The sequence below is a fragment of the Emys orbicularis genome, chromosome 2 (genome assembly GCF_028017835.1).
Source record: "Emys orbicularis isolate rEmyOrb1 chromosome 2, rEmyOrb1.hap1, whole genome shotgun sequence".
In the NCBI taxonomy this organism is placed as follows: domain Eukaryota; kingdom Metazoa; phylum Chordata; order Testudines; family Emydidae; genus Emys; species Emys orbicularis.
In genome coordinates this window covers 63,323,132-63,395,220 of record NC_088684.1, presented here as the reverse complement: position 1 = coordinate 63,395,220, position 72,089 = coordinate 63,323,132, and the positions used below count along the sequence as shown (strand labels likewise).

At 40.8% G+C, this 72,089-nt stretch overlaps 2 protein-coding genes across 2 annotated transcripts; one reads left to right on the top strand and one right to left on the bottom strand.

Annotated features, from left to right (window-relative positions):
* The first annotated feature begins 4,383 nt into the window (after positions 1-4,383).
* BHLHE22 (basic helix-loop-helix family member e22) lies at positions 4,384-5,277 on the top strand. Its single transcript, XM_065400036.1, has one exon. The coding sequence runs from the start codon at positions 4,384-4,386 to the stop codon at positions 5,275-5,277; it is 894 nt and encodes a 297-aa protein (XP_065256108.1).
* A 15,490-nt stretch (positions 5,278-20,767) lies between these two features.
* Positions 20,768-47,550, bottom strand: LOC135873659 (cytochrome P450 7B1). The gene is made up of 6 exons (XM_065398297.1): positions 47,432-47,550; positions 39,176-39,312; positions 31,280-31,870; positions 30,631-30,837; positions 24,296-24,474; positions 20,768-21,058 (listed from the first exon to the last, which is right to left on the bottom strand). Exons 1-6 carry the CDS (start codon positions 47,548-47,550, stop codon positions 20,768-20,770), a joined length of 1,524 nt encoding a protein of 507 aa, XP_065254369.1.
* Between the last annotated feature and the right edge of the window lie 24,539 nt (positions 47,551-72,089).

Below are 72,089 nucleotides of genomic sequence, written 5' to 3'. Positions count from 1 at the left end.
ATTTGTCAAGGGCCACACATTCAGGTACAGTAGTGTAATTTTGTGACGCACACACACGTACTTCTAGGCGAATTTGTAGGAGAAGCTGGTAACTTCGTGAAAATAGCTATTTTATTCCGGACTGGGTTGATGGTTCTCTAATGAAATGTTTAACAAGATATTGCTACGACGAAGCTACAAGCATCTCGAGAATGGAAGAAACAGTGGGAAAAATAAAGAAAATACTGTACATTGGGGGGTTATTACAAAATATTTAAACTTGATATTTGGCTTTTAGGTTCAGTGTCAAATCCATGTAGCCGCAAGTGAGGACACACTGATTAAGTCTTTAGTACGGCCAGAGAGGAGTAAACTTGAATCTCATGTTAATATTAGTTTGATCAGAGAGTTATTCTTCTGGTATCAATGAAATGCTGACTATTTCCAAAGCATTTCAAAGCTCTAGGGAGTTACAGTATTCCCTCGGCTGCAATGAAACTGTCTTAATCTTTATAAAATATGCCTCGCTATCATTAAACTTCTGGGTATATCCAGACATAAATGGGAGATTCTGGCTTTCTTGAGAGTTTTATAGCAGACGGAATACACAACTTTATGCGCTACTCGGCGACCTGTTTACTGGAAGGGTTTTCTAATCCCCCCTCCCGCGCTTGAAATTTAGGACCCTGGGCTTTAGAAATTGATCATTAAGTGAAGATCTAGCTAGTTTCATACTCCAGTGCACCTAAAAAAAAATCTGCGTTCACGTTTTCAGTATAAATTGTGTAATCTCTGAGGCCATTATCATTTAAAGTGTTTCTTATTTTAGTGCTTTACAGGGTACAGCTTAATATTTGGGGCAAGCTGCCTGGCAGGGACGCTGTGCTCACAGCCAAACTTCAGAGAAATAAACTTGTCTAAAGCCCGATCATGCTTTCCTGAAATGGGCATAATTCTCTTCAGCCTCCCTGCTTACCACTCTTGCAAATTGAAGCACCGCCCCGCAGTCTAGGAAAGTTCACTTGCAGTTTATGCTTCTTGGGCATAACGGCGAAGTTGTTTGATTTGTTAGGGCGTTTCGTCTCCTTCCCTTCTTCACCTCAGCTCCCGGCTGCTTGCTACCGACATTATGAAAGAGCTGAAAGTCTAGTCAGTGACATAGGGCTGTGTCACAATTAAACCAGGTAACGAGACACTGGGCAGATGTGTTTTCATTGCACCGTAAGATAAATGCAGTGTTAAATGCCTGACAACTTCCCAGAAGCAATCAGCAAAAGTTTACGAGTGCATAAACCTCAAAGACCATTCCTCGGGTATTTTTTATAAGCCCCGCATTTAAAGCTTCTATAAATTCTTCTGCCTGCTTCCAAACCAAAGTTACTGGTGACTATTAAACAGCCACCTTCTTCAGGGAGCCCAGAGGAGTTTGATCCAGGATGGCTCACACCAAATGCAACTGGAAGAAGGTCGGGGCTTTGTGGGGGGAGGGGGAGGGTAGTAAATATAAGTTGAAGCTTGATAGACCGTTTGAACACTTAAGTATGGCAGATCAGGAGTGAATGAGTAGAAAGGTGGTTGATACATATCAGAGGTAGAGACACAGCAGGCAGACAGAGAAAGAAAATAAAACAAAGGAAGATTATAGCTAGATAGATGATATTGTGTTTAATCAGATAAGCACTGACACCCCGGATGATGGCAGAAAGTGGATAACAGCTATGGCCCACTCGGAAATTACAAAACTAGGTTTATTAAATATCATTGTTGATAACGTGACCTTATACTAGTTGCACCTGTCCATTATGGAGTGTTGCACCTGTCCAAAGCGTGACAAAGCATTAATCACTCCGATAACCATCCCCTAGTTCTGTGATCAGGACTCGGATGATGATGAAATGTCTTTAACACTGTAGCAACATCAGAGCCATTCAATCTTCCAGCTCCCAAACTGCTTACAGAGCAGGTGAATACACCATCCGAAAAGTTTCAAGCAAAAGAGAAAGGCAGGATTAATGAAGCCATATATCAGCCAGAGAGATTTCGCAGAAAGCCTCTCTTTGACCAAACGAACTGGGAGCAGTAAAATGTTCTCCTTAAACCATCAAATTACAATAATAGTATTCGTCATCCTTAAGTGATCAAATGAGTTTTACAAGTTGATATTAAACAGATAAAAACCTATTGTAATTATCAAGCTCTTTGTTTATGATCCCAGTGAAAATGAAGTTGCTAATTGGAAAACAATAAACCTAAAATGCCTTTGAATTAATAGACAAGGTGGGTGAGGTAATATCTTTTACTGGAACAACTTCTGTTGGTGAGAGAGAGAAGCTTTCGAGTTTACACTGAGCTCTTCCTCAGGTCTGGGAAATAATGGATCATTTTGGATTAATGATAGAGATTAACAGGAGTATCTATAAGAAAGAAACTGTAGATTTGAATGTGCACTTTGGGTTTCAATCAGGGACATTTGCACAAGCCAAATGGTAGACTTGGGTGAGGATGGGGGTGGGGTGGAGGCTGAATGGGGTGGGGGGCTGGGTTTGTTCATTTTAAATATAAACACACAAGGTGACTGAAGGCTGTATTGTAGCCATGTCCTTGCTAAATGAAATCTCAGTCAATTACTTTGAAAATCTGCAGCTTGGCTTCTTTTTATTCTTTACAGGTGAAAATTCAAACGTCTCTGTTGTTGTAGCCTGGTCCTTTCTTTCCTGAAACAAGGCACCCAACTGTTCTGATATTACCATTCAAAACCAGGTTCTGTGGCGAACCTCATTTGTGAATCTATTACAGAGATTAATAGATTATTTCTCCTTTTTCAACTAATTCTCAGTGGGCAAATTTAACCATATGGTAAGGAGAGAATTAGAATTTCATCACATTAGAGCAAAATGTAATGAAAAGAGTCCAACACCTGGGGCCATCTCGGAAAGACACAATTAAAAGGTTTTTAATGAAACCAGAGAAACCAAAAATTTCAGAGCCTTCAGTAATTCTGCCCCAACCGAATGATGCACTGGAAGTGTTGGGAAATATTGTTTTTACTGATGTCATAAGAATGAAAACCTGCCTCTAAATACCATGTGCTTTCAATGCGATTACAATAAAAGGAGAAAAGGGCTGGTTGTCTCTATTATTAGAGGATCAGCAGGACACATTTTAGACAAGTACTTGTGTTTACACTTCAGTGTGAGAACCTGGCTGTAAGGAAAGTGGGCCTTAAGGTGAAGAGTTTTAGCTAAAGCCTGGGAAATATAAATACATGGCGGATAATATTAATGAATTACATGATCTCAAGTTGATCTGATACATTCAGATGCACAAACTACCACCCATTTCTGAGTTAGGCAGGACCGTCCTTGTAAAGTATCCTTATTATAAGGAAGAAATCGCTAGAAAAAAAGTTGGTCATTCATTACTATTATTATTTGCCCCCAAATTAGTTTATTTTAAAGCTGATGCTTTTATTTGTATTGAAATGTGGGGGGTAATTACTATGAAGTAGCAAATCTGCGAGTGGAAAACTGTAAAGTGGGGGAGAGAAAAGCAGCACCTTGCAGTTTGTTCTCAATTTGTTTTGAAAGGGAGAAAAACGATTGTCTTGTCCGAAGCCAAGGTGAACTTTTATGGCGAGTCAGCAAGGAGCAGCCTAGCTTTTGCTATTCCACGCGATCCCTTTCCACAGGGAGAGCTAAGTTCATGTAAACGGGGGTGGAGTGACTCTCTCTTGCTAAGTTAGCAGAAGTCTGCTCGCAGCACTTGGAGGAAAGCGCTCAAGTGGGCACCTCCGCAGTGCAGCTCTGTAATTTGCTGAAGGAGGCGAAGAACATCCCGAGCTCTAAGCAGGGCTTTTAGTGTGCTCATTGATGAGTGAAAGTCGCCACACATGTCAAGCTAAAGGCAGTTGTTGGGTTCCTAACAGGACACAACGTCTTGCAAACATATGCGTGAAGCTGTGTCTACAGATGGCAGGGAGAATAATGGAGCAGGCGCCTTTTATAAAGCTCTAGCTGCTGCCTGTCTTCAGACCTGGGAAATGAAACTCTTCAGACTCAGGGCCAGCTAGCGCCTGGGCTTGTTTGTTACCGCTTTAATCCTATTAATTAAAACGTTAACCTGATTGGGTAGAGAGCTCTGTCCCAACAGGCGAGTCTTCTTCATAATAACCTACTCGCCGAGCTAATGATGTAAAAGACTCCCCCGTCTGCGGCGGCTGCTGGGGCCGGAAATCTCTTGAAGGTGAAGCCAAGCAAGATAAACGGCGGACGAGGGGGCTGCTCGCAGCTCACAATGCCCGAGCGCATCCCCTGGTGAGAGCTCGCGGCCAGCAGAGAAGGCGACGCGGAGGAGCGCGAGGAGCCGGAGCAGGGCAGGTGCCGGCGGAGGAGCCCGGCGGGCAGCATGGAGCGGGCGCTGAGCCTGGCCGCGGACGAGGACTTGTTCCACAAGAGTCTCAGCGCCTCGGCCACGAGGATGGAGGCCGCCTTCCGCGCGCCCCCGGGGCTCGACCTGAGCCACCCGCGCGAGCGCCAGCCCTCGCCCCTCAGCTGCTTCGAGCCGGGCGAAGCGGAGGGGCTGCTGCAGCCCGGGGCGGCGCTGGGGGCCGGCGACCCCCTCGCGCTGCCGGCCGGCTCGGTGTGCGGCAAGTACGGCGAGAGCACCAGCCGCAGCTCGGTGGCGGAGAGCAGCGGCGGCGAGCAGAGCCCCGACGACGACAGCGACGGGCGCTGCGAGCTGGTGCTACGCGGGGGAGACCCGCGGGCCGCCTCGCCCGGGGCGGGGGGCGCCGGGGGGGGCCTGAAGGCGGCCGAGGGCGGCTGCTCCAACAGCCACGGCCTGGGCGGGAGCAAAAAGTCGAAGGAGCAGAAGGCGCTGCGGCTCAACATCAACGCCCGCGAGCGGCGGCGGATGCACGACCTGAACGACGCGCTGGACGAGCTGCGGGCGGTGATCCCCTACGCGCACAGCCCCTCGGTGCGGAAGCTCTCCAAGATCGCCACGCTGCTGCTGGCCAAGAACTACATCCTTATGCAGGCGCAGGCTCTGGAGGAGATGCGGCGCCTGGTGGCTTATCTCAACCAGGGCCAGGCCATCTCGGCCGCCTCCCTGCCCAGCTCGGCGGCGGCTGCGGCGGCCGCGGCCGCCGCCTTGCACCCAGCCCTCGGTGCCTACGAGCAGGCGGCCGGCTACCCCTTCAGCGCCGGCCTGCCCCCTGCCAGCTCCTGCCCGGAGAAATGTGCCATTTTCAACAGCGTCTCCTCCAGCCTCTGCAAACAGTGCACGGAGAAGCCTTAAAGCCCCCGCCAGGCGCTTCAACCCGGGCAGGGCAAGGAGCTGGCAGGGAGGGACTCGGGGCAAGGACTTAGGCTAAATCCTCCGTTTCTCGTGATTACTAGGCTTATGGGCTTTTTTTTTCTTTTCCTTTTTGGAAAGGGCCGAGGGTGGGCTTGGGGGCTTTCCTCGTGGAAGTGGTGACTTGATCGCAACCAAGACCTCAGCGAAGTAAAAAATCGCAAGTGTGTGTGTGTGTGTGTGTGTGTGTGTGTGTGTGTGTGTGTGTGTGTGTGTGTGGACACAAAGAGAGGATGAGAAATAGCAGCTGGGGGAGGAAAAAGGAAGCCCCCCTCCCCGGCTGATGTATTTAAATCCCGCTTACTGGGACTCGAGAACTCTGCCCCAGCGAGCTGAGGCCCGGGGGTGGCTGGCTGGGGTGCGGGTGGCGGGGGCTCCAGCTGCATGGTCATTGAGACAAATCAGAAGGGGCACTTGCAACCAATTGTTTTGATGCTGAGCCAGGCGCCAAACAAACTTGAAATGTAGACTTCTTATTTAAACGAAACCAAGAGACTGAACCACTGCTATGAAAGACTGACTTGTATTTTTTATTGTCTCTGAACTTTGATCCTGTGAAAATGCGCGAAGTTTTGGCGAGAGTGATTTAAAGAGAGAGAGAGAAACTAACACCCTACTCCGTGTGGCTGAAAGTATTGCATTTTTAAAACAAATATTTATGTGCACCTTGTTTCTTTCCACGTTGCAATGATGTATAAACAAGACATGATATTTATTTGTTCTTCTTTCAAGGACCCTTCCACGCCAACAATATTTATCATGTGTTAAGGTCACGGGTCTTATGTGCAGTTTTTTTTTTTCAATGCTTCTAAAATTCTGTTTTATGGATTAACTTAAACTGTGTGCCAAGTGTTTAAAATGTTTATTTGCCAACAACGTATACGCAGAACTATGGCTGTATCGGAGCTGCTTAGGTTTATGAAAGGTCATCTGGATTTTAAGTTGCATCATCCCTGTATTTAAATTGAGCTTTAATAAATTGCTTCAGTCCAAAAATCACAGGAAAGGTGTATTCTTAATTCTCAATTAACTGACTTTTTAAAAAGGGGATTCTTTGCATTATAAAGGGTAATAGCTATTTACTTTTACAAGGCATCAAAGCAATAGCTCCTATGGGGGGGGGGGGGAACACTTGCCAAGCTCCATGTGTTCCCAGGCGCTGTCTTTTTTTCCTTTTTTTCTTTTTCCAAAGGTATAATTTAATTGCTCTCTATGTATGTAAATTAATCTGACTGTGGATGATTATTTAAATTGAAATACTTTGGGCTGATTTACAGAACGGCTGAAATCTATTTTTTTTTTAATCTAAGGAAAAATAAAATAAGGAGAAGAGCAAAAAGTGGCTATTTACCCAAAGTGAGCTTTCAGTCTGAGTTTGCATGGCTGGGTGGCTGTCTCTGCCATTTGTAAATCAAGATATTTTTTCCCCCCTCTTCAAAAAGGAGTCCTGCTCTTTTCCACTACTTGCAGATAATACAAATTCGGACTGTCAGGTTGGATGGCAAAATAGGAGCCGTGATGGATCTGTTGGCAGGTCATGGATGTGTAAAGAGTGATATATATTAAATAGGTCAATCAGATTATGACAGCATTGTACGATCGTTTGTATGTGTATCTATGTCGGAAAGAATCTTTATTAAAATATTTTCAACAAACTTTTTATTATGCTGTTCTTTGTACCAGGAAGGGGGGGAAGTATCCCCTTTCTCTTTCGCTTTGCCTGGGTGCCAAACATACAAAAATAGCATGGCTCAGGGACTGTGGCATTCAAGTTCTTGACATAGATCCATTGTTATTATTCACCTGTTTAATTGACACGGGGTTGACGCGTTGCAAGAAAGAGAAATGAAAGCAGTAGTGAGAGGCCGAGGAAGAGAGAGAAGAGCCCCCAAGTTTGCTTGTAGGCCGATTGAAGGCTCTCTTCACACTTCCAACCTGGAGATGAAACCTCAGTCTGGGAGGGAGCTAATGCTGAAAAGATGCAAGCTGTTAGGGTTTTTGTATGTTCCCACATATGGCGGTGTTAACAAGAGTAACGGTCTGCAATTGCTTACAAGAGGAGGGGGGGAGAGACAGACACACACACACACACAGTTGGCTAGATGTTTTTTGGTTCTCTTTGCAGTTCCTTAAATTCCCTGGGAGCTTGAGCCCACAGTCCAAAAGCGGCTCGCTTTTCGCACCCGAAGAGCAGTCAGGCTCGATTATCAATATCCAGAAAACCCAGTGCTGAAGTGACTATTGCCCGCGTTGGGCTGGCGCGTGAGCATCCGGCTCGGCGGAGGGGTCCCGAGAGGGCGGCACTAGACCTCTTCCCTCAGGGGACCCCAGCCCCACCGCCAGCCAGGTTTCCTTGGTGGGGTCGGGGTTATGTGTATGTGCCCGCTGCATCCAGTATGCTCCATTTACTGACTCTGGGTAGTGTCAGCGTCTAATGATAGCCCTAAATGGCATCCAGCGTGGTAGAAGGGGATACACATTTTCCGCTCCACTTCCCATCAAAGAGATTAATCAGAACCTGTAACTTTTCAGGAACCATAACTGCAAAGTGCCACGAAGCTGTGGGAAGGCAGCCCAGGGAGGGTGGGCAGCTCAGCCCCCAGGCGCAAGCAGAGCCGTCTCTCAGCATTTACTAGACAAAGCCTGGGTGCGTCTAATTATGATTATTAAAACAATTTCCATGACGATGTCTAATATTATGTTAATTTGAAAACAACTGTGTATGAAAACTGTCGACTATAATACCTAAATTCATTTAATGAAACACATCGTTAAGGCAATTAAACCTCCTGGATGTGATTAAGGAACATAATTACGACACTGTTCTGCGCCATAATTGGGTGTCTTTAATCAAGGGGTAAAGTGATCAGCAACACAGCCATTAGTTTGTATTGTTCTGTCTCTGCTGTCCATCATTCTGATTAGGAATTAACCACAGCTACCCGTCTGACTCTTTTGTGTGTGTGTGTGTGTGTGTGTGTGTGTGTGTGCATATTAACATCTTAGGCCACATTTGCTGCAAGAGTTACTGCTTCATATTTCTCATGACAAAGGCTCCTTCCTTGAAATATTCCCCTCGTAGGTGCGGCTGGCTTCTCAATTCTCGCTGGAACTAGTACCGCGTAACAAATTACGGAGTGGGAAAGGAAGATTCCCAACAGTTTTAATAATTCCGTGTGGAAATGCTATGATAATCTTTGCTATGGAAGGCAAGATGAAGGCTGGGGGGAGTCTTTATGAATCAAAGGGTGGGGCTAAACTTTTTAAATAAGTCTGGCTTGTTCCTCTACTTTAATTCAAACACGTCCCCTCCTAGGCTGGGAAACAGCTGTTCTGCACTAACAACCTGCACTCATCAGAGCTCGCTACAGATCTGTAACTGACTCTGAGCTAGTTCCTGTGATCTGGGACATTCTTTGGAAGTGCCTTAACGTGCTGATGAGTGACCAAAAGTTTGCTAGAGAGCAGCGACTTGCTGCAACAGCCCCACTCCCCTAGGAGCGGTTCTCCCCAGGCATTCACTCGGGAAGCTTAAGTTGTCTGAAATTTGACATTTAAACGACCGAGCTGGCAGTTGAGATCAAAGTTAGTTCTGAGCCGCCAATGTCGCTACCGTTCCCTAACTGTGTGCACGCAAGTGCCGTCCTAGTGGTTTCAATTAACGTTGTATTTTTTGCAGCGCAATCCTCCAAGACCCCCCACCCCCAGCTGCTTTTATAAGCGTGGTTTGCGCCAGTCTGAGTTAGCAGAGAGGATCAGCCGAGATGGCTCAGAAAACGCGTTTCAGTCGCGGCCAGCGCCTCCTGTCAGGGGGTGACTGATCTGACTTTATTTTTGTCGAGCCTGTGACAGTTTCCGAGGCGGTGCCGCTTTTAACACCTCTTGCCTATTCCCCTGTAATCAGCAACGTCGCTGGGACCTGACACGGAACCGGTCTTACACATTGTCTCCGTCAGACCAGCGGTGTGCACGCGCGTGGGGGATTTCCCCCCTTCTTTCCTGATGGATCCCAATAGGATCAGAACTGACCAGCCCCTGGAAGAGCTTGTGTCCGACACCCCGCCAAAACAAGCCCATTCAACCAGCCTTCTCCAAACCACCCCTAAGCTTCGGTTGCCAAGCCAGACTCCCCCCCGCCCCTTCCCCAGTTCTAATCCTGCGACTGTCCCAGCATGAGTGACATTGACTTTCCTAATGTAATGACTTATGAAAGATATAATCATGTGTTAAATTGAATCCTTCGTTTAACTGTTAATGGTGTGCTCTGGGCACATTTACGTATTAGATGCTATGGTAACTAATTACCGCTAGAAAAAGGGATCATACACTTTCTAGACTTTGACAAATAATTATGAGTGTGCACAGCCCGGCTGGCAGCAGTTGCAGCGGATCTGCTGGAATGAGTAAGTGACTAAATGAATGGGTAAGTGAACTTGTGTGCATGGAGGGGAAGAGATAATGAATAGTGGTCAAGTGAGTTTTCTTATTCAAACCTTTAATGAAAATGTGATTTAGGATGGGGGGGGGGGGGGGAGGGGAATGCGGTGCTGCCTCTAAACGTAATTAAATTGCGCAACTTAAACACCAGAAACATAAATAAGTTGGCTTTTAATTAAAATGCAGCCGTCAAAGTAAATTATCCACGTGCTAGGAAAGTTTGCAGCAATTAACACTATTTTTAAAGTGGGTTGTTGGTAAAATAAATGAGCCACTAGTGCGTATGCTATCGCCAGGATCCTTTATAACTGTGATTTCGCCCATTGCCAATACCCTCAGGGGCGATTTAAACTGGGCTTTTAATCAGATGGCAGAGCGAGTCACTGCCTGACAGGTACATAACTTTAAAGGAAGTCAGTCGGCTCACGGCTCCGTTGCAGTACCGGGTTAATTGACATGGGGCTGGATTGTCTGACTTTAGTTCCCCCTTTTAAAACAAGATCGCCCGTTTTATATAAACATTAATTTAACAGATTGTCATGGAGAAGCGAAGCTGCTTCGCCTTTCAATGTGGAGCACGGATTCTTTAGATGCAGTCTATACAGAGACTGCCACCGATTGCAGTCCGCTTTCCTTGTGCAGTGCAGCTAATTGTCCTGGGATTTGAGTTCCCCGAGGCTCATTACAGCTCCTCCTTCTCTCCAATCAGGCAGCTGGAAATGCCCCACTGGGATTTCCCCCTTAGTACTCTCGCTCTCTTGGGGCAGGTGGATTTCCAGCTCTTGCACTCTCTGGAATTTGGCTTGTTAGTGTGGACAGAAGGGAAAATTATTTCGCGGTACTTCTTTCTTCCCTTAACGCTCCAGCAGTGCCAGGCAAGACAGGGGCAGAAGCTCAAGGGAGAATATTTATTTCCTTTCCCTGAATCTTCACCTGTCCCGATCCTTCAGCGCTCCTTCCGAGAGACCCTCGTGGGCTCGAGTCGAGCAACGTTCACCAGAGTTTAATAATGGGTTCTCCCTTCCCATAGAAAATACTGATAATCGTTCATTCAGGCGTAGCAAGGGTTAAGCAGATCAGGTACCATCGCTTCACGCGGTCGACAAGTTGAAGTACACAGGACGCAGGAAGTGCTTGCTTGATTTGGCTTTTCCTTTACACTGAGGGGTAACGCGGAATATTAGTCAGTGCTGTTGCTGAAGAAACACTGCAGCACATTTGCTAAGTGAGCAAAAGCTTGTGAGCTACAGCCCAGCCCCGTGGCTCTACAGAATAATGGCTAAAGATCAGCTCCATTTCAACATGCTAATAGAAATGCTTTCTAATGGGTTTACTTTAATTTACACGGGCTATCTTCATGCAGACTTTAAACGTTTCCCAAAGCCCGTACTCGCCCTTGTCCTCTCAGCCTGATTCAGAGATGGGTAATACAACATGAAATAAATGTATGATCTGATTCAAGCATTTGACTGCTGTATTTTTAAATTCATATCTGCACATATAAGAACTGTGATATGTGACTGATTTGAAAGCTATAGCAAAATGATGCATTGTAGATAAACCACCATTTCCTTATATAATTGTCACAGATTAAAATAGAAAAGAAAAATACATTTCTACTAGGGGCAAAACAAACATTAATGACACTCAAACTGCTAGACAACCATAAATTAACCTCATCACACCTTAGAAAAGGTATCAGTGGTTATCCAAAATAGTTATTATTTCTTCTAAGAAGTTTCAGAAGAAAGTTCACCATGGATTTTTACAAATCTTTATCATTTGCAAACGTTTTCTAATATCCAGGTATCTCTGTTTATGGCTAACTGCTCTTCTCTTTTATAACAATATACATATTTAGGTCCAGGAATTCAGATATGCTAACAGACTGGCTAATTAGGAAACCCCATTTCTTTTATCCCACTCAAACAGTTACTGAAGAAGGTGGTGTTTTTAGGACTGTCTGGTCTCTTTCTCTCATTCTGAGGTCAGATGACTAAAAAGTAATTGGGGGTGTGTAATATTTTAATTTGAGGAAGTATTAAGTCATAACCCACAAGTGGAAATAAGTGCAAAGTACTATCCCTCTTGCAGCATTAAAATCTAATCAGCTAACACAAAGTTTAATACTAAATTCTATCATTTAAAAACCTCAATTAAAATTAGTGGTGTTCTTGGACATATAGCCATGCTCTTAGAGTGAATTTTTAAAGTATGTTGCTGCATTAAAAGTAAAAAGGTGTTCTCTTGCAAAACCAAGCGACATCAGGAGGCAATTAGTGTTTCTGCATTTCACAAATAGAATTCCTCTTCATAGGATAATCTTCTAAGCTATTGCTCAATCAATGTCCATCCACTTTTCATGTACAAGTCTTTACTATCCTGACTCTTAAGTGAGTTATAGTTACAAATTTCCTCCTTTTCTGAGACTCTAGTTACACTGCTGTAAATATTTCATTTTTAGACGACCACTGAAAAATATTTACATACTGAATAGTGAATTAAATGGCCCACAAAACAAGAAAATAGAAATGGAAAGACTTCCTGACAGTATGAGGTTAACAACTAAACTATTTGAGGAGAGATGCAGTAAGTGGGATGAACTGATCAAAAATAAATCATTGCTATGTCTTAAGGTGTATATACTTACTGGATCTGTTAACTTGTACTTTCTCAACTCTGCTGTACTCTCAGTCATTACTGTTTTGGTAAGAAAATAACATGTATTGTGAACAATTTAGGTCAACTTTAATAAAAATTACAGCAAATCATTATTAAAACTTCTATTAAACTTTCAGAGGAATAGTTTATCAGTACAGATGAAACAAATTTGTTTGACTTTTTATTTTGTTGTAAAGTAATGTTTGAAGGCAAGTGTATTTCTACTATTATAAATAATCACTTAGATAGTTGAGATTACAGTGAAACACACTGCATAGCAAAAGCAATTACATAGAACTGTTTTATGATTAACTGATAAAGATCACATTGCATCCAACATTTAATTTTAATTCAGTCCTTGCAAATGAAAAATATGCAATTGTATGGTGAATGCTTCTATAGATGCAATGAAAGTTTCTTGCTACTTGTTCATTGCATTTTATACGTGAATATATACATTTCTTTAAAGAATCCAACTTTTCTAGAAGTGATACCTTTACCGAAAATTGTTGTAATTCTACTATTTTCTTGAGTTGTCACTCTATAGTCCTTATAAATATAAATTTAGCAGAATAAAATAACTGGCAGAAAAATACTCCAGTTACATTCAATTTCTTCTTAACCTTAAGTTTCTCTGTTGTCACAGTTAAAAATAATGTTATTTATCTGAATTGAGCATATATTGTGTAAAAGTGGTGTGCCAAGTAATTTTAAAGTATCGCACACAATTTAAATAACTTTAAGAAAGCATTTAGTGTCAAGACCAATAGTAGATAAAATACAGGACAATCAGCAACTAATTTTTCACTCACACAGCTAGCTTCTAGAACAGCAAGGATACTTTACTTCACTCAAAAATGTTAATTTAATAAAGTCCCAACCACTATGGCCTTTTTTCTTTACAAAGCGAGGTAAATGTTTTGAAAACATTATGTTATGCAAACTTATTTCTGAAATACAGCAAAGCTATGCAAGTCTGCTTTCTGCTAAATACATCTCCAAAAAAACCACACTGGCATGCCTAACTGTTAAAAATATGTATGCATTAAGAATCAAAAGACAATGTCCTCATCAATGTTTGACTTGCATATTAGAGAGCTAATTGAAGAATTCCAGCCACGACAAGTGATTCTTAGAAAAGCTAAGTTTCCTAGTACAAGGACATATGTTGCAAGGTGTACAGCAGGGGTTCTCAAACTGGTGGGTGGGACCTCTCAAGGGGTCGTGAGGTTATTACATGGGGGATCGCGAGCTGTCAGCCTCCACCCCAAACCCTGTTTGCCTCCAGCATTTATAATGGTGTTAAATATATAAAAAAGTGTTTTTAATTTATTAGGGGAGGTCGCACTCAGAGACTTGCTATGTGAAAGGGGTCACCAATACAAAAGTTTGAGAACCACTGGTGTACAGCAACAGCCACATTTAATTTTTTTAATTTTTTATTAATGACCTATTAAGGTTGGAACATTTTACATTTTTTTCCTTAGTTTGTCATGCATTTTGCTGTACTCAGAGGTATATAGGAGTCAAAGACTGAGGGCCACATTTGGAAATGAGTTTAATGGTGGAGTTGCACCCACTCACACTACCTTTCAAGTTTGCCATAAGCATTACAGAAATATCTCCTTCCTTTACTGTCTCTTCAGGACTGGTTTAAGATGGGCAAGATTAAATGGACTAAGTATTTTAACAAATGCACAAAGGTTATCATAATCTAACATTGACTCACCTTTTTTCTCTTTAAAAATATTTTTCATGGTCAAGTAACAGAATGCCATACTCTACATAAGTCAGTATTTTTTTTTAAATGAAAGCAATAGCTGAGATCCTGCATAAAGAATGTACGTTCAGGTGTGGGGGACGGATGGACAAGGAAAGTCATTCAATATGCAAATAGATACATTCAATTTTATTGTATCTTTTGAAATACAAAATTCACATAAAAGGTCAGATTAGTAAAGTACATGAAGTTTCACTTTTCTTGCTCAGAAATTCACAGATGTACCTTATTCAATTTAAGAGCCTTAATGATGGATATTAACTATTAAAGGAGAACCTAACTTTGTTCATCTATTTACAACATGTCAGTTTACGGAATTAAGAACAATTGACAATCTTTTCAGCATCTAAATATTCAGTAATAATGAAATAAACTATAATTTCTACTCCTACAAATGAAGTACAAAGTTCAGTGATTACTAATAAAAAAATAAAAATTCTGAGAGTAGTGTAATACAATATGGCTTAACGAAGTAAACTAAAGCACATTTCTTATGTAGTTTTTAGTACACTAAAGCACATTTATTATGTGGTTTTTAGTTCATTAAAGCACATTGCTAGAGACATGGCAATGTAGCCAAATCTAATTTGCAAACAATTACACAACTATTCATATAATCATACATGGAAGCACCCCAATCCTTTCAAACAGGACTGTTCAATTGCTTACAAGGTTAAGTATTACCTATACATAACAATAAGGCTCACATTTTAGTGTTCACATTGGTTCATGAGGAGTTCACTTGTTAAAAAAATATTAACTTAAAAAGTCCGACAGTCTTCCAGCAGCTCCCAAAAGTGGCTGCACTGAAACTGAACTTTAATTTTATATTTAAAAAGATGAGCTACTGGGGCATGGGACAGTGAGTTTTGGCAGCTGGCACAACCATGGGCAGTGTGTTCCTGCAAGAAGCTGTTGCTGATCAGCAGTTTCACTTTTTAAAAGGATTGGGCAGTGCACCTTTCTACCACAAAGGGGAGCAAAATTGAGATTCCAGTGGCTTGAGTGGCACCTGAATACCTCCCGGCCTGACATACGTAAGGAGGAGTCCTATCTAACCCTACTTAGTATGTGGGAGGGATGGTCATGACATTGCAAGGCCTTTCAGGGAGGTAATGAATAGGGTTCAAAAGAGAGCAAAAAACATGACTTTTTAAAAGAAGGATTCATGGCAATTCCACATTGTACGCAATGAAATAGTCTGTACATATATGACCAGATATCCATTTTAGGGCTCTAGTGACACTGAACACTACTCAAGGCCTGGTTTTTTGGTTTAGGTTCACATCAGAAACATTTGATGGGATTAGGGTGACCAGATGTCCCGATTTTATAGGGACAGTCCTGATTTTTGGGTCTTTTTCTTATATAGGCTCCTATTACCCCCCACCCCGTCCCGATTTTTCACACTTGCTGTTTGGTCACCCTAGATGGGATTACAGCCTTGCACTGCTCCCTGTCCCATGCAACAATCATGGAACTCTAGCATTCCTGGGTGGCTTCATGACTGGCTAAAGCCACCTAGAATGTGTCAGAGTTAATCATGTGGGTGTGTCCACTTCAGGCCCAAAGACTGTGGACTGACATGGTTCATGGGGGGAATGTGGATCCTAAACTTTCACTCACCCACTCTGAACCGAAATGGTCTGTTCTGGGAAGGCTTACTGACCTCAGACTCTGACTGATCCAGTGGATGTCAGTTACACAGAAATCTAATTGGACTGGCCATGGTCAATATGACTCAGTTTGCTGGGGGTTATGTCCAGTGAGTCTTCCTAATAAAGCATGATCCATAGGAGCAGCTGGATGAAAGCCCCATCTCCTCAACTCTCACACATACTTCTTAGCAGGGCTTGATCCTACTAACATATGCAAGATGAGGTTTGCTCTTTGCAATGGATTGAAGTATGTGAGGCACTCTTATGAGAAGGCCACAATACTAGGTTGCGCCATTGCTAGGCATGGGTAGAAAGTCCGAGGATGGGATCTTACCAGGGGATGCCAGCTCTGGACAGCCAGTGTTAGGCGTCTGGCTAAGACATCATCTAGATTCTCAATACAGCCTGGGTAGATCTGAGTCTGTTCAGCAGGGACTCTCGCTGCCTGGTTTAGGTTTGGTTATTTAACAAAAGGTAAGGCCAATTTTACCTCAAATCAAGTATTCAATCCTGTTAGATGCAGAGCACCCTATACTCCTATTAAAGTGAGTAAATATGTAGAGCGTGCTCAGCACCTTGCAGGACTGTGCCTCAACTCCTTACTTGTGACCTGATGCTTTAAGATACAGCTGGGGATATAGATTTTTATTTGCTTGTTTGCACATACTTGCTTTATTTCTGAATAGATATTTATACCGACTGATCAGTGATTAATCTGAAACTAGTAATGTTTTTCATTCACTTTTGGCACTGTCCCAGTATGTCCTACTAAATTATTCTACAGCAAGTTATACTCTAATTCAAAATCCTAAAAGCACAGTATGAGTCAAAGAAGGTCTGATGGTTAAAACAAATACCTACTTTTATTTTCACAGTTGCTTCACATTTGTTTCAAAATGGAATGCCAACGAAAGATTGATCATAATTGTGGCATGAGACATTTTACAGCTTACATTTAAGCAATAATGTCTATAGTCAACATTGTAATGATGTCAACATTTTCTCTCTCTCAATAAAACAGGTTCTAACGTCCAAGAGGATCGTGAGCGATGGCTGAATATATAATAGCTGCGATGTTTGCCTACAGAGTCACTACACTAGTAACTAACCTGAATATGAAAGGCTGTATATAAAAACAAATTTTATTCTATTGAGCTGGAGTATACAAGCAATAAACAGCTTTTGCAGTTGATTAAATGTTGAAGCAAAGTTAAGGCATTTAATCAACTGCAAAGCCCATTTAACATAAGAATACTCCAATACCATAGGTAGTATTGATATTATATATGAAGAGAAAATGTTCATTCAATATATCTCACAAAAACAATTTTCTTCCCAGAGGCCTGGGAGCTTAGATGTGCCAATCTTTGAAAGTCTTTCTAGTGATGCTGATTTGGGGTATATAGTTTACATGAATAATTAAATGGCCTCAGGCATAAACAACAAATAATACTAATCCTTAGTATTTACATAATGCTTTTCATCCATAGGTCTTTAAGTGCTTTAAAAGAGGGGAAAGATTTTCCCCATTTTAAAGATGAGGAAGACCGAGGCACAGAGAAATTAAGGCTTACTTTTAAAAAAAATGTCCACTAGCTTTGGTGCTCAATTGGATGGAGACACCTTCGGCCTACTTTTCAGATTTTTCAGAGCATCTACAGCTTCCATGGAGGTCAAGTGAAGTTGTGGGTGCTCAGCATCTCTGAACACTAAGCCTTGGGTGCTGTCAATTTAGGGCACTTAAAAAAGGAGGCACTAAAAATGAATGAACGCTTGGGAATTTAGTTCTAAATTACTTGTTCAAAGAACACTGAGATAACTTTCCACAATTCCCTTTGTGTTCTTTGACTCCGCATGAGTCACTAATTACTACTCAGGCGTGTGTCTATAAATGGTTATGGGACAAATTTTGTCTCTGCTCCCATCCATGTAGCTAAAACAGCCCTGCAGTAAATTAGCTTTGCAACTACAGAGACCAATGCAAATCTGGTGTGGGACCGAGCAAAGGTTGGTTCCCCAAACTAGCATTTATGTGCTGACATGGCTCTCCAACCTCTTTCCAGTCTAACTTCTATAAATGATAATTGTATGCTGGAGCACTTCTTCAGGGCAGGCACTGCTCACATGAAGTGACTTCTGGCTTTCTGGCCCTGTCTCCAGCTGGGGAGAGAAAAAAAGGGAATGAGGGGCCTACGATCTGCATGAGTACTCAGGAATGAGGAGCTTATTTATGAAGCAGAACCCTCGGGTCCCACTTACAACTAGCTCAGCTCTCCCTAAGATCAGTCCACAGCTCATTTATATGGTTGTATGAGGTTACCACATAAAGGCGAAGGGCAAAGAGCAGGCTCGTAGCATCAGTAAGAAACTGTGTATAATTGATGTGGGGACAATTTCCAGAATCTGTAGGATATGCGTGAGGCTGAAGTTGTTAGCTTCTTGTACAATAGCAATATTCTTTAAGTACCACAACATTATTTAGGCCACAGCTTTTAAATATGTAAAAGACTAGGGAAAAATGGCATTCATTAGAAGCCACCTCTCTGTAAATAAATCCCGCTTTTAGATTTCTAAAAAATTGTCTTAATCACACGGAGTTTCACTCAAATTCCTAGCACTTTAACTGTCTTTAGAACCATCAGGAATGTGGAGTTAAAGAGTTGTGGGAAGTTATCTTAAACAGGAGTCAGTGATACAGACTACTTCACAGTTTGTAGGTATAGTATTCTAGTTCTAAACACAGATTAAATGACACCATCAACTTGAAAATTAGTCATCTTTTTAAAAACATGTTAAAAGTAGTTTTAGTGTGAAACTTTTGTCCTTGAATCCCCCTGCCAATTTTTGTGGTTTTGCAATCATATTTTTCTAGAGTTTGAAAAGTTTCTTCTTTTGTGTGTGTGTGTGTGTGTGTGTGTGTGTGTGTAAGACAACAGGAGAAACTGGCAAATACAATGTGATGTCAAATGCACAAAGTAAACCAGCCAGACCTGTTTTCTTCTCTAATCTCTTTCAAGTGTAATACTCCAAAACGTTACTGGTAATGCTAGTAAGCCGAAGTCTCATTTTTAAGATGATGGTGTCATTTTAAACAGGCTCACATTAAATATGAACTAATGTAGTGTTGTGGCTCAGATAAATCAGTAGACAGTATGGGCCTGATTCAAACCCTATTAAAGTCAACAAAAGCTTCCCACTGACTTTAATAGGGTTTGAATCAGGCCCTATAACTGTAGTAGATTCAGGTTACTGATGCATGTTGCATAAGTAACAAACTGTTGAATTTCAAAAAGTACTCCTAAGCCAGTGAAATGCTGCCAGGATGATAACAAGACACTCCTACAAGTCATAACCCCCTTAGTCTGTGATAAACCCCATGTACTAGAGGTTGGATTTCTCAGGGAGGGGATGGCAGAAGGACCTATTCATTTGTTTTTCTATTTACATGAAAATAGCCATAACCAAGACGGGGCAGCACCACTAGGTGAACAATTTACCAGTAAATGCATTTGATGGAATTGTTTATATTTTTGTTCCTGAAAAATATACAGAATCTATTGAGAGTGTAGAACAGTGTTCATGCTGTGTGATTTGAAATGGGGTGGAGGTCACTTTATGTTTTTTTGCGGGGTGGGGGGAGGGACGAGAGGGATCTGAGGAGATACTCTCCATGGGAATTTAAAAGTTAGCTCCGTTGATAGCAATTCACTCTCCTTTCCATTTGGCAGTATAATTTAAGAAAGGGCTCCCAGGAGCCCCATCCAGCACTTCATTGGGGTTGGTCTTCTAAACAAAAACACTAGTATTTTTCTTCAAAGCTTTTCTTTAGTGCAAGGATGCCTGGATGGAAGAGGGGCCAATGGAACACTCACTGTGCATCATAAATTTTGGGGGTCATCAAAGGTCACACTGGACCCTCCCAGAGTAAAATCCATCAGAGAGGAAAGTGGGCCCAGGAAACCAGCAAGACAGATTTTGCGCAGTTTCTAGTGAATGCTGTGCTGAGGGGAAAGGGGCTTGGGGATGGAGTGAATAAAAAAAGTCCCCTTTCTCTGCCACCTGCTCTCCAGGTCCCCTTTATCCTTGGGCAGCATGTTTCCTTGAGCAGGTGTAATGGCACCTCCAGATGGGTCAACTGTTTGTGGGATTGCACCCAAGACCTTTACATCTAAAAGGCTGAGCCTCTACGAGCTGAGTTAAAGGACCAGATATATTAGCACCAGGGCAGCAGAGGGGACAAAAATCTCTCATGTGGTCCAGCCACTAGAGGGGGACAGAGGCCCACACTGGGTTCATGTGGGTTACAAAGGCATGCGGCCACTGGCTACCCCGATTGCGATACTTCCCCCCTCAGCAGAGAGGGTGTAGTGTGGAATGGCAGCTAATGACTTCTATTGGCTCAGGGTATTGTGCAGGCAGGGCCGGCTCCAGGCACCAGCTTACCAAGCAGGTGCTTGTGGCGGCCACTCCGGAGAGGAGTGGCACGTCCAGCTGTTCGGCGGCAATTCGGCAGACGGTCCCTCACTCCCGCTCGGAGCGAAGGACCTCCCGCCGAATTGCTGCCGCAGATCACGATCGCGGCTTTTTTTTTTTTTTGGCTGCTTGGGGCAGGCAAAACCCTGGAGCTGGCCCTGTGTGCAGGGTGAATGTCTCAGAGTTGCTGCTTTCTTCCATGCCCCCTTATCAATTTCCAGCCACTCCTGCTCTCGTGTCTGTGGAGGTGATCCTCCAGCCCTAAGACATTTAGCATTACTCTCTCTTCACTTAAACATACAGAAGTAGGAGAGAGATGAAAGCAGAACAGGAAAAAGCAAACATGTCTAAAAAGAAAATACGCAGCCAGGAAACAGCAAAAAAGTGAGATTAGTGGGAAGTCTGCAATAGGCAGTTTACTTTTCTAAAAAGACCTTATCTTGTAACGAAAGGCAATATCAGAGTCTGGCAAGAGGATACCAAGGCCCATACGACTGTTGTTGAGCCCTATGGGCTTCTTTTCCACTAGTTCTATGTCAAAGTGAGCCAAGAATAAAATCAGAAACAGCTTCATTTCATTCATTGCAAAGAACCTGCCAGGACACATGCTGATTCCAGAGCCAAAAGGCATCAGAAAGTGTTTCAGCTTTCTTCCCCCCTTGTAGAAGGTGGTTTTCTTCTTGCCATTCTCTATATAACGATCAAACGTATACACCTGAAAATAAAAGAGAGGGGGTGAAAATTAACGGAGCAGTTACATGAGCAGTTTCATTTGCAAGAGGGTGCTTCTAAAACCCTGAAGTAAGTTAAGAGCTAAGCCAAGGAACTGACAGCTTCCTCTTTTTAGTCTGTTCACTTAAAATGAGTTTTATGTACCCTCAAATTACCTCACTGCACATTAAGTGGCAGGGGCTGTTGTCTGGGTTGTTGGAAAAGGTGTGCTGCCCCTTTAAGGGCTAGAGAGAGTGTTAGTTGCTATGGCAGCTTCATAGCAGGTCAGCGTGGGGACCCATTCCCACCAGGTGACTGGAAGAGAGAGGGGACTATTTATGTCCATGCCAGTGCAGGAAAAGCCTTCTTCTGTTCTAATTATGGGCATTTTGAGGCAGGGACAATGATCCTCAGGAAGAGGACAGTTTTTGTTTGTGAAGCATCCTATTCACCCAGGAGGCTACATACATTACTATTCATAATAATCTGCAAAATTTGGCAAAATCCCATTGGTACAATGATTTTGCTCTTTCAGGCAAGGAGAAAATTGATCTACTGCAACCCCCACATTCCCTCTCACTGTGTGGATTGTTCAGGAACTAGCCCTGATAAGAAAACAGATAGTAAGTTGTCAGTCGAAGATAGTTTCCATCTGTCTCACTTGTTCACACCTGACTTTCAATGGCTTGCTATGGAAGATGTGTGCAAAGCAGGCCACATGTTAATAAGTGACCGTAGTAGGAAGCATTTTTCTAGAGTAAGTACTCTAGAATTTACTCCAATAAGTTTAGCTAGTATCTTAGGTCCCATAAATTTAACACCTTTCTGAAGACCTTTAATATCAGGGTCATCGTTAAGGGCTAACTTGAGTTTGTGAATGAAGGAGATGTGGCAATCCTAGCTCAGTCCATGGTGAATTAAACCACTTAAAAATAGTCATGTATGCTTTGAATGAAAATAACAAAACACTTGCTGCTTATGTTCACTCATTAGCACTTGGCCAGTTAGCATACATCTGCTATAGTGCAAGCTTTTGAAAGTTAGACTTGAACAAGCAATTCAGAAACCATCTCAGCTGATAGTAAAAAAATCATAGAAAGTTTACCAGGCAGGTTCCTGGTCAAGCCATACCATGGAGGAAAAAGTGGATTGATTAGCTCTTTGCCAGAAAGACAAAAGACACTGCAATATATCAATTTTAAATAAAAATACAAACATAATAATACTGTACATTTTCTGATTGCCTGTTCTATATGTCCTATGGAAAAATAAAATGACTGTTTCCATAATGCTCTTGAACATCAGTAAAAAACAGTGGTAGAGAGGCTTAGTCTTCTGACTACCAGAACCCTGTTCTATCTATCAGATTAGAGGTTCTTAAACTGTGATCAGCAGGGCCTCCTGGCTGTCAGTAGACTATCTTGAGAAGCAAGCAGTGGAGGTGTATTGGGCTGGTCCATGAAAAAATCTGACTAGCATTTACTTAGGCTTTGAGGAGTGGGGAAAGAGGTCACCAACACACAGTTACACTTATGTAATATGATACCTAACCATAAGATGTTAATTTCATCAGTGGCCTGAATTTAATATAAAAGTCTGCAGAGGTGAATTTTTAATACTGAACTAATCCACTGAGCTACCTGTTTTCCCAGAAAACTTTTCCCACCCATTATATTCCCCAAATATATGACAAACCCAAGACTGTTCTTTAATAAAATTCAGTTTGCATCTCATATTCAATAGATGTGCACACTACAAATTCAAGAACACAACAGAAGTTATTTTCCCCCTTTTTGAGAGGGTCTCTGTGTTGAAATCAATGTACTCTGCAACGTACTGATAACTCATTCGCCATCAAAATGATAAAGTATATAAACTAAAGCGATACTGTGAAAGCTGAGCAGATTTGATATTGAGAAAATATCCTCCATCTATGGAAACATGGTATCACATTCTGACAATTACTTAGTAAGGGAGACTTCAAGAAATGCTCAGCTACTAATTTTATACATAGAGTTTTCCTTTTTTGTATATGGACAGATAGTTGGTTTTTACTAAGAAATTAGATATTGTGTTCATATCTGTAGCAGTACTTCCATTTATAATTTCTTCTTCTGGCCAGCCTTCAAACAGCCTCAATTATGTTGAGTCGCACCTTACACTTCAAAACGAGTCCCACTGACTTCAATAGGACTACTTGTAGAGTACAATACTATTCAATGTGAATAAGGACATCAGAATCTGTCTCTTTTCCTGCAACCTGATAAACACGTTTTTATTCTTAAACTGGTTGTGTGTTTTATCCAAACAATCATCTTCTAAAAATGTGTAAACAAATCTAATTTCCCTTCTGAAGCTGAACTATGATTTGGTATATATCTGCAACTGTCTTAACAAGTGTTTAAACGAGAAGGATCGATAAACAACCACTTGCTTAGAAAATGAGGGGGCAGGTGAGGAGAAATGATTTAGTTATAAACTGCCACCTCTGTAAGATGCAGTTGGCATTGACTGGTCTTGCTTTGTAAAATCTCACTTCCTATACAGCACAGCGAACTAGCAACAACAATCCTTCAGTAAAATGTATGCAAGAGTATGACTATTCAATTTGCATGCAGGTGGTGAACTTCTGAAGTCATATTAAGGCTGAGCCAGGGTGGATTAATTTCCAGTCTTTGATATTCATTAACTCTAGCTTCAGAAAAAAATATAAGGAGATGACACAATTACCCTCAGAGCTTCACTGCAGAGCAACAGCTTTACAATCTCAAGTTCACAACATCATACTAATTGACCAAAAAGGGGTGAATCCCTATGAAGAGAGGTGAAAAAGCATATGGCTCAAGTAAGACACTGCTATTATAGGGCTTTGGAGAGTCAATGATGCTTTGGGGGCACTTAGTTAAATGGTCCACATTATTTGCTATTTAAAGCACCTTCTATTATTCAGCCCTTCTTGGGTATCAAATGATCCACTGCCAAACAAAACCCACATTTAGCCTAAAGTTTATGGTAGTCAATGTGCAATTGTCAATTCCTTTGAAAGCAGTAGCAGTCAGTCTCATCACCATATTTCTCTCTTCAGGCCATGAATCCTTTGACCTACAGGGCCCTAGAAAATACATCTGAAAGTAGGAAGATTTGTTCCACAAGAAGGAACAGCAGTAAAAAACTATCACAAAAAGCACGGCTGCTGCAATGTGCCTGAAGTATGATGAGTAGCACCAGCTGAATGTTTTACCTCAGGATCTTCATAGACCTCAGGGTCCATGTGCAAAATTTGAGGGTAAAGAGCTATCCAGTCTCCTTTCCTCAAACTGACTTCCTGATTTCCTCCAAGTTTGAGAATATAATCCTCTTGGCTGATCCGAATGTTCATGGAAGACGAGCACATTCGTAAACTCTCGTTTAAAGCACTCTCTGAATTTAAACAAAGAGGGAAGGAAAAGCATTAAAATATGGAAGATGATTGGAAGTTATACATGGCTACAGCTGCTGGATCGCTACAAGTTCAGTAGGGCAGGCTAAAAAAATCCCCAATCATGCTAGATACTTCGAGGAGGTAATAAACTATCCCGGAGGGGTTGGGGGAAAAGCTGCAATTCTGAACCTTTAGATGTAATTCTCACTGATGGTTCTGAGGCATCTTGTAGGCTTTAGGCAGTAGTGAATTTTGGGTGGAAAGCCATTATTCAGGCATCATGCTGAAAACAACACAATCGAAAGAGATGAATGCTTTATGCATTTACATATATTTTGGAGTAAATACCAGTCAAAGCACTGAAAAGACTATTTAGCCTGCCTTTCAAAAGCTGTCGGTTGTAATAGAAGGACTGTGAGAAAAATCATTTAACTTGTTAATAATGTAGTAATTTTGAGGTATTTTGAGGCATTTTTTAATATCCAACAAGATAAGCTGCCAAACTCTGATTTCGATTATTTTCAGAGTGAATGTAAACAATTTGCTTGGCAATTTTAAGAGAGAAAATTCTTTTATTGAATCATGAGAAAAAACATTCTTCTCAGTATTATGGCAAACAAGATTTCTAACATCATCATATCCTGGAAGGCTCCAGAAGCTGAATGTCCTTGCTTTCCCAGTGGCCTTCACCTTTTGCTCCTAGCACGACAGATTTTATGGCTAATTTCCGGCAATTTATCCTGGCAGTTTGAGGAGGAATTCCTTTGGGAATAATATGCATAATTTGCATAAATCATTCTGATAGCATGCATATCAGCATGTAGCTCCTGTCTAGTGCTGCATCTCTCACTTTGTAATCAAAACTGACTATTTTTCCACCAGCATGTATGGGTGCTGTAATATGCGACTTGATTCCTTCTAATCATCAGTGTGAAAAATAGCCTAAAATAGAGTTTCAGTTTCACATGATAATACATTTATGACTGTATTAATGCTCTGTATTATAAAATAAACCTCCTCTAAGTGTTTAGCATGGCACCATAATCCCTGCACCCAAAGGTTAGTTTATTAGAGACAGTAGCTACACAGCATAGATACATCTGAAAAAGATAATAACAAACGTTCTTTCACTAAAAATTAAATCTGGTGTAGCACGCATAGCAAATAAAGCGGCCTTGGATGCTTTCTCGCAGGAGGTTTTTCCTTAAGCGTGCATTTGTCTAAAGAAATGAGGCTGCGGTCAGCTTTGTGTGGCCAGCGCTGTGATTCAATGTGACGCACAGTGAGTCTGTGCATATTCTTTTGGACTGCCTTCGTTACTATAATCAGGCAGAGTCAAATCGGCTTGTTGGTGACGAAGCCAGAAAAGAACTCTGGTTCCAGAATATGGCCTCTACTGCGGATAGCCACAAGGCACATGACACGATAGATTTCAACTGGCAGCGCTCTGGCAACAAAACTTTACACGGTACAAAGAAAAGGTCCAGCCTCCACTCTTGTGCTGTCTCCATCCTTGGAAAAATGAAGCTGATAACACCACTTTAGTCTACAATATGAAAATGGTAGCTGACATATGCAGCAACACTGTTCACCCAAGAAATCAAATAAGGAGGAAAAAAAGAAAAGCAAAATAATTATGGACCTGCTGCTGTGAAATAGCAGGTTTACATTTAACATCATGAGCTACACGGTCACATCCTATTGGTTGACATTCTCCCAGGAAGCATGGCAGTCTGTGCCCATTGCAGTATCACAAATGACAATTGGGCAAGCATATCTTATGCAGAAGTTAATCACAATAATGGAGCACAAAGTGTGGCTTAGCGGTCAGATCGTAAATGACAAATCTGTTTTACCTTCCAGTACCAGTTATGTGTGGAAGGCGAGCTTGGCTCTAGCTCTGAGCGATCATGCCGATAATCATTAGATGACAAAAGTAATGAGTCACATTATGATCAACAAAGGAGAATGGAGCTTAGATGGGTTTGCAGTCTAACATTAAAAAATAGACACTCAGCCTTCCACAACCCCGTATGAATGCCGGAGCTATACATTGAGAAGAATGACAACTGCACAATAAAATTGCAGCCTTTACTTGCAGTTGTCATAGTTCAGCAGACACCAGCCAGTGCTACTGACAGACCAGCTGGGTAGCTTGGGAGGCCTTCCATTCTGCACCATGAGGTACAGTAAATTATCCAGCACGGTAGAGCAACATCTGTTTCTGTGCTAGTGCCGAACAAACAAGGCAATTTAAAGCATACCAAGGGATAACCAAGCAGCAAATGAACATGACCCTCATTTTTTTCCCTTCTTACACACACGAGATGCTAAACTTCATTGTACAAGTGCTACATAAAGGGGAAGCCAGGCTGTTAGTTGATAAGGCGTTGTCAGAGCGATTTTACATATTTTCTATAAAGAGAGAGACATCTCATAGTATTGTTATTCTTAGAACCCTCCCACTTCTGTCTTCATTTCTCTTATACCAAAGCTAGCACTCAGCTCTCAATTCATTCTAGATTTTTTTTAAAAAACTGTTTCAATATACTTATAAATATTCAGTCTTTAAACCTAATTTGCTATACTTAGTTCACATGCCTTCAAGCATTTGTCTTCCAATTTCCACTGAATAAATGCGTACTAATGAGAAATAGAGCAAGCTGCTGAGGCAAAGCTGGGTGACTTGAGCCTGGCCTGCCACCAGCTTGTGATAGGCAGGCAAATTGAGTTAAAATGAAAAGTCTTGTCAGCTGAAATACAACATGGTAGCCAAACAGCAAGCTGTCAATCATCCAGCCAAAACAAGGGACTGCAGGTAATAAAAGGTCATTGCGAATCATTAGTGCATTTGGCTTTCATATGCAAGTTAATTTTAATTAAACATGATCTCTATCTGTAAATGTTTTATAAAACTTATTGTGCATAATGGATTGTTAATTTTATACTAACATTTAGCAGGTAATAGGGCACTATAATTATTAGAGTGTATTATAGAAAAATAGCTATTGAGTATGCAAATATTTTTGGTGATAATTTACATCATGCATTATAGTGTGCCAACATAAATGATAATGTCTGAAACAAGTGTATCTGTGGCTTACTAAGAACTGAGCAGTACTGACCAGCACATACTAGGGAATATATTTATTTTTTCAAATGTCAGCAACATTTTTTCATGCTTAACACTTGCATTGCAGCTACTTAAAATTTTTCTACCTTTTCATATACATACAATTATTTTTCAAGCAGTTGTCCTTTGGAAACAAATATCTGGAATTCAGCAATGTCATGGGGCAAGAATACGTCACAATATGAATTAATGTAAAAATTATAAAATAAACTAAATAAAGAAAACATGGCTGGAACAAAATGTGCGCTAAATACCATTATTGTTTACTATATATTAGAGCTCCATTGTGAGTCATAATGACTAATAATGTATGTTACTCTGCACATACAAATAAGCACATTCTGGTTCCTGGAGAAGTCAGAACAAAAAGGAAACTGTGCTGTTCCAGAAATAGCTGGGGGGGAAAAAATCAGGCCTGTGATTTGGTGACAGGTCTTAGTTTTTATAGAAGTCTAAATGATGGATTCAGAAGTCAGTCAAGCCATACTGTTCCCTAGACCAGAAAATTTGACCACAACAAAGATGATGTTTCTTTTGACAGATCTTGACTATTCTTCTTCTCCAAACTATGAGGAATCAAAGGTCCTTATAGCTATAGTAAGACAAAACAGGGGTGCAGGAATCAGAACATTTAGAACAGGAAAAGAGTAACAAGCGCAAGATGACAAGGTGATACACATACAAGAATCCCACCCGGTCTATCTTACTCATGTCGGGACAGAGGGATGAATTCCCAATTCTGTATGCACTGGGTTAAAGGGTGAGATGAAAAGGGAAAAACTTGTTCTCAGATGCTATGGTTAGAATGCTTTAAATGTACAGATGGGGCTTGATCCTGCTTTCTTTATGTACTCAAAACTGTCAGTGTAGCAGCTGGGAATTTTGGGTGTGCAAGCAGTGCTGGATCAGCCCCACATTCTTCCCAATGTATTAGCCTAGAGTCACTTTTCATTAAAGCATTTATTTAATGCACCTAGCTGTATGTGGATTTTTCTCTTTTTTTATTGTTTTGTGGGACTGTATCTGTTCCTTTATGACTAAAGTGAAAGAAGAACTGAAAGCTGGCTTCTGTTCATACAACATTCGGCTTCATCAGATCAGAAAATTTATCAAATTTGTTACAAAAATGTCCAAGGCAGAATCTGCTGCCCTCACTTCCACCCAAACATATAAATTGACTGGTACTAAGGTACTGGAAGGTTTCAAAGAACATCAGTTTGGATGATATATTTAATGTTTTTGAACTGTTCATCAGACATTTTGCATCAGATGGTTTTAGTGAGGTACTTAAATTGGTTTGATACTTAATGGCACTGGGTGCAAAGCATGAAATAGTTACTTTACAAAACTGTTTAATTTTTAAAAAGCTAAACATACAATAAGAACAGACGTTTTAAGTTCAGGATAAGGCCGTCTGGCCCAACATGCTTATCCTTTTCATTTTCTTTCATCCAGTCTTCCTGTTTTTTCACCATACCACCCATCTCCTCTTCCAAACACACAATAAGTTGTCTTTTGACCTCATTTAAACTTTTTCATTCTTTCCCTGGTAACTTTTTCCATGCATCTATTAACCTTGGTATGACGTAGCTCTACTCATGTTCCCAAACAACATAGATTACATGCTTGGAAAGTCATGTAGTTCACGGACATTCATTCAGAGTAACATTGTCCATCTCCTCTACATCAAAAATGTTCTTTATCAATTTATAAAAGTAAATCTTCACCAACAGACTTCAGTGACTCTGTAACGAAGCCAACTTTCTAAGTTTATATACAGTTGGATGACAGTATCAGCCAGTACCAAAAAGGTGGGGAAAAAACAAACTCAGTTTTACATTTGTTCTATGATAATCAACTCAGTTTTAAGAAGTGAATGTAAGGGTTTGTGACACTTGCCAGATAAGACAGCCCTGGAGAATAGAGGCTTCTATTATTTGCAAAACAAGTACAGTGTGAGCAAAGAATGAAAACTCTTCCCATCTTTCTTTGCTAATGTGTCTCAGCACTAACCTGAAGGGATCTCTTCACGGGATGGAAAAGCAATTCAGGCACTGATCCAGTAGGGCAGTTAAGCACATGCTCAATTTCAAGCACACAAGTGGTTCCATTAACTTCAATAGAACTTCAGTCTCTATGTTCTCCTTCAGTGGTTGTCCATGCTATAACCAACTGGTGACAATGGAGCCTTGTGTCAAAGGATATGGTAGACATTTTCAATGGCCTAAGGGTCAGGTGCCTGACTGCCATTTGTCCCTCTGAAAATGAACCCCATGAGCTTTGTGCTGCAGGTGTTTGTGCATTAGGAAATGAACAGAGACCATCAACTCATTACAAAGGCCAATCCAGTCACTAAATGGAAACAACTTTCTATGTCTACTAACACGGTTCACATTTGAATCAGTGACCTAGAAAACTCTAATTTCTTACCTAGCCCTTAAGATTCTCCATATTATTTCAAGGTTTTATTCATTTTTATTACTAAAAATATTGGTTCTCATTTGCAAAGATATGTCTACTTGTGTTTGTTTAGGAGTCACACATCTGAGGTTACTTTAAAACAAAACAAAACAAGCTTTTTTAAGATCTAAAGAGATAAAACTGGTTTTGGAAATAGTAAACTACATTTTGAGCACAAATTGATTTTCCTAACTACTTTTATTCAGTTCAGGAAAGGGTCTTTCTTGGCAATACACTACAGAAGTATCTGAAATGCATTAGCACTTCGGCAGATGCTCAGAATCAAACAACTTAATAGGCATATAAACTTTTTTCAAATAATTGCAAAGCTTCGATTTAGCCTTTTGCATACTTTGCATAGTTAATTACCTAGGCTTTAATGTTTACATGCAATGAGAGTATCTACAGCTATAAACTACATAATTTATAATTGATGTAAATGGGTGTTATTATGTCAATTAAGCAGCTGTGTCCTCCACCTTCTCAGTAAACAGAAATGAGTGATAAACTGAGTTTGCAGAAAGATACCCTCTTTTCTTCACAACAGATAAAAATAAATTACCTAGGTAGACTAGGTTGTCCAATTGTTCTCTGGTGAGGTGGATGGTATATCCAGGCCCTTTCTTTTGACCTGTTGACTGCAGCAAATGGTCAATTTCGTCACGCACCACTGCAAAAGCTTCTGGGTGCCGCAGAAGATAATACATGGCCCAGAATGTAGCTGGAATCGTGTTTCCCACAGAGGCCCACAGGAAGGCAAAATGATGTGCTGGGAGAAAATAAGTGAAAAGGAAGATTAATAGCGTTTATTACACTGATTAGATTTGCAGTGTGCTAATTAAAAGATGTTAGGACACAGACCCAGCCAAGGATCAGTGAATGCTAATGAGGACCAATAGGCTTCTGAAGTCTAATTTTCTGCTTAATGAGAATAGTTTGAAATGTAATGGGGGGGAGGGGGGAGAAGAGAAGGGAAGTAAATGCTGCTCAGTTATAATCTCTCTCATTATCACCATTAAGTATCTTGTTTTACCACCTCAGCCAAAAAAAAAATCAATTATCATAGATGGTTGTTTCAGAGTAAAATATTTTATCATTAGCCAATTAGAAAGAACATAAAAAATTTCAAGGTCGCCATTTTGCCTTTTTATTTCAAAGGTCTATAGTAAATTATTTTATTTTAGACAAGCAATCATTCATAAGTTTCCTACCTGCTTTGTCATAATCTTGGAGCAGCTCATATTTCTCTAATGTATCTTTTCTGGCTTGGATCACTTCTGACCCTCCCATCCATTTTGCCATGTTCCGAAGTAAAAAATGATGTATAAGCTCCTTCCGAACCTTCTTGGTAACTCCTAGCAACTCAATTGGTATGTTTGCAGCTAAATAGGGAAAGTTGGCATCAAACTTGGTAAATTTGTCTCTGATTTCACTAATAACATTGTGGCCATCTGCAGCAGGATCTCTTCCATATAGTGTTATAAAACTGGCTTCAAACATTAGAAAGCTGCAGAACTTGTACATTTTTTCTGTTTTCCAATCTGTTGCTTGTGAGCATTTCCATTCAAATATATGCTGGAGATTTTTCATCATGTGGTCAGAAATTATGTCCAAAGGCTTGCCTTGCAGGTATTGGTAAATTCGATGCAGATTTTCGTTTAGATTTGGGAAATTTGACAAAGAGGGATAGCCAAAAGTTCTTGATGCCATTTTATCAGCAAATTCATAAAATTCAAGTTGCTTGCTATTTCTGATCACATAAACATACTGGAATGGGTCCATGATAAAGGTAATATATCTACCTGAACAGAAGAAAAAGAACCACATATACAGATCAGTACTTTTGTGATACTACTACTATTATTAATAATATTCAATGTTAATTTAAGCCAGTGGTTCCCAAACTTGTTCCGCCGCTTGTGCAGGGAAAGCCCCTGGTGGGCCAGGCCGGTTTGTTTACCTGCCGTGTCCGCAGGTTCGGCCGATCGCGGCTCCCAGTGGCCGCGGTTCGCTGCTCCAGGCCAATGGGAGCTGCTGGAAGCGGCAGCAAGTACGTCCCGCGGTCCATGCCGCTTCCAGCAGCTTCCATTGGCCTGGAGCAGCGAACTGCGGCCACTGGGAGCCACGATCGGCCGAACCTGCGGATGGGGCAGGTAAACAAACCTGCCCGGCCCACCAGGGGCTTTCCCTGCACAAGCGGCGGAACACGTTTGGGAACCACTGATTTAAGCCATTCCCCCCAAGCGTTTCAAGTGATAAGCACATAGAAATCTTCAAAAGTTGGTTGTAAAAAGAGAGAGAGAGAGAAATTACAATAATTAGTTTTTTTAAAAAGTCAGAGACTTTATTTTTGTAGTAGACTAGAATGAGGGAGGTCAAGTGTAGATCGAGCTATTGTTTTGACAACAGTAGAGAGTGACATAATCATGGTACTTTGGAGTCATATGAATCATTTACTAACTTGGCAAAACTCATGAAAAATACAATATAGCTTTATTATGCTTTTCAAAAGCACTTTGAAAATTATACATCTTTAGATATCTTTTAATGGCAAAAAAGGAACAAACAAATAGTTCCATATGAAAGGGCAATATATCAATAGCTTGAGAGGGGTTGAAGTGGGAAATATGCTAACATATCAGCATGCTGCTTTTCTTCAAGCAGAAGAGAATAAATTATGTGGACCAGGTTAGTCCCAACAACCTAGGCTTCAATTTTACAATGAGCTCTGCACACCTTCCGGCATATACTTGGTCCTGCCTCAGTGTAATGGGCTGAACTAGATGGCTTCTGGACTAGATGACCTACATTTCTATGATTATATAGAGCCCACTGAAATCAATGGGGGTTACCATGAGCACAGGGGTCCATCTACATGAAAGTCTATTGTAGGATCAGGGCCCATGAGGCTTCCCATAGCCCAAAGAAAACATGACAACTAAAATACTTTTTCAGTCTTGTTTACTTCTTCCATGTTTTCCTGACTTTTTAAAATTTAACAGGATGATGCAGCTTTATTATAGTATCAACAAATTATAACCTGGTGGTTTATTTTAAAAAATAGTTTGCTGTGCAATATACCATCATTTTAAAACAATGGAAATGTATTTTTGGAAGTACGCTATCCTATCTTGATTTTAAGCTAAACCCAAAGAAAGAGAACCCAATATTATCGCATCAGAATGCACTAACAACATACTCTATTACCCTTTCTTACATTCGTAATCAAAAGAGATAGTGCTGACCTGATAGCAACATTACAGAGAGAATTTACATTACTTTTTACTTCCCTTTAAAATGTTCCATTTATTTTTCTGTGTGAGATGTTTTTAGGGTTAATTTTGTAGCTTCTTTCCCCCGAAAGTCAATTACTAGTAAAGCGATTCTAGTACGTCAAACTGCTGGTCATTTGTCAGGGATAAAAAAAATAATGCTCCCAAAATAAAATTCTGAATTTACTATAGCTGGGCCCATGATAAGTTTAAATTTACAGTAAAGGTTTGTGAGTCTTAACTTGTGCACACATTAGAAAAAAAAATCATTAGAATGTACATATATTCAGTGAAATATCCACACTATAAAAGAAGAAAAGGAACAATCCTTACAAGATCTGAGGCCTAATTCTGCCCTGCTGAAAGGGTGAAACTCCTTTTGACTTTAATGGGAGCTGCACATGTGTAATTGAGGAGAGAATCAGGCTCTGTGTACATAAAGTAGCCACTATTTAAAAGTCAGCAATTACCCCTCGGTAACATATAGTGGTATGTGAGAGTTCATAATTATTTTCTGTTTTGACTGTGGATACATATACCATGGTGTGGTAATTATGAGTACATATTGGACTCTTACATTCCTGTTGGAATCAATGGGGTTGCACAAAACACATATCAAGGTAGAATTCCGTCCAAGGTCTTTGTCAAAGAAACACTTTTGAGTGTTTTTAAGTTACTCTTTGTTTGTTTTACTATAATGTAATTTACTAATTAAACAATGTGGCATTGGGATCTTAGAGTTACTTCCTTTCTTGGTCTAAAAATAATCATGGCAGACTAGTGGCAGTGTCAGGAGCAGTACTGAGGCTTCCTGACCTTGCTCCAATCACTAGATAAGAGGTCTCCCTTACTGGACTGCAGGACGTGAATGCATTTTTGATCTCAGAATAAGCGCTTCTTTAACTTTTCAACTCCAGGATACCCAAGATCTTTGTTGGAGATCTGAGTGTTGCCAACCTTCAGCACTCTTCCCCACTTCAGTTCTTATACCTTTTCTCCTCAAGACCCTTTATTGAGGCCACTATCTTTCTGATCAAGGGCTGGAAATAAAAAACCTTTGGTATGATTTTTAATAAGTAGACTGGAGCGCTATTAACCCTAAAGAAGTTAGCTAGCTTTCCAACTTTGAGTTTACAGGGTAAACAATTTTAAGTTAAGATTTTTTAATTAATATTAATTTAAACCATCTGTGCACCATCTGCTTATATCACATGCAAAATACAAGTTTCTTTGTGATCTTTAATCAGACATTTAGCAAATGCACATCAATTCTGATAATTTTAAAAAAATAAGCAACATGATTCTAAGCAAATTATTCTTCAAGCAAACAACATCATTTTAATAAATAATCTTAAAACAACATTCATTCAATGTTAGTGTAATTACAAACTTTTGGAAAGAAAAGACTTCACTCAGAATTTTCTATCATTAAGGGTGTGCCACAGATGAACATTTCTATTAGTCTTATTTTCCAGCTGATAAAAAAATGCTAAAATATAATTCATTTTTGCAAAGTCAAATTCAGCTTCCAGGCCACATCACTGCCAGAAAGTCAACAAATTATAGAAATATATGATACAAAAACTCTGTTACAGTATTTACAAAATTCTAATGAGGGATATTTAACCCATACATAGAGAAGGCAAAAATTGCTGGTTTAAAAAAAAAATGGTGCAAATTGTTAAGGTACTTCCAATAGAACCTATGCCCAAGTAACTTAAGATTTTAGATCTCTTTCTAAATAAAGACCAAAACCTATAGGTCACTAGTTGCGGCTATAAAACTGTTGAAGTGTTACTAGCAACTGGAACTTTTAGTGATTTCTGTCCTACTTGCACATAGAAGAACTACATAGCAGCTATACCTGTTTAACAGTGTATTCATATTTGTGTACAGTGTTGTGGCCATGTTGGTCCCAGGATATTTGAGACACAAAGTGGGTGAGGTAATATCTTAAACTGGACCAACTTCTGTAAAAAGATATTACCTCACCCACCTTGTGTCTGTAACATATTGTCAATTACCTGGTATAATAATGTAAAAATGGCTCCTCTATCTACATACAATCCCTCAGCAGCATTTTGGGATCTAAAACCAATCACCAAAGTTTGTTGATTTCAACTATACGTTATTGTAAATAATATTAGGATTATAATTTTTTTTGCATGGGCTAATTAAGTAGCTCTCTCTCTCTCTCTCTCTCTCTCTCTCTTAAAAAAAAATTTAAAAAATCATTTTATTTCCCCTATTGGGCTCTGTTTTCACTTCTACAGAGCACTGTCTATGTACTGGTGGTAACAGGCACTAACAAATGCAGGCCTTCCTACATTTGTGAGTCATTATTCAGCACTTTAATAGGCATGCCCCCCAAATGCTCCCCCCCCACTTCAGTTACCCTCAGGAGCTACCTCTCAGAAGTGAACCCATACCATAAACAAAGAAACCAAAATTTTGGTGCTCACCACAGCTTCCATCTGACTAGCTGTAGGAGCTAATTCCCAAATTTGCTAAAAAGTGCAGGATAACAGACCACAAGATCTCCAAAGTAGTGGCTTTAAATATTAAATCCATTTATACAGAATCCACTGTGACAATTTAAAAGTCCTTTGTAGCTGTTCAACAACGTCTGTGGACACTAAAAATCCTTTTTCATAACCATTTGAGAAGACATGTCTGTACAGTAAAATCATGCTCAAATTCCTTCTAACTTAGTAAGCTGAGTAAACTCTTCTATTTAATACCATAAAAACAAGTAAAATTAGCTGAATATTTCACTTGTTCCAGTAAAAGCCTTCAGATTCCTTCTCCATCTGTGGACATGACTGTTCTTCTCTTTCCAATCCTTCAGCTTTTATTACAGCCACTACTGAGAATGCCTAAGATATCTCCGTTCAGCTTACACAGTCTCCTCAGAACAAAAGATTGATGCAGAAGATATGAAAATTGTCAACTGTTGGTGAATCCTAGCACATAAATCAGTATTTGTATGATAGTTAAGAAATTATTCTAATAATGCACTCTGGGCCCTTTTTAATGCTAATTATGAATGACAAGCATTTCCTATGATATATAATGATGTAAGTTATTAAAATAATATTTTCAATGGACTTCAGTGCTTAAATAGTTAAGATAAATTACTTTTCATCTATTTTTGGATTGAAAAGTTTTTTAATGGTATATATGTATATTAATTTTTTAAACTGTACTAGGCGTGCTTTTAAAGAGGCTAAACGTACTTAGTATAACAACTATAAGATGTAGATTCTCTTCTTTAAAATTGAGATTGGTTAGTCAAAAATATACTACTACAACATCCGGTATGGTTCCTAATCACGTATCAGTAAAAGTAAACAAAGTCTTATCATGAAAAACAATGAAAAGACTTTTCAAGGGTCTTAAAGTTCTTACCTAGTTGGCTGTCTATTTGTTCTTGATCCTTATCAAGTAAAAAGGTTGGGTTTGGAAGTACTATCATATAGAAACAACTCTTTTTTTAAAGACTATCACATTTACGTAATCGTCCTCTTATTAGGAAGATTTTGCTGAACTGTTGACAATGATGTACAGTAGTGCTTCGCCGGTATGACGTTTGGGGAAAACGATTCTGCTGCACCACCACACAAAACCAATTAGAGAACTATTTTCTGCGACAGGTCAGGAATTTACATTGTTTCTCAGAGAAAGATGTGCTTTTTAATTTCTTTATTAAGATGACATCCATGTCCCTTGCGACTTTTCGGAATGACAATCATTTGCTCATCACATGGGAAAGTACAATCAGTGAAATCGCATTACCGGTACGGGGCAATGCCAGAAACTCCAAGCATCGTTCCACATTTTCCAAATGAACTACTTTGAGAACTGATAATTAGAACAATATATATTGATAGAATTTTTTGACAAGACCTTTATTCACCCACCAGGGGGGTAAAGTAATGATAGTACATATAAAACAGGGGAAGTTCTGTTTGCTGCACACACAAACATCATCTTTGTCAAATCACTAAAACATCATGAAATCCAGTGTGTCTTGGTATCTAAGGTTATGATATGAAGTACTAACTAAGCTTTAAAAAAACCCCGAACAAAATAAAAACAAACAAGAGGGTTCGCTACTATTTCTCTTTAGTAAACTCTCAGTATTCAATGTTTTCAATGTTGAATTATAGAAAGTGATATTAAAGTACTATCATGGATATAAATTCACAAAACTTGGGATATTCCAAAATAATGACAAATTTAGTTGTGTAACTCACTCTATTTGCCTCACTATTTTAAGCACATATTGCATTAATCAATGAATCCCTCAGTACAATATCTAGGGATGAGAAGATGGATTAAAGGCAGAATTTTTACCATCACACTGAGATGGGATTTGTTAATTTAAGTCCCAGTCACATATTTTAACACTTTAACAAATTAACACACTAACCCTTTTCTTATATTAAAATATGAAAAAGGGAGAGAGAAAGAAATGTCCCATTGACACACAAGTTCTGAAGTGCAACTGTACCCAATTTTATTAGTATATTCATAACGGCTGTCTTGCTTTGAGTTATTATTATTAATCTGCAGTCAGAAGCAGCCATTATTTTATACATTATGAAAGTATATTAACAATAGTACGTACAGATTACATTTTACCAAAAGTAGTTTCTGTGCATGTGCTGTAGTCCCTTTCTAAATGAAAGAACTTCTTTTAAGTTTCAAAACAGCAAAAGGAATGAATTAAAGTAATAAAACTAACAACTTGTAAAATTGCACATCTAAAAATTAAGTAATTTTTGGTTACATGGAGAAAGAGTTTCAAAAATGAGCATCCTGTTTGTAACCTGATAACTTGAAATTGGTTGAAAAATGGCTTGGTTTTTTATTTAAAATTTTAAATATCTAAAAATAAAAACTTTCCCTGCTGCTGGGAGATTATAGAGCAGACTTCATTAAGTTCACTTTTTGGTCTGAAACTCCCTAAAAATATGGGAATAGTAGAAAAAATGAGAGTGCCTCCACTATAGCAGTGTTAATTCATGCTACTGTAAAACTGTTAATTTGAACTAGGATCACAGAAGTTAGAAAAGAAAAAAACCCATTAAATAACTGAGTCTATCTACCTACACATTTAAAAAGATATAAAGAAAGCATTAGGGGCCATCCTGCATTCCTGTACCCCAAAGTTTCCAAATGAAATCCAGGTGACTTTTGTGAATGTAAACCAGAGCAGGATTAGGCCTAAAATTAAGAAGATATAAAGCGCTGAAGTTACTGTATTTCAGATCATTATCTCAGTCTCTATTATTATGCCATTGTCAGGATGTATGGTTAGGCAGGAAGTTTCCATGTTCTAATCCTGATTGTATCAATGAGTCAGTGTGTCACTCACTTCCTAGTGCTCCTGTCAACCCAGATGTAGAGAGGGTAAAAAATATATTCTGTACAATTTTTATGAGTATTTTCTAAATTTGATGTAATGTTTTCCTGTGCAATGTTAAGATGATATTAGTTCTCACTTCTATAGAGAACACAATCTACAGTAAATATTCTGTTTACCTATATTATATGTGCTGGCATAATATGTGTGCATATACTAACTCACACTATATGTATGTATGTATACACACACACACACACAAAATTATAGTTGTGATTATATATAATACACATTAAAATATTTCCTTTACAAAGTAATTTTCGTTGGTCATGTGGCTCTAAAACTTAGACCTGTCATAAGTACAGATAAAGGCTTTTCAATAAATAAAATTCTAAATAAAATATAAAAATGTTAATAATTAATTTAATTGACATAAAAGGCAAGAGAAATAGTAAAATGCTTCTCACCAGCAATGTGTACAGTGAAAATATCTCCAAATTTTCGTTGCTGAGATATCAAGAATTTGAAAGCATCTTTCCTAAAAGTTAAGGCCTTCCCAATGAAAGGAATCCAACCATTTATTAACGGGGGTTCTCCGGTCCTCCTGTTAAAAACATTAGAGAAAAGGGGATTAACTTTGCATGATAGCAACTCATATACACTTGATTACATGCACCTTATATATATATATATATATATATATATATATATATATATATATATATATATATATATAATTCTCTCAATATAAAATGTATTATAGAGAAAGTTCTTCATATATGTTGGCAGGTTAAATCGAATCACACCTCTGTGCACAAAAGGCTCACTGTAGCGATTATGAGAAATAAGACAGAAATTGAGGTGCTTTTACTACACAGCACAATATCTTTCTATCAATCTCATAACGTTATATATGATCTATGGAAATCTACATTCTATAGAAAATCCTTAGAGATGTGGTAATGAAGGTGTCATTGCAAGAGATCTCTCACACAGTATTTTGCATGTCAATGTAAACTATATCAGAAGGCAATTATTTAAGTAATTAGGAGGCTGACAGACCATAGAAAAGGGTAGCCCTATAGATTTTTTACACTCTACCTACACCCCAAAATGCTATAATTCTAACTAAGCATTTTTTAAAAACAGAATAATAATAAGGACCAAATACTTAACACAGTTTTTTAGTGTGTGTGTCTCTACAGTTCTTCTACCTGTAAGATAGCAACTTATGTGAATGGTTTATAACTGCTTTTCCATATAATTATATACGCCAACTTATGAGAAGCATACTCTGTGTATCACTTATATTTTAACAATAGCAGAGTGACATTTTAAGTTATGTTAGTTTTTTCCTTTTTTAATGCTGACCTACTATCCTATTCATAACTGCGAGTTTCCTCCCTTAGTACTGATATTTAGTTGCCTGAATATGATTTGAGCACATAAAGCAAGTCTGTTTTAGAAAGGATTAAAACAAATATTCACAAACAACTGATTCTACAATCCATCTGTGAAGGTGACTTATACTACATGCAGAACAACTCATTCTGATTAATCATAAGATATTTACTAGCTTGAATCTAATCAAAGATCAAGGGATCACAAGCTTTACTACCGTCATACACAGCATGGATTTTTGTGTAGTGGGGTTAACCCTATCATAGTCTCCTATTTTTCCATAGCCTGTTATAACAGAAAATCAAAAAGAAAAGATAAATGTGCCATTTCGATATTTAGCTCTTTAAAAAAATTAAAACCTATTGTTTTGATGAATGCACATGAATGAAATAAGCCATATGACTTGATCTCTTCCTACATTTAATACTAACTGAACACACTCATTTTTCTAATAATTATTTATATAGTAGCTTGGGATAATATTTTTTTCTTTCACAAGTGCTGTACGACAAACTGGAAAATAATTTTTGTAGCCTAAAAATATGCATTGGATACTATGACTTTTTTTGGGGTGTGTGTGTGCCGGGTATTTCTCTTTTATACTTTACTTAACCAACAAACGTATCATAGAACCTCTAGCGGCCAGTACCAGCATTATTTGTTCAAGTGGCACAAAAATGGCCAAGGACCAAAGAAAACTTTGTAATGGTTAATTCTATTTAAAATGAAAACAGGAAAGGAACTAACCTGAGATTAGATAGAGGGATCACCAAACTGGGAACTATGACATCTTACACCATACCCTCAATTACCCTCTCAAAGCCTGTAAGGAATCTGGATGGTTTACCAATATTTTTTTCAGACTATTAAGTCCCAGCAATAGCCTGCTTTCACTTCCTGGGTTGGACATTACGCCGCACAAGTAACATTGTGACAAATATTTAGATAGGCTTTTTGTCATATTTTAATTTAATGCATCTAATTTCACCCTCCATGCTCTGTCATTCGGTCAAAAGCTGTATTCCTCACAAGGTTTCCGCGGGGTAAAAAGGATGCAGCTCAGAAATCCAGGGGAAAATTAACTTAATGCTCCAAGTCTGTGGGATCACATCAGGGAGACATTTTGCTATCACAAAGACGTGAGGGTCATCGTTTGCTTCAGACATGTTTAGCTCAGCGGCAATAAGCTTAACACTGTTAAACACCATGTCAAGGCTATGCGTATTTCAGAGGAAAATATAACGGTAGTTCAACTTACGACCCAGAGTAGACTGATAACAGAAATGTGTCTTCATTTTTACCTTTACTTCTCTTAGGAAGATGGAGGTCACCTTAATGACTTATAGATGTCTGCCGACATATAGCAAAGGGAATAGAGAATACGATATATATTTTATAAGCTCCCAAAATATAATGCTTCACTGCACAAACTTTTAAGCAGTATAATACACCTGATTTGGGCTTCCTAAACCGTTCTCATCTGTAATAAAGATTTCAGGTATATATCTGACACTGCATATTGACTAGAAATGATAGGTTGGTTTTAAAGCTATTTGAAAGAGCCATAATACAAGCCTCTAGAAACATTTAATATTTGTTTAATTATTTCTTTCAACTCCTAATTCATAATTCACTTTTTGCAGCCTTTACAAAATATTACAAAAGCTAAAGTTAGGTTGTCCCAAATGGGCTGTTAATATACGTATATAAGAAATATAAATGGTTTTAAAGCATTTTCTTCTTAGCATTGAGAGAATAAAATTACATTGCTCTGACTTTTTTAAAAAACAAAACAAAAAATTCAAATTTGAACTGTTTAGTTTCCAGTTTATCAGTAAAACCAAGTTTGTATTCAATATATCAGAGCTACTTACTAGCATTGATGTGATCTCTGTGTTACAGTGCACAAGGCAAGTCAGACCTAGCCCAATTGTTATAATAGTTTAATCCACTCAACATAATTTGTAATTTATAGTATTCTCAGGCCTTTTCAACTTTCTTATTACAGCTTTAAGGGCTCATTCTGCTTGTGTCCATGGGTAACTTTACTCACCTGAGCAGTCTCACTGAAGTCAATGGGACTAATCAGGCAAGGCAAGTTTCTCACATATGAAAGAAAGTAGGGTTTAAAAAATAAAACATCAGAAATAAATTTATTGTAACCTATAATTAGACAGACTAGTTAAGAAGGATAGTGAAAACCAGGCTATGAGTACTATCAACAACTATTAAATGGAGAGGGAATTTAAAACAGCATTATGCAAAGGCATTTAGCTATCATGTACCGTTTGTAAATAGCATACACAGATTATAAAAACTGCATTTTTTTAATCTGAAAGCCAACATAGTTCCTCATTACTAGGTTACAAGATTGTTATTGCATCTATTCAACGCAAGGAGCAAAGTTTTGGAATGTGTTGAATGTCTTTTAAGAGATTTTTTCCCATTTGGTCACCCAAAAATCAAATAATTGAATGAGATGTGAATTATTTAACTAAGGCAACATATTATTTTAAAAATGTGAAGATCACACCTATGTCACAGGCATACTCACCAGCAGAGAGTCTATAAAACAGAGGAGGACAGTGGACTTGAAAAGCAAATGATGTGAAGTATAGCTAAATATCAATACAAATACAAATTATTTTTTTTAAAACTGAAAGTGGCAAGTCCTCAAAATACTATTTTTTTTTTACAGTTAATATAACTGAATAATTTGGGAAATCAAATTTGGGACACCGTTCACTATATTCTGTGAATGTGAACATACTATTTTTTCATTGAAAAAGAAAAAAAGATCCAAAAGTTAGCAAGTATCATTATTATATATTGTCAGTAGATATCTCCAGTACAAAAGCTATTTTTTCCATATAAAAATATCTAAGGCTATTCTTTTTTTAGTTACATTGCTGTAACTCCATCAAAGTCTATGGGGTAGTCTGGCTTTAACTGAGAGAAGAATTTTTGCCATTTCAGGAGTTATTTGTTTTCTAAAGATAGCAGATGCCTATAATTCATCTCCAATTTATGCAAAAACCATAGTGTATCTATTGGTATAGCAGATGAACAGGTTAATTTTTCTCTTTGCACATAATAAATCATAAGTGCGTTAACACTCATAGTTGCATTTCATGAACATAAACCTTCTGTTTAATAATATGTGTTTACAACCAGAATCAGACATATAGTAATCTCTTGCCTGGGATAAACATTAATCCAGATCTGTCTAGAAAAATTATACAATTCATTACCATAAGTAATCTCTATTGTGCCCTGTGTTTAACCTTCATCTTTTTTCCTGTCCTATAATCTTGCAAATCCACTGGTGGTATGCGATGGGCATCTGGTGTTAACACAACCCTTGCTGCACAAAGAACCACTGAAAAAGCCCCACATGAAAGTGTCACTCCACGGGATACCAGTGATTCAGCTGAATACTTCTGAGCAACTTTCATTGAAGTTGCTGATAAAGGTCTAATAAAATTGCTTGTCATGAAGAAGGACCTTTTCACTTTACAAAACATCACTGCCAAAAATTTAAAGCTACTGATTTCAAGCTTGATTTGATTTCTTGGTAGAGAAGTTAATTCCCTGCTCTAGTACTTCTCATCAAAGTATTAAATGTAACCACAAAGTAAAAAGCAAGCTATGCTGAATTTTTAGAAAAGGCAATGTATCGGTACAGATGTAGAACAAAAGCTATTATGAACATGTCAAAACAGTTTTCAGTTATTCACAGGTTCTATCATAATATTTAAACAACAAGACACGACAGGCAGTGTGTTTCTGGGGCCTATGAACACTTTGACTGAGACATGAAGAATGAGGCCACAGGCTTCATACCCCAGAAAGGTAATCCCCAGAAATGTGGTGCCTGTAGTGTCTTATTGCATTAGGAAAAAGAGAACACAGGACATTTAGGACAGTGTGAGGCTAGCAAGTCTATGTATTTTAACTGACTCCTCTTTTGATTTAGTAGTTACAGAACCCTACCATATTCATATCTGGATACCATAGTGTTAGGTACTCTATAAGTAAATGGATAGAGAGAATATTATTTTCTTCTAATTATTTGTTCAAACTTCTCAAAAGTGTTTATATCACCAGCAGTTATTTTTCTGACTTCTAATGATGGTTTTATTTCACATAGGAAATTACAGAAAGAATTGCCACAATGGAACAGATATCTGGTAACCTTATTCTAACTAGGGACGATACTTGAGGTTTTAGAAAAAGGCAAAACTAACAACAACTACTACTAAACCGCAAACCTGTAATGCACGTGTCCAATTGCACCCTGACAAACATTTGACTCCAATAGGCACTCAGGTTATTTGCTACCTGAGGCGACTGGCATAAATACAAGATGCATAAAGATAAGACTTTGCTCTGAAGCATGAGTTTTGATTCTTTTTATAACACTGACATAGTATGCAAAAACACAAATGCTCTTAATGCTCATTAAATTATCCATTCCTTTAAAATATCCTACTAAATTATTTACCTTGTCAATTTCCTGTAGCCATGAATTTCCCATGCTAAACCGATACTGTATTAAAAATTATTCCCTGAGAAACTAAATGGATGAGAGGTTTAGTATGAGAATATGCAACTATCACAGTTTCAGGGTAACTGCGCCTGTATTTCCCACTCTGTTGTCCCTTGAGGGCTCTCACTTAAAGGCTTCTGGCTCCCAGGCATCACTTCTCCTGGTAGGAGACCAGCATTTCACTCCCTTCTGACTGGGGGCTTTAAGCTGTAAAGCTTTGTAATCCACACTGTGATATCCCCAGCAAGCCAGTCTGCCTAAAAGGTCAGCATCTGTGCTTTGCTTTCTCTCAGAGGGCTATAACCAGTGTATTGCCAGCAGTTACAAGTTACCACAGAGCTCTTTCTAAGCAAGCACCTTTATTTTGAAGGTAAAAGCATCACAGAGAAAGCATATAAAACAATAAAAGAGCCTGCACACATGCTAAAAAAACTTAGCAGAGGTCACCCCTAACTCCAACCTAAGGTTCTGGTAGGTGTCAGTCCTTCAAATCCCTCAACTGGGTTTTCCTTGTGGTTACAAGTTCACATCAGTCTTTAGATCAGGAACCAGTACGAAGGCCCTGAGTCAGTTTAAATTCAAGCTATTTATCCAAAAGTCCTTTCTTTGTCTGTTGGTCTCTGGAGAATCCAGTTTGAAACAGAATATGCAAGCCTCCTCTGGAGGTGGGACCTCTCTGGAGATGTTATAACCTGAGTGATTTGCTTTAATCATTCCCTTACAAATTCCTGGAGAAGCTGAGGTAATTTTCCTCCTGTGAAGTACATAAAATCTAAGCTAAGAAAGAATTTGACATTGTATCTCTTCTAAACCCTGTTATACTCCTAGCCTTCACAACCTCTACAGGCAAGGAGTTGCACAGGTTGACTGTGCGCTGTGTGAAGAAGAACTTCCTTTTATTTGTTTTAAACCTGCTGCCCATTAATTTCATTTGGTGGACCCTAGTTCTTATATTATGGGAACAAGTAAATAACTTTTCCTTATTCACTTTCTCCACACCACTCATGATTTTATATACCTCTATCATATCCCCCCTTAGTCTCCTCTTTTCCAAGTTGAAAAGTCCTAGCCTCTTTAATCTCTCCTCATATGGGACCTGTTCCAAACCCCTAATCATTTTAGTTGTCCTTCTCTGAACCTTTTCTAATGCCAGTATATCTTTTTTGAGATGAGGAGACCACATCTGTACGCAGTATTCAAGATGTGGGCATACCATGGATTTATATAAGGGCAATAAGATATTCTCTATCTTATTCTCTATCCCTTTTTTAATGATTCCTAACATCCTGTTTGCTTTTTTGACTGCCGCTGCACACTGCGTGGATGTCTTCAGAGAACCATCCACGATGACTCCAAGATCTCTTTCCTGATTAGTTGTAGCTAAATTAGCCCCCATCATAGTGTATGTATAGTTGGGGATTATTTTTTCCAATGTGCAGCCCATGACCTATCCAGGGCTTTTACTAAAAATATCCATGACAAAATCTTAGCCTTAGCTATACAACAAGTACAATACCCATTTCAACCCAAGAGTCAATAAGTAAACATAGGAATGAGAAGTGAACAGACCCTTATGGCATACTAAATGGAAGATGGTTTATATAGACTCAAAGAAAATTTTATAACAATAGATTACAGAGTTGGTTGGAAAAATGTTTCTTTCTTCAGTGGAAAATGTTGACAAAATGAAAAAAAAAAATCCTTTTCACTGAAATTTTCCATGGAAAATTTTGGACATTTCATCAAAAACTGAAAATTTTCAGCTGAAGCATTTTTGTTTTTTTTTTTGACACCAAGACAAAATTTTCCATGGAAAGCAGAATCTTTCTGGAAAAAAATGGCTTTGCCTCAATTTTCTGTTGAGAAACAGTTTTAATGGAAATTTCTCTAACAGCCTAGTAGATGTATCTACCTAATAGCACTTAGAAATTATAGTCATTGATACTTCTGATTCAGTCACTGCTAGCTAGGAAAGAATTTGACATTGTATGTACAGCCCCAGATCCTCTGTGGGAAGTAAATTGGTATAGCTCTATTCACTGAAATGGAGTTACACCAATTGAGAATCTTTCCCACAGTGCTTTGTAAGTTGCAAAAAGTATTAATTGGTGGAGGAGTTCATCATAATAGCTTCCTTACTCATTTCCTCCACAGATTTCTTTTCTTTCCTAATACCCCAACAGGTCATTCCAAAATACCAAGCAAACTTCAGGACCCAGCAATCCAACCATAAGCTCCCAAAACACCATCTCTGTTAAGAACTCCTCAGGTATTATATAACCAGCTGGGTAGAGAGAAATAATGTTATCCATATAATCCCCCACTTCACCCTTCTTTCTCTTTCACATTGTCCATGAGTGAGCTGTGGAAACTGTCCATGAGTTGACTCTTCCAAATTCTGTATTTGGAATGCCCAGGTAGGACATTATCCACCTGTTTGGCGGGACATTATCCACCTGTTGGGTGGTACCTGACCTTCCAGGCAAACAACACCATGGGAAAGTCATTTTGGCAGCTTTAAAAAGACAACAACGTAGCACTGCCAAAAACCTCTTGGCTTAGCCTAATTGGTAGCTGAGGATTCCCACAACAATTCTGGAGAGTTTAGAAAAAGTTCCATAACAGCTGGCAAGGGTAGATTAGACTAGCAAAAATCAAATTTAAGTGATATTAAATACTACATAAGAATTTAGCTTTAGTGCTGTTGATGGGCCAAACTCTGTAAGATGTTGCATGTGCTGTGTGGAGTAGTTACCAGAGAAGAAATACTTACCTCGTGCAGTAACGATGGTTCCTCAAGATGTGTCCCCCTATGGGTGCTCCATTGTAGGTGTGCTTGCGTCCCTGCGTTGCTAATTGGAGAACTTTGGTAGCAGTGTTTGTTGGGCCCATACATGCGCTGTCTTTTCTTGGGCCTCACCATGAGGCTAACCAGCGGGTGCAGGCTAACCCCCCTCAGTTCCTTCTCTACCGCAGAGTCATTAACAGGAACTCTGAAGTAGAGGGGAGGAGGGTGGGTTGTGGAGCACCCCTAGTGGCACACATCTCAGAGAACCATTGTTACTGCACAAGGTGAGTAACAACTTCTTTGAGTAGTGTCCCTATGGGTGCTCCACTGTAGCTGACTTCCGAGCAGTACCCCTACTGGAGGGCTGGGGCTTCAGAGATGGGTCAGTTACAAATGACAGTACTGTGGAGCTGAAGGTGGCATTGGAGGTGGAGTCCCCAGTAATCGTATAGTGTTCTGCAAAGATGTGGACTCACACCTACGTGGCTGCTCTACAGATTTCTTAGATGGGGCATTCTTCAGGAAGGTGAGGGATGAGGAGATTGACCTCTTGGAGTGTGTGCAAATACTATCTGGAGGTGTCATGCTGTGAATCTGATAACATTGTCTAATGCAGTTCGAGACCCACTTAGTCACTGGGCTGACATTGCTGAGCCCTTGGATCGCTCCACAGTAGAAAGAAAAAGCTCAGGGGAATTCCTAAAAGCCTTTGTCCTATCCAGATAAAAAGCTAGGGCTCTCTGAACAACTAGCGAGTGTAGTATAGCCTCCCTATTATCATGGTGAGGCTTGGGGTAAAAAGTCAGAAGGTGGACCAGTTGATTCATGTGAAACAGGGAGGTTACCTTAGGGATGAATTTTGAGTGTGGCCTGGGTGTGACCTTGTCCCAAAAGAATACTGTGGAGGGGGGATGTGCCATCAGAGCCTCTATTTCTCTTATTCTCTTAGCTGAGGTGATCACCACCAGGAAGGCCATTTTCACTGACAGGTGTGAAAGCGAGCAAGCTGCCATGGGTTTGAAGGGAGGTCTAGTCAGGCCTTTCGACACCAGGTTTAAATCCCATGTAGGGGCGGGATGTTGGAGTTGTGGGAAAAGGTTTACTATACCCCAGAGGAATCGTTTTGTGTGATAGTACTGAGTACCCCTCGACTTGTTGGTGGAAGACTGCTATAACCGCTAAGTGGACCCTAAGTGAACTGAGAGATAGTCCCGATTTTTTAAGAGTCAGTACATAGTCTAGGATCTTTGGAAGAGTTGTGGATGTCGGAGAAATGTGTTGGGAATTACACCAAACCTGAACCACTTTTGCAGGTATAATATTGCATGTTGTGGACTTTCTACTGTGGAGTAATATCTCTTGTACCTCCTTCGAGCAGGTGCTTTCTATGTGTTGGAACTATGAAGGAGCCAAGCCTTGAGGCGGAGAATCCCCAGGTTAGGATGTAGAGTCCGTTCTTCGTTCTGCAATAGGAGGTATGGAGTGCATTGGAGAGAGATTGGCAGGCACGTCATGAGTTGTGACAGGTAAAGATACCAAGTCTGTCTCAGCCAAATGGGAACAATCGTATGATGTATGCTCCTACTCTTTTTATTTTTAAGAGGATACTATCAATAAAAATGCTAAAGAAGCTAATCAATCGCAAACGGACTGCTAATGTCTCCGTCTCTAGCCGGGGCGGTAGAGAAGGAACTGAGGGGGGTTAGCCCATGTGCACTAGTTAGCCTCATGGCGGGGCACGAGGAGAGAAAGCACATGTGCCAGCCTAATGGACACTGCTACCAAAGTTCTCCGATCAGCAGCGCAGGGATGCAAGCACCCCTACAGTGGACACTACTCGAAAAACAACCAGGATGTCTTACAGGGGGAGCTTAATAAAAAGAGGGACTATGTGGTTAGGGAGCTCTCTAGTTACTGCTTAAGGCATGGCTTTGTCCTCACACTACAACCTCCACTCCCTCTGAAGCCAATAATAGCAAGCTGTGGGTGCTCAGCACCTCCCAGGACAAGGCCCAAATTACTTACTTTCCATATTTACTCTTATATCTCTTGTTTGGTCTTGGCCTTTCCCCTTCCTAGTTAATCCTCATTTGTGTGAGGACGGTGAGATTAGCATATGAACCTCACCAACATGTCTTCCAAACACCATTCAGGAATGCATTGACATTATATATTTATTGAGTTTAGCAGACAAACTCCACCAATACAGCTTTCATGTCCAGATCTTCCATAATTTGAGTCCACATCTTCTTGTATATCATATTGGTTAACTTCAGACATATAAAAGTAGTGCAAAATAGCTCATAAAAGGAAATTATAGTAACACAGTCTGGCCTACCAAATGTCAAGTAAAGTATGAATAAGAATTTCAGCATCTTGCACAGGCAATATTCAAGTATGCAAGAAGTACTCCTTAATGCAAGAAAGAGCAACAAACAAAGGAATTCAGGTAATCTAAGAAGAATGGTGGGAAGTTCTTAAAATACAAAGAATTTTACTACTGTGCACGGAGAGAAAAATGTTTCTTTGAGAGATATATATTATCTGTCGGGCAGAGGCCTGGGTCAGCGGTCACGTAGCACACTCTGTCAGTACCTGGCCCAAGCCAGGGAAGCTAATGATCCAACTAGTGGACCAAATTCAGTGATGAATCCTAGTCAGGTGCCAACTGAGGCATGTTGTGCATATGCTAAGATCTGTCTGGCATTGGCTCAATTGTCTCGAAGTACCCACTGTAATAAGTTCAGATGTAGGAATATTTGTTCATAAAAATCAAGGCTTATTTAGTGTAAGATTTTATGGATGATAAATAATGAGATAATACAGTAACTTCATTAGAAAAGTTTTGGTAATGGAAATATAAAGATAAATGTTTATACTTGAAAATATACATTATGTCCCTGGGTAGCATAAACCAATGATAACATATAAAGCAGAAGCAAAGGTTCAAGAATCAATCCCTGGAAGAGTTCAGAAGATTGTTTGTTAGTATGCTGTTATATAGCTGGAGACAAACAAACAAACCAAAAACCCAACCAACCAACCAAAATCAAAGAAGCCAGCCCAAAATCTCCATTTGTGTTCAAAATTTAAAGTTATTTCAAAAAAGCTCAGGGAAAAAAATCAGTTCAGACTCAAGAAAACATTGGATCTGATCTAAAACCTACTGAAGTCAATGGTCTTGGAATCAGATTCACAGTCCTTAGAATGCTGCAAGCTAAATGAGCTCAAAACAGTAACTCTTGGCAATATTCAAATGTTAAGTAACTCATTAAATACATCTCAAGTTATTGTTTTCTTTGAATGTATTTCTGGTCATTATAGCCCTGATTCTGCAAAGTGAATCCAACTGACATTAATGGAACTCCAAGTGAGTATACATTTTAGTAAGGCTTTTGACACAGTCCCATTGGAGTGGAGAGTATGCTTATAAAATTTGCAGATGACAGCAATCTGGGAAGGGTTGTAAGCACTTTGGAGGCCAAAATTAGAATTCAAAAGAACCTTGACAAATTGGAGAATTGATCTGATATCAACAAGATGAAATTTCAACAAGGACAAGAGCAAAGTACTTCATTTAGGAAGGAAAAATCAAATGCACAACTAAAAAACAGGGAATAACTGGCTAGGTGGGAGCCCTGCTGAAAAAGACCTGGAGGTTACAGTGGATCACAAATTAAATATAAGTCAACTATCTGATGCAATTGCAAAAAAGGCTAATATCTGTGAGGTAAATCTGCAGCCAAGCCAGGGCTGCTTGCTCAGCTGACTCTCCAACAGAGGCCATCCACCATACCAGCAGGAGGAACCTAGACTGGGGCAAGGGGAGTGCTCTGCGACTGTGGGGCTTATTTCTGATCCCTCCTCAAGTCACGTCTCCAGGAAGAGATCTTCTGGGCTGTGTCCATTGCCTTCCTGGATGCCTTCGAGAAGCAGTGTGCACTGTCCGGGGTTCTCTTCTCAGTGTCCCCGTCTCCCCACTCTGGATCCCTGATTTTATCCCTGTCACCTTCACTCTCATCCCTATTTTTCATCTGTTGTCCCCCATGATTAGCTGATGCCTGGATCCAGTGCCCCCCCCCCCTTACGCTATAGGAAAGGGCTTTTAATACTGCGCATCCCCAGACCCTCAAAAGGTGCCCCTCCAACAAAGCTGTGGTGAGTCACCACTCAAGCATGCAGCAAGAACCCAGCTGCACTAACTTATCCTTGCCACAGAGCCTGCAGTGACTCACCTTCAGGCTTGTGGCAGCAGCCTATCCTGGAGTAGATAATAGGTCAGATGACCTCCAGGCTCAGACATTTCTCCAACCCTGCCACAGCTGCAGATCAGTCTGTGCAACAGCACTACCCAGTCAGGAATTGCCCTGAAGCCTCACAGAGTATCAGGCTCTTGAAACACCCAGCTTACTTCTGGTCCAGTTCCAGTTCCTGCCCCAGCATTGCTTGAGCCCTGTTCCAGTCTTGTTCTTGCCCTACTCTGAGCTTGCTCCAGCCCTGTTGCTGACCTGCTCCAGCCTTGCCTCCGCCACCTGACCCTCCTTGCACCCTCGGACTCTTTCTGATTAAGGGAATATTTGCTTATGAGGCTTTGAGTCTATTAGGAAATTGATTTTGCTCTGATAATGTGGTTTGGCTGTACAGGCATGAGCTTTTCGGACTCAGAAACTCAGTTCACTGTATGAAATCTAAGTAAAAATTACAAGGAACAGAATACATATAAAACAAATGCAGAGATGACTGTTAACTGCCTTGCTGACCCAGACACCCGTGGAGCAAATTGGTGCCAGTTAGGCCAGTAATACAATTTCCTCTGATTTATTCTCAGCACCCTGCCTTAACACTATGTTGTTTGCATACCAGCGCCAAAGTGAAGTACCACAGGCAACCTTGATTTCTATGGGATGGATCTTTAGTTGAAATCAGTGGAACCATAACAATTTACATCATCTGATAATCTGCCCTTACAGCTCTAGCCCAACAGCACTGCAAATGAACATTTCTATTTATTAATTTTGAGACACTTTTTCAACCTTCTTCAACCAAACAGGCTTTTAACCAAGCTATTTACAATGTCTTTTAAAGAGACAAACAAATAAAACTCAAAGTTTGCAAAAGTCTAAACTCGCCACTACTTCGGTCAGGCCAGAGACTTAGCAGAGCAATTGAAACACTGAAGCTTTAATTGGTGGGAGTTAAGCAGTAGAAGTATTTCCCTGGGCTAAAACAGCCCTTTCTGCTCCGTTACAGGGAAGAGACAACAACACAATTTGAAAGAATAAGGAAGCAAATGCTGTCCAGCACAAACAAACACCTACTCAGGTTTTTTATTCCCTATTGCACAGGATAAAAACAATCAACCAAATACACTCAGTGAACCCTGGAAAGCACCAAAAATAACACCCTCCACCAGCAACACAATACACATATACACAAAAAGGTTTTTAAAAGTCCAGACCAGACTTTCTGCCTGACAGTTCAAATTTTGATTTCCCAAATCCAGTCTCTATCTTAGCAAAATACTGAAGTAGATTGGGGGCAATCAATTAAAGACACTTCGAAAATTTATTTATCTATGGACCGTTTGTGACTGGTTCTTATGTAGGATGTGTTTATAGTGGCCACTCCCCCTTAGAGCGTCTATACAAAGACCTATGTGTGACCCAGGAACACGTTGGTGCCAAATGGCAGAGGGCACAGCGGATGCATAGAGTTTTACAGGTTCGGCTGATCCCAGGTCCCACTGGCCACAGTTCGCCGTTCCAGGCCAATGGGGCTGCGGGAAGTGGTGTGGGCTGAGGGATGTGCTGGCCGCCAGTTCCTGTAGCCCCCATTGGCCTGGAACGGCGAACCGCTGCCAGTGGGACCTGGGATCGGCCGAACCTGCGGATGCTGCAGGTAAACAAACCATCCCGGCCCGCCAGCAGATTTCCCTGATGGGCCGCGTGCCAAAGATTGCCGATCCCTGTTCTAACACAAAATCTAAATTTCTGGCAAAGTTGAAATCTTCCCATGGAAAGTCAATTTTCCACAGGAAAGTCATTCCAATGGAAAATTCCCATGCAGTACTACAGCCTGTGATACACCTCTACCTCGATATAATGCTGTCCTCGGGAGCCAAAAAATCTTACCGCGTTATAGGTGAAATCGTGTTATATTGAACTTGCTTTGATCCACCGGAGTGCGCAGCCCCGCCCCCCTGGAGCACTGCTTTACCGCGTTATATCCAAATTTGTGTTATATCAGGTGGTGTTATATCGAGGTAGCGGTGTATTTGCAATCTCTGCACTTGGTGATCACAGACACTGCTTCCTTAACTCATCCACATAAGCACATAAGAGTCCCAAACTGGCTGAGAACCTGGGGCCTTGTCTGTCCTCTCTTCTTGAGTTGACTTGTGGAACAGGCTGTACCAGTCCTAAAGGACAGTACAGCCTGTGCAGACACTTTGGGAAAGATTATGTCTCAGAAGGGCACATCTTCGAGCAGTGAAGTACACAGTTCCCCTTGGGGTGGTGTGATATGCTTTATCCTCTACTCAGGCCAGTGCCTAAATGTCATGCTTTGGCCCTTAACAGGTATTAATTTAAAAGAACTTCAATGTATTTCCATAAAAATAGGTTTGATGATTGGAAAATATATTCCTTTAGCTGGTCTATGTCTGCCTTTTTCAGGTGTTTAAGTATAGGCCCTAATGTATACAAAGGCAAATGGGTTAAATTCAAATGAAACTCCTCTCTGTCTTAGATTTGTCTGAGCTAATTATGTTTATGCTCTGGAATGTATCCTAAAACTGGAGCTAAAAGATACTGTTAATCAAGTAAAAAAAAAAAAATACATTCATCCTCCATTAATAGAAAGGTGAAATATTTTTTAAATATGTAGTTTTGGGACTACAACCAGAAATTTTTTTTAAAAATCCACAAACCTCAAAGGACCAATTTCAACACTGTTTAATGAACAAATCAGTACCTTAGAGTAAAATGTGTACTTGTTCCTGAATGGTCAAATAATTGTCTCAGGATAATGTAAATATTTTATGGTATTTTTTAACAAGTTGATAATTTCAACTTGGGTAATTCCCAGAGTTGGTTTAAAACTGAACTGCAGATCCAAACCACCCAAACTTTAGGGAATTTCAGATTTAGATGTCAATTTCATGGGCCTAATTCTTCACTCCTTTTTGCGGTTGTTTACACATATGCAGAGTGTAAAACATTACTATTTTGATCAGGTAGCATTTGCATGCTCACTTTGCACAAGCGTAAATGACTACAGTGCAGTACAGTGCTAGACACTGGCGAAACAGGGCCTACAGGTTGGGCCTCTCAATATTGGGATCACATGGAACACCATATTCAAACAGCAGATCTATTTCCTAATTCAAACTTTCTGTCTCGGATCCATTTCTTGTAATTACATTTTGTCTACCTCCGTCATTTTAAGTGGGCAAAGTAGCCTTTATTTCTTGTCCCTAACATATTGTTTAAGGCTGCTGGGCACTGGTCTGGCTGAACATTTGAAATTTTAATGAAAAAAAGTCAAAATTTTTCAATCAGCTCCTCTGGGCACCATTAAGGTGGCTGCCAGGTTCCACATGATAAGTGGCTGAATGCCAGTGATAGATGAAGTTATATCTATATGTAGAATTTGAAATCCACTAAAAAGTGTTAAGTTTGTGAAAGTTTCATTATAAATCAAATATTATTAATGATTAAAATGTTAACCACAAAGCATTTCCACTGTAGAGATAACTGTAGTATTGGCTTTAATTAAAAGGAAGTGTTCCCTAGTGGATAAAGCAGGAGCAAGAGACTGGGATCCAGGACTCCTGGGTTCTATTTCCAGTCCTGCCACTGACTTCTTGCACATTTAAGTTCTCTTCATTTCCATTTCATCATTTGTATAATGCAAATAATGCTATTTACATAGCTCATGGTAATTTTGTCGGGTTCTAAAGTACCTAAATTTTGTCAGGTTCTAAAGTACTAAAGTTTCAGATGAAAAGTGCTATGTATTGCAGATGCCACTTATTTTATTCATGACAAAAGGATGGATATCAATAATGCTATAGACCGATGGACAATTTTTCAAAATTTAGGATGAAATCCTGGCCCCACTGAAGTCAATGGCAGTTTACAGATCACTTTAATGGGACCAAGATTTCTCCCAGGGTGTCCAAGTTGCACCAACAAGATAAACATGTGGGGTATATTGTTCGGCTATACTGAAAGAAGGACAGGAGACATTACATATGGTTTTAATCAGGCTGCAACTTTATTATTAGATGCCTGGGATTACCCAGCAGATAAAAGTGTACAGTGCAGGTAACCCCATGTTCATTCAATAACTTCCTGGGGGACTTCCACCAGCACTCTTTTTAAATTCAGGTCCCCCAGCCAACCCATTGTTGCGACCTTACCAGCCACACTCCCCTCTTGTAGGAGGGTTAAGGTGGGCTATAAGAAAGGGGGGATTGGCTCCCTGGTGTACCAATCATAGGAGTCCCCAACCCCTGCTCCCACCCATTCTGTTCCTTTAACCAACACCTCCTTTTCCAGTCCTTTACCAAGCCATTTATCTGGTCACTGTAAACCTTCCCTATGGAGTACCTGCTCTGGACATCTACCCCACACTTACATAATGAGTTGTGATATACAGCCTACTACCCTTCATGCCACACGTCAACAAAGCCCTCCCCAAACCTGCTGTGGGGAAAGTGAAAAAATCCCAAATCCACCTAGGCTGATCTGGTGGTAAGGGAAAAATTCCTTCCCAGCCCCCTTAAAAAAGGGGTGGCTAGCGCAAGGCCCACAGCAGGTCTTGACCAAACCTGGTATTTCACTACCTAAAGGGGAGGGAGAGAGGGTGCTGCCTCAGCCTGCTCCATATGAAAGGGGGCTTCACCTCATGGGCTGCCCCTTTTAAATCCTTATGCCCATCCAATTCCGGGGACGAGGTCGTGTCACCCCTTTCCCCTTTTACAGCAGTTTGACCTCTTTCGCTCCCCTCCCCAGCCATAAAACACTGTTCCCTTCATTCGACCAGGCAGCCAAATCACCCCACCCCCGGCTTAAAGATGCGATGTGGTCATTACTCTTAATTTACAAATCCTATTTTTGTGCACACAATCTTGATATTTACACAATTATTAGTATTGCATTTGTACAAAGGTGTGGATGCATACAAGTTCTCATCTTGCTGGTGAAATCTATATGTTGAAGATTTATTGAGAAAAAACATCTTGAATAATAGGTTTTTACGAGTGCTGTCAATTAATGGCAGTTAATTCACGCGATTAACTAAAAAAAATTAATCACGATTAAAAGAATTAATTGCAATTAATTGCAGTTTTAATCGCACTGTTAAACAATAGAATACCAATTGAAATTTATTAAGTATTTTTGGATGTTTTTCTACGTTTTCAAATATATTGATTTAAATTAAAACACAGAATACAAAGTGTACAGTGCTCACTTTATATTATTTTTATTACAAATATTTGCACTGTAAAAATGACAAACAAAAGAAAAAGTATTTTTAAATTCACTTCATACAAGTACTGTAGTGCAATCTCTTTATCGTGAAAGTGCAACTTACAAATGTAGATTTTTTTGTTGTTACATAACCGCACTCCATAACAAAACAATGTAAAACTTTAGAGCCTACAAGTCCACTCAGTCCTACTTCTTGTTCAGCCAATCACTAAATGAAACAAGTTTGTTTACATTTACCGGAAAGAATGCTGCCCACTTCTTGTTTACAATGTCACCTGAAAGGGAGAACAGGCATTCGCATGGCACTTTTGTAGCTGGCATTGCAAGGTATTTACATGCCAGATATGCTAAACATTCATGTGCCTCTTCATACTTCGACCACCATTCCAGAGGACATGCCTCCATGCTGATGATGCTTGTTGAAAAAAAATGCATTAATTAAATTTGTGACTGAACTCCTTGGAGGAGAATTGTATGTCTCCTGCTCCATGGTTTTACCCACATTCTGCCATATATTATGGTATTCTCGGATGACGACCCAGCATATGTTGTTTGATTTAAGAACACTTTCACTGCAGATTTGATAAAACACAAAGAAGGGGATTGGTCCTGCTTTGAGCAGAGGGTTGGACTAGATAACCTCCTGAGGTCCCTTCCAACCCTGATATTCTATGATTCGTATATCAGATTTCTAAAGATAGCTACAGCACTCAACCCAAGGTTTAAGAAGAGCAGAATCTGTCATCAGCATGGACGCATGTCCTCTGGAATAGTGGTTGAAGCATGAAGGGATATCTGAATCTTTAGTGCATCTGGCACGTAAATATCTTGCGATGCTGGCTATAACAATGCCATGCAAATGCCTGTTCTCACTTTAAGGTGACATTGTAAACAAGAAGTGGGCAGCATTATCTCCTGCAAATGAAAAAAAACTTGTTCGTCTGAGGGATTGGCTGAACAAGAAGTAGGACTGAGTGGACTTGTAGGCCTTAAAGTTTACATTTTTTTATTTTTGAATGCAGTTAATTTTTGGACATAATTCTACATTTATAAGTTCAACTTTCATGATACAGAGATTGCACTACAGTATTTGTATTAGGTGAATTGAAAAATACTATTTATTTTGTTTTTTACAGTGCAAATATTTGTAAAAAAAAATATATATATATATATATATAGTGAGCACTGTACACTTGTATTCTGTTTACAATTGAAATCAATATATTTGAAAATGTAGAAAACATCCAAAAATATTAAACAATAATAGAATACCATTTATTTAAACAGCTCAACTAATCGCAATTAATTTTTTTAATCGCTTGATAGCCCTAGTTTTCACACCTTCCAACTCATTAAAAATACTTTACATATAAGCTTGTCTTCATGTAAAATGTTGGAGTTCTCCGGTACTAACAACTGTGCTTTTCATATGTTATACTCTGTACCTTTAGTTTTATCATTTTTCAATTTTAAAAAGTACACTACAAAATGGAAATCAGAATGTAAAGATATTAGTAGCAATTGCTAACATTTCTATTCCAAGCATTTGCACAGTACTGATCCAATGTAGCCTTCTGTTAATGATACATCTGTCACTTTATTGACATCCCTACATAGCTTTATTCTCTTTTCTAATTAAGAGAGAAAGCTGGTTATGTCAATCTATCAACTGACATCCAAGTGCTTTTGTTCTAATGTAAAAGGCAATAAACACCACTATTGTTATGCTAAAACAAAAAACATGGGAATTTTATCTGAAAAATCCAAGATAAAATAGATCATGGATAAATTGAAATAGGCTCACCCTGTGCATAAAAAAGGCACATGTACATATATAATGAGTTAAAGGAAGATAATAAATGAAATATTAATTCCTAGTATCGAAAACAAACAATACAAGAATAATCTCTATGTCTGACTGTTTATGATCCGACACTCTCCTCATATATTTCAATCTCAAACAAGTAGATGGCATCCACTGAACAATAAATCCTCAGAGAAAAAACTAAGCTGTTGAATACCTCAAAATACTTGCATGTAAGGACATGAGTCCATCACTACACTATTTAATCAAAGATATCTGCTTAATAGACTCTGGTATGCAGATGAACACACTCTGGATATGATGTCAGCACTGGCTGAGATATTAAGGAGGATTTAATGAATATGCCTCTCCTGTGATCTGGTCACCATCTCCTCCTGAAGTAAGGGTTCTTCAGCTCTCCCAACAGTGAGGACTTTCAATAATGGTTCATCCTAGGAGACTCTTACTTGTTCACAATGATGCTCTAGTCCCTGTTCTAACTAAAAACATCATGGACAAGATGGTGGCAAGCCAACTTCAACAGCATTAGATGACCTCCAATTTTTAGACACTCAATAGTCAGGCTTTAAACTTCACTATCACAAAAAATGGTGTCAGTCTCAATGGTTTAAAGCAGTGGTGGGCAACCTGCGGCCCCATCAGGGTAATCTGATTGCGGGCCGCAAGACATTTTCCTGACATTGACTGTCCACAGGCACGGCCCCCCCGCAGCTCCCAGTGGCCCTGGTTCACCGTTCCCAGCCAATGGGAGCTGCGGGAATATTTCGTTTTCCATCGTGGGTCTCTGCAAATTTATCCAGGCTCCCTCGTTCCCATATAGCAACAGTGGCAAGAAATATTTTCTTTCATCTTTGATTAAGAGATTGTGTCTTTTCCTCTCAGATGTGGGCCTTCCTATGGTTGCCTGGAGGTTTGTTAGACCAGCCTAGACTTGCACTCTACCCCGGATTGCACAAAGAATCAGCTGGTGGGGAATGTAGCTGTTTACCTTTTAGGTAGGTCTGGAAAAGTATATTATACCTGTACTCTATCCTTTGCATTGGCTGACATTTCATTTCCAAGGTGAAATTCCGTGAGCTGTTTGCTACCTACAAACCCCTAAATGATCTATGTCCCTGTTATCTAAGACATCACCAAAACTTCTATGCTACATCATAGAATACTTTAGTTGACTGCCCCAAAAGTGAAGCTCATGGGAGCCAGGGCAAGTAGCAGGGCCTCTGGAATTCACTGCGGCTGGACAGACATTTGAACCCAAGACATTCTATGGATACGATTTAAGCTGCAACTTTTGTCCAGGCTCTTCTCTAACTGCACATTTTAGAATCACCTGGAATTTAGTCCTTTATAGCATTCTATGACACTCTTTCTTAAGGTTAGCTAGTTTGGTGATGGATGGGAGGAGGGGAATGATGTGGCAGAATACATGTTCCTTGTATTGGAGAGTGTGTTGTTAGATCTTACTCTAAACCAAATAAATTATGCCTGTGCAAGCCTGGATTAACCAATGTGCACTCGATGGGGAGAAACACATACACATCTAGGGTCAGGAGAGAACCAGGGCCTTGGGGGGGGGGGAAGGGGGAGGCATGCCTGCATGCTGTGGTGAGAGCCAACAGGGCAGAGCAGGGAGCATAGTCAGCCCTGTGGGATAGGAGCCACTGTGGAGTGAGTGTGGGTTTGGCTCACTCTCCAATAGCCTCCGAGGGGCAATGAAGGGGGGGGGACGACCCAAATGCCATAGTGCAGAGGCCCACAAAATTCTTTAATTCAGCATTGTGCCTACATAATGTAGTAGTGTGGCTGGAGAGCCTGGTTCATACAGGACATCGGTGGTACAAGGCATCCAAAAGACAATGCCTATGGAGCACCAGGCCAGCTCCGGGAAACACAGATTTATGTCAAAACAAGCCACAACTAAACATTTCCATTCAGGTATGTTGAAATATTTTGCTTTGAAAATTCCAAATCTGAATTTTTCAGAAGAGAAGATTACTCACTCTGTGCAGTAACTGAGGTTCTTCGAGATGGTTGTCCCTGTGGGTGCTCCACTTTAGGTGTCTTGGCGCCCTGCGCCTGTAATTGGAAATTTGTAGTAGCAGTGCCCTGGTTGACCGCTCCGAGTGGCTACCTAGCATGACAGCCAACCGACCCCCAGTTCCTTCTCTATCCCAGAGGATCAGCATGAAATTCTGAAGTAGAAGGGAAGGGGGGGTAGTGGAGCACCCACAAGGACAACCATCTTGAAGAACCTCAGTTACTGCACAGGGTGAGTAACCTTCTTTTCTTCTTTGAGGAGTGTCCCTGTGGGTGCTCCACTTTAGGTGACTATGGAGCAGTACCCCTCAGTGGAGGGGGGACTTCGGAGTTGGTTTATTGACCGTTGCTAGCACTAAGAGTCCAAACTGTGCGTCTGCAGCTGATTGTTGCTCCAGAGGGTAGTGTTTAGTAAAAGTGTGGGCAGAGGCCCAGGTAGCTGCTTTGCAAATGTCTGTGATAGGTATGTCATTGAGAAATGCTATTGATGTTGATAACGCTCTGATGGAGTGTGTGCGAACTCCTGGTGGAGCAGGAAGGTTGTTCTGCTGGTAGCACAAATGGATACAACCCGATATCCATTTAGATAGTCTCTGTTTAGAGATGGTCTGACCCTTCGATTGTTCTGTTATAGAGAGAAAGAGATTAGACAATTTTCTAAATGTTTTTGTTCTTTCTAGGTAAAAGGCTAGTGCTCTGTGGACGTCCAGTGTGTGAAGAGATGTCTCCCTGTTGTCGGCATGTGATTTCAGGAAAAACACAGGTAAGTATATCGGTTGATTTAGATGCAAGGGCGAGGCTACCTTGGGTATGAATTTGGGGTGTGGCCATAGGATCACTTTGTCTTTGTAGAATGTGGTATAAGGTGGGTGTGCCATTAAGGCACCTAGCTCTCCTTACCCTTCTTGCCGATGTGATGGTGATGAGGAAGGCCACCTTCATTGATAGATGTAGCAAAGAACAAGCCACTAAGCGTTCAAATGGTTTCCCCATGAGGCTATGGAGGACAAGGTTAAGGTCCCACATGGGCGTAGATTCTTTTAGCGTTGGGTAGGTATTCATCATGCCTTTTAGAAAACACTTAGTCATTGGATGAGCGAAGACAGTCACTCCATCCACGTTATCATGTAACGAGGTGATTACAGCGAGGTGTACTCTGATGGAGCTGTTGGATAGCCCCAATTTTTTAAGACCCAGTATATATTCGAGGGCAGTGGGCCCGACCGTAGAGAAATATGGTTAGCCTCGCACCAGGTGCAAAATCGTGTCCACTTCTGCGTATATGTTTTTTTGTGTGCTTAGTCTGCAACTGTTCAAGAGAATGTCTTTAACTTCATCGGAATAGTCTTTGTCAATACCTGTGTTAGCCATGGAGAAACCAGGCCTTGAGACAGAGAAGGGCTAGACTGGGGTGATTGACGCATCCTGAGTCCTGTGTCAGGAGGTGAGGTATTAAAGGGAGGGTTCGAGATGGTTTCACTGCCATCTGTCTCATGTTTGTCTGGGCCATGTAGGTGCAATGAGAATGACCCTGGACTTGTCTTGCCTTGCCTGATCTTGTGTATAACCCGACTCAGAAGTGGAATTTGAGGGAATGCATACATTAGTGTCTCCTCCCATTTCATGAGTAGGGCATCGCCAAGGGAGTGGCCTCCCAGCCCCGCTCGGGAGCAGTATTGAGGGCACTTTGCATTGCGGGCTGTTGCAAATAGGTCTATAGTGGGGAACCCCCATAGGTTGAATATGGTGGTGAGGGTTGCGCAGTCCATCTCCCACTCATGGGTTTGTGAGAAGTCTCTGCTCAGTTGGTCCGCTGTGGTGTTCTGGTGTCCCGGCAGGTAGGATGCCGAGATGTCTACATTGTGGGAGATGCACCAATTCCAGAGGCATACTGCCTCCATGCACAGAGGGTATGATCAGGCTCCCCCTTGGCAGTTTATGTAGAACATGCATGCTGTGTTGTCCGTAAGGATTTTGATAGTAGTTTTGTGGATTACAGGAAGGAAATGATCGCATGCGTTTCTGACTGCTCTTAGTTCTAGTATGTTTATATGCAAGACCAACGGCCCTGGATTGTGTTCTCGCCAAGGTGAGCTCCCCATCCCATGAGGGAGACATCCGTGGTGATCGTTACTGAAGGAGCTTTGTGTTGGAATGGGACACCTGAGCAGACGTTTTGTCGGTGCATCCACCACTCGAGAGAATCCTTTACCTTGCGGGGCAGGGTGAAGCGCAAGAATCTTCTGTGCACTGGGTGAATGGTGACATGAAAGTAATCGTCTTATAGGTTGAAGGACAAGAGCCGCCTGTTGAGGGAGTGCTTGTGTGGTATATAGCATGTGCAAAGCCAGGCTTGTAGGCATCTCATATGTAGTCTGGCATGTTTGACGATGAAAGTCGTAGCGGCCATGTGTCCCAACAGTCGAAGGCATGTCCTGGCAGACGTTTGTGGGCTGTCTGTGACCATAGTAATCAGAGTGATTAAGTTGAGGAAGCGCTGTTGGGGTAACCTTGCTGTTGCTCTGAGGCAGTCGAGATAGGCCCCTATAAATTCCAATTGTTGGACAAGGACTAAAGTGGACTTCTGAAGATTTATTTGAAGTCCAAGGTTTGTAAAGAGGGCCATTGTGGTCTGTGTGGCTTCTAGTGCTGCCTGCTGTGTTGGTGCTCTTAACAGGCATGGAAACGTCCAGGTCCAGATATGGAAAAATCATGACCCCTAGTCTGCGAAGATGAGCTGCAGCGACGGCAAGGACCTTGGAAAAGACCCTTGGGGCGATTGACAGTCCAAAGGGTAGCACTTTGTATTGGTAATGTTGATGTCCTAGGGTGAAGTGCAAGAATCTTCTGTGCACTGGGTGAATGGTGACATGAAAGTAATCGTCTTATAGGTTGAAGGACAAGAGCCAATCTCCTTTCTCTAATGCCAGAATTATCATTAATAGGGTCACCATTTTGAATCGTTGTGTTCTCACAAACTTGTTAAGTTTGCATAAATCCAGGATGGGTCTCCATCCGCCGTTCTTTTTCTGAGCAAGGAAATAATGGGAATAAAATCCTCTTCCCCTTTGTTGAGCTGGTACTGATTCCACAGCCCCTAATTGCATGAGGTGGCATATTTCCTGTTGTAATAGGGGCTCGTGAGAGGGCTCCCTGAAGAGAGATGGGGAAACGGGGTGGGTAGATGGGATAGAAATAAATGGGATGGAGTAACTCTGCTGGATAATTTCCAGGACCCATCTGTCTGTGGTGATGTTGTTTCAGACTGGGTAATATGGTGACAGGCGGTCCCCAGAAGGTGTTAGAGTGGGGTTGAGATCCAGAATTAGAGAGCATAGAGGTCTCGGGCCCTCGACCAGACCTTCAAAACGATTGTCTGGAGGTGGAAGGCTGGTCTTGATTCTGCCTTTGTCCCGTCTGCCTCTGTTTGCGGCATTGGGTATAGTGTCTTTGAGCCTGGGAGCATGGTGTAAAATTTTTGGTTGTAAATTTTTGGTTGTAAAACCTGCCCTGTTTTTTCTTGTTTCCAGGGACATAGATGCCAAGAATCTTTAAGGTGGCCCGCGAGTCCTTTAAGTATGCAAGGACACATCAGTGGATTCGGCAAACAGTTTCTGACACTCAAAGGGTAGGTCCTTAACCATAGACTGTACCTCCCTCGGGAATCCTGATAGGTGGAGCCAGGATGCCCGATGCATGACCGTGAAGGTCACGATAGAGCGTGCTGCTGTGTCCGTGGAATCGAGAGAGGCTTGGAGGGCCGTCCTTGCGATGAGAGCGCCTTTGGAAATGTTGGACTTATATGCATCTCTCCTGTCCTCTGGGAGATGTTCAATAAAAGATGACATTGTAGAAAAGAGGTTGTGTGCATATTTTGTGAGTAGTGCAGAGTAATTTGCGATGCGTAACTGTAAGGTGGCGGAAGAATAGGCTTTGCGCCCAAAGAGGTCTCGCCTCTTCCAGTCCTTGTACTAAAGGATGGATCTAGACTGTTGCTGCTTGCCCCTCTGATTTACTGCCTCCACGACCAGTGAATTAGGAGTTGGGTGGGTAAAGAGAAATTCAGCCCCTTTTGCTGGCATGTAATATTTTTTGTCCAACCTTTTGCAAGAAGGAGGGGCCATGGCTGGTGTCTACCAAATGGTTTTCTTAGGGTCCATTATGGCAGCATTAATAGGCAGTGCTATTTTTGCCGATGGGGATACCTGGAGTATGTCAGGGAGCTCATGTTGGGTCTCAGGGAGCTCAGAGAAGGATATGTCAAGGGAGTCTGCTACCCTCTTTAAAAGGTCCTGAAAGGACTTGAAGTCATTCCCCGATGTGGGGGGTGGTGGCATGATTGTTTCATCTGAAGACAAAAATGAAATGTGTGTAGGTGGCAAGGTGTCTCTTTCAGGAGCATCCTCCTGCTCTTCAGTCTCCTCATTCTGGGCATCTGGAGGTGCTGAGTTTGTTGGTGAGGGACAGTGGGGTGCTCTGGAGACTGGTGGGTTAGGCGGTCTAATGTTCTGGGCCCCATAGATGGCCCAGGGGTCCCAGTATGGCCAGTTGGGTGGGAGGGCCATAGGAGGTGGCAGCCAGGATTGGGGCTGCCAGGCTCGCGCGTCTACAAGTGGCTGGTGATATGAGGGTCCAGCTTTAGGAGAGAAGTGGTGAGGGGTATACAGTCCTGGGTCATCCTACTCATCATCATCACTGCAGAGAGGTGGCACTGAAGCCCCTGGGGTGGTGATCTGGCTTGGTCCAGGCTTCGCTGTGGCATTGTCAGTACCGAATAAGGGGGTCCCTGGCGTATAGAAGAGACTGCTAGGTCTATCTGTCTGGTGAAAAGTTTCTGTATTGGGAAGCTCGGTGCTGGGGATGGCAGCGCAGTCTAAGAAGAGAGAGTCAGAAATGTCGATGCTGAGGTCTTGCTGAGCTGTGTATGTGCAGCAGATGGCACCATTACACTGGTTGGTGCCGGGACGTTTTTCGGCACGGTCGGTGCCAAGCTAGGGAGCTTGGCTTTAGATCATGCATCTGACTGAGAGCCTGCCCGTACCGGGTCCTTGGCTCCTCGGGAAGTCTCAATACTGGACGTTCCCAGTGCCTCTTAGTCCGAGGCTCTCAGTGCTGTCAGTACTGGGTCAGATTTTTCGCTTCCTTTTAGGCGGATCTCGCTGTGGCGATGACTGAGACCGGTGTTTGGTTGCCTTTTTAGGGACAGGGTCCTTAGAAGCAGACTTGGTAGTGGATCCCTTGTCTGAGACTGTTGCTGGCAACCGCTGGCCAAGAGGCGTCCTGGACTCTGGGTTCTGGAGGCTGGCCTGAGGGATTTCTCCATCATTAGTAATTTAAGTTGGAGGTCCCTGGCCTTCAGTGTCTTGGCGGTCAGTTTTTTTACAATGAGGACACTTCTGGGGAATATGGGTCTCTCTGAGACAGCGGACGCACTGAGCATGGCCGTCTGAAACAGTATCGACAGCCTGCAGGTCAGGCAGCATTTAAATCCAGGGGAACTAGGCATGCCTGAGGAAGGGCCAGCTCTGGAGAAAAACGGGTAGCCCGTTATTAATCAGTCATCACTGACAGAGGCCTGCCGGGTGGCGGCAGGGGGTGGGGGAACTTACACAATTTTTTTTTAAATATGGAAGAAATTAAGGCTGTTAAGTGAAGTTAACTAAGATGGAGAGGATAAAAGAAAAAAGAAGGAATATGAACTATCTATGGATTTGAAGGGGCGCTGCTATTGCTCCGACTCAAGCAGAGGGTGGTAGAGAAGGAACTGGGGTCAGTTGGTTGCACATGCTAGATAGCCGCTTGGAGCGGCGCGAGATGGCTGCCACGCGTGTGTGGCCGACCAGGGCACTGCTACTACAAATTTCTGATTACTGGCGCAGGGCGCCAAGACACCTAAACTGGAGCATCCACAGGGACACTTCTCGAAGAACTTTCTGTCCTGAAAAAAAAAAATTAACATTTCAACTTTTGGTCCCCATTTGGGACAAAAACAAAATTTCAAAGTATCAGAATTTGCTGCAGGATGGAAATTCCTATTTTAACCAGATCTAGAATGTACTACTACTACTACTACTACATAGCCTCAACTGGTATTAATCACTCCAGCTGCGTTAATGTAAATGGAGCCAAGCCAATTTACACTAGCTGAGGATCTGGGCCAGTTATGACATCGACCTAAAATTGTTACACTAACAGAATAGACTAAATGGATCACAAGGTACAAGCATTCACAGAGCTTCAAGGAATAAAAGACTAGATGGTTTCACTATGTTCATTACAGAACTCATATTATCAGATAAATGGTAATTACATATTTAAGCTTAAGAATTCTCAAGGAAGCCTTAGAGAAGCTGAACTGCGAATGAAACCTTCAAAATCCTAGCAAAATCGCGGGCCAAAATGGCAGCCATTGCATAGTCACAGAATCCTAGACCTTTGTAAAATATTGTCTCTGAATTTGGGGCCAGTTTGTGCCAGCACCAAAAGCTGGCAAGCCAACTATGGGAAGTTTACTTAAAGATAGGGGCCTCCTGCAGTGACAGTCACCATAGTAACTCCTATGCCATTCCCAACCTCCCATTTCCTCTGGCTGGTTCAAAGGACATGGCCAAGGGAAAAGAGATATGGCCAAGCCTTCAATATGCCCCAGCAATTCCTGGCTGCTGTAACAGGCACTTAGGGCCATTGACAGCCAGCAGGATTTAGAGCAACCTTCAGGCTGTTCTAAGTTATACTGAAGGTCTGGGCTGGCACATAGCTGATCCAGGACTGGGGGAACATAAAGTTGGCTTAAAGCCACCTTTGCACATCTCTCTTAGTAGGTGTGCTATTTTTTTCTCACCTGCAGTTGAGGAACTGAGATCATGGGTCAGTTACAAACTACATAATTCAGTCTCCTGACTGCTGCAATGAAGAAGTTTCCCCTATCTTTCTTCTGGCCTCACATTATTTGTGTCTTGTGGGTAGCTCACGTGCCGCCTTCTGCTGCTGTTCATAGTTTCTCCCAAACACCAGTATAGAGAAACTGAGATGATTCAGTCTTATGCATTTCAGTCTGCTGCTGCTTGGGAAAGCTATGAGAAGTCACAGAGGCAACTGGAGGTGTCGAACTACAGATTCAGAAAGACAGCACTGCACTGGTTCATACTCAAACAGTTATCTTCATACCCATAAGGGTCAGGGCCGGTGCAAGGAAGTTTCGCGCCCTAGGCGAAACTTCCACCTTGTGCCCCCCCCCCCCGTGGCAGCTAACCCCGCCCACCCACCCCCGGCAGCTAACCACGCCCACCCACCCCTCCCACCCAAGGAAGCCCCCCCGTGGCAGCTAACCCACCCCCCCAACCGGGGAGCCCCCCCTCGCAGCAGCTACCCCCCCTTGCAACCCCCCCCTCCACAGCAGCTAACCCGGCCCGGGGAGCCCCCCCGCAGAAGCTAACCCCGCCCCCCTCCACAGCAGCTAACACCGCCCGGGGAGCCCCCTCCGCGGCAGCTAACCCCGTCCCCCTGCGCGGCAGCTAACCGCGCCCAGGGAGCCCGCCCCAGCTCACCTCCGCTCCGCCTCCTCCGCTGAGCACGCCGGTGCTGCACTAATTCTCCTCCCCTCCCAGGCTTGCAGCGCCGATTGGAGGAGACTTAGAGCGGGGGCTGTGTGCTCAGCAGAGGACGCAGAGTGGAGGTGATCTGGGGCGGGGAGTGGTTCCCCTGTGCGCCCCCCCACCCCCAGCCGCCCCAGCTCACCTTCACTCCACCTCCTCGCCTGGGTGGGCTTTTAGGTGCCCTCAACCACTAGGCGCCCTAGGCCACCGCCTAGTTTGCCTAAGTGGTTGCACCAGCCCTGATAAGGGTTAGAAACATTTTGGTTTTAAGTGATAGGTTAGATTGATTTCTTAGCCCCCTTGCTAACCAGGCAAAGCTTTCTGATCAATGGGGGTGAGCAGATATTGGAAGTCCTGAGTTAAAAGTCTGGTTTGTTAGTGTGAAGAGACTATCAAGCACCACTTATTCTTTACTTTAACATTCAGGCAGTTAATACATATTGCTCTGTTTTCTCTTCCTTTTTGGATTTGCCATCTTTCGTTCATTTAATGCTCTTCATTTTATATTTTTCACACTTATCCTGTTTAGGGATGTAAAATATTAACTGGTTAACCGGTAAGCATTAGTCTTACCGCTAACCCACCCTAACTGTTAAACCCCTGCACACTGGCTGGAGCAGCCCCAGCCCTGCGCCGAATGGAGCAGCCCCAGCCTCTATCCCTTTAATCAGTTACCTGGTTAAAAGATATAATTTTAATCATTTAAACGGTTAACTTTTAAAACAATATTTCCATCCCTAATCCTGTTTGTTCCTTTTCTTTTTCGATACATAATCTTTATAAAATGTAATTGTTTTTTAAAAAAAGAATCTCATTTTTAAAATTTTATTCTGTTCTCCTATCACCATCTATACTTTATATTTCATTAAGAGCCAGAGTTTTAATTTTAATTTTCTCTGACTACTGTTTGACTAGATGGTTTCTTGCCTTGACCCTTTCATTTTATTTTGTAATTTGTTTTTGCTCTGCTTAACCAACCTGTGTCTCTTTTCAAGTGTATTTTATTTCCATGTTACTTTCCCTTTGACGATCTCTGTTGCTCAGTGCTGACAGTGCTCTCCCTCCTACCCCTCCGAGAGATACTGACAGCTTTGAGGGGTAGCTAGCGGATTTGGAAACAGGAAGTGTATGTCTGTAATGGTTTTATTTTGTTTTGTTTTTAAATGATAAAACCAGACCTCTTGAATCTGGGAGCACTGTTTCATTTTGAAAATAAAAATTGCCACAGTATACATAACATCACTATGATCCCGATGCAATACCAATTAGAGCTGAAGGAAAAGTCAAGATGGAACTATTATGTCAAATACATTGGCCTGTTCATCTAGATAGATTAAAGGTCAAATACCCAAAAGCCATTAGCTTTATATTTTACTACTTAGAAATGAACTATTATTGTGTAAGTCTGCTTGATGATTCAGAACCGTATATATAACTTCTATCCCTTACATGCCAGCCAGAGGACTCACAGAATGCTCAACTACAACTTCATATGAGAAATAAATGAGAACAAAAATCACAACAATTCCTAAATTTAGTCTCAAATTCAGCAAACATTTTCAGAAATATGGAGTGAAATATCTAGAAAGAAGACGCCTCCTCCTGCTGTGATAGAAAGGGGAAAAATTATCCACATATGTGCACACATCCCCTCCACTCCCAGTAAAGTCAATGCAACTTCAAAGCAGCAAGAGTGCAGCATCGCTATGGATCCGGCCCAGGAACTGCATGGATAAGTAGCGTATTTTAGTGAAGTAATTAATGGCCTGCATATCATATCTGAATACATGGCATAAGAAATGAAACTGCAGACTCAGCTAGCTAAACTTGTAATAGCAACAGGCTACTCCATTAACACTGGTGAACTACTAGTGTTTGCCAAGGAAAAGAGAAAAACAAGGTAACAAAACTGTCCACAGTTATGAAGGAAATCATCTATGTAACAAGCTAACTAATGCCCAGAAGCTGAATGACTCACAGTATTAAGAAAATTAGAAAGGGTGCTCAATGGTATTAAATAATGCAGTGCACTTACATGGTCTTAACATTCTAGAAACACATGTAAGTACTGTACAATTTAAGGCCTGGACTCCTGCAAACAATTAAGCATATTTAAGTAAGTATTTTCAGGAGCAGGGCCTACATTTAAAAAGATGTATTTTTATGTTTTGGGTTTTGTTTTGTACTTTGGGTAGGTTTAGGAATCTCTCAGACTCACTAGGCTGTAAATATGTTTGTAGGGAGAAGGTAATGACATGTAACTATCTCTTAATTGTATTTTTTAATTGATATAAAAATTTTTAATAGAGATTTTTACTAAGTGTTCATAATAACCCATGTGAATAAAGTGTGGCTTTGTTTTTGTCTAGCTGTTAGGCCACCAACTGAGGATTGTGAGTTCGCTCTTGCAGGTCTACTAGTTCAAGCAGTAGAAACTCATGCTTTCTGATTCAGAGAGGCTAACTTAAATCCTCATTCAGGCCACCACTTTTAGCAATGCCCCTGGATAAGTCATGTGCAAGAAGTTAATCTGGGCCTCTGGATTGAAAAGCATGAGTCTGCTACTGCCTTGGAGCTAATGGACTTGGGCCAGATGCTAGCTGGAGTAAACTGTCATAGCTTCATTGAAATCCAACAATTGTGTGTTGAACAGTTAGGATCTGGCTGTAGGTCCAATTTCTCCAAGGCAGTAAGAGATTCATACACCTTCATACGTGGTCTACTGCGATTAGAAAAGAACAAAGAGCCACATTTCATTAGCATAGGTTACACTCACAATCTGTGATGAATGATGGGGGGAGGTGTCACATAAGTACCTGATTAGAAAAGAGGATGCCTCAAGAGGACAGTATAAATGATGAAAGAAAGCGTGCCCTTCTGGACTGCATTAGTACTCTCACTATAAAAGGGCCACAGTGGTTTGGCATCTCCATTTTCAATTTGCTCTTTGATAGCCGTTGCTAACTTGTATCCTAGCTAATGTAGCCATGGACAATGTTCTTATTATTTGTGTAAATGTCTAATCATTTCTTTTAAAAAATCCTTTTGAATCCTCATTGGTTTCCATCTCATAAATAGTTTCTTCTGCATGACAAAAGTACATCACCTTTCACCCAGTGACTATTGAGTCCCCTTAACAGCCTTTTGTGAAGGATTGTATTAAAGGTTTTAGAAAGTCTAAATATATTCTATTTACTCATTTTCCTGTATCTAGTATTTTGTTGACTTCCATTGTACTGCAAAATACAAGAACCATTAAAACAATTGCTGATGGCACAAATTATTTTGGCAGGAAAAGTGCTATGCTGAGGCCACCGGTAACAAATTAGAAGAAATAGCGGAAGCCAAAAATTCAGATAGCCAGTTGGATTAAAAAAATCGAAACAAAACCCAGGAGACAGCCAGATTGTCATTTCCAGTGTTCTGCACGCTTAAATTCCAGACCATACTCTGACAACTTTACTCCTCGGTGCCTTATTATCTTTCATTCCTATAAAAACCCAGAATTAATCATTCCAAGGGATTATATTGAAGGTCAGTTGCTCACACTTGAAGTCTAGTAAGTATTTGTGAAACAGACTCTACCATCCTATATTTGTAGTTTATAAGAAAGCACTAGTATTCATTCACCGTCTTGTCAATTAGTTTAATTCGTTGATCCATTGCTGTTTTAAATATTTTTCTAAATC

Bases quoted from the DNA above. Each gene is read 5' to 3' on its own strand.
- BHLHE22 (XM_065400036.1), top strand. From the start codon at position 4,384: ATGGAGCGGGCGCTGAGCCTGGCCGCGGACGAGGACTTGTTCCACAAG.
- LOC135873659 (XM_065398297.1), bottom strand. From the start codon at position 47,550: ATGGGCCCAACAAACACTGCTACCAAAGTTCTCCAATTAGCAACGCAG. The intron at 39,313-47,431 runs GTAAGTATTTCT...TGTTTTTAACAG, and splicing joins AACCATCGTTACTGCACGAG to GAGGACCGGAGAACCCCCGT. The intron at 21,059-24,295 runs GTAAAACATTCA...TTTTATTTTCAG, and splicing joins AGGTCTATGAAGATCCTGAG to GTGTATACGTTTGATCGTTA.